Source organism: Sciurus carolinensis, chromosome 3, assembly GCF_902686445.1.
Source record: "Sciurus carolinensis chromosome 3, mSciCar1.2, whole genome shotgun sequence".
Classification (NCBI taxonomy): domain Eukaryota; kingdom Metazoa; phylum Chordata; class Mammalia; order Rodentia; family Sciuridae; genus Sciurus; species Sciurus carolinensis.
In genome coordinates this window covers 175,359,644-175,430,341 of record NC_062215.1, presented here as the reverse complement: position 1 = coordinate 175,430,341, position 70,698 = coordinate 175,359,644, and the positions used below count along the sequence as shown (strand labels likewise).

Below are 70,698 nucleotides of genomic sequence, written 5' to 3'. Positions count from 1 at the left end.
TGGGCTCTGTCAGGCATGGAGCTCGGGGCGGGGAAGATGGCTTCCTGTAGAGGCGCCAGTTGATGTGTAGACATAAATTCCAACCCAAGATTTTTCTTGGGCCTCAGAATGCTTTGGGACATGGAACTTTGTGACGAGTCAGGGTGACGCACAGTTAGCTCTTGTCTGGCTCATCCCAGGGGGTAGCAGCATCCTGTTGTTACTGAAAGCTCAGTCTTGTCCCCATGCCAGTCCCATAACAAGGACACAGTTTTGAGAAAAAGGAAAAAGAAGGTTTATTGCTTTGCTAACAAAGGAGAAACACAGGGGATCCTGTCCCAGAGGCTGGGATTCTGCCCATTAGGGGGAGCAGGGGACTTGTAAAGAGGTGACTCAAAGGCTACACTGCATTCCATGTGTTCTCTGTTGTTAATTCGGGAGACAGTCGTTTCTGAGGTCTTCTGGTGCCATCCCCGTCTGGAGTACTTGGTTCCTGTGGTGGGCGTGTCCTCAAGGACAGATGCTCTGCCGAGGACGGGGAAGAAAGGTAATCCTGTTTCCCTGAGGTTAGGGAGGAGGAGAGAGAGGAAGAGAAACATGTCCTTTTACTAATAGGTCACAGTGGCAGGACAGCAAGGGCTAAATGCAAAGCACAAAGTGGACATTGTTATGCTGTCAGTGATGGGCATGGATGCCCCGCAGTGGGTTGCTGCCAGCCAGCACCGAGCTCCAGACTTGAGGCTGCCGATGGCCCCCAAAGACTGCCCACTTGCCCATGAGCAGCTTCCTGAGGCACACCCAGCCCTCTGCCCCTCACTGGGCCTGTCCCTCACTGTGTCTGCCCTGGGGCTCTGCATTTAGTGCTTCTTCAAGAACAGCCGCCTGGTTTCTTGACTGTTCTCTGTAGCCCTGGTGCGAATGCTGCTTTTCATGGGGGCTGGGGGGTGCTGATGCAGGTGTCAAAGGACCCCCTCCCTGTCAAGTCAGCATAGGACAATTTAGACTTGAAGTGCACTTAGGTAGGGTGGTCAGATGTCTGTATTACCAGGTTTTTGGGGGAATGGTGTTGAGGATTGAACCACTGAACTATACCCCTAGCCACCTCAAAAAGCTTTCAATAGCTGGGCGTGGTGACCCATACCTGTAATCGCCTGTAATCCCAGGGCTCGGGAGGCTGAGGCAGAAGGATCCAGAGTTCAAAGCCACCCTCAGCAAGAGTGAGGCACTAAGCAATTCAGTGAGACCCTGTCTCTAAATAAAATACAAAATAAGACCGGGGATGTGGCTCAGTGGTCGAGTGCCCCTGAGTTCAATCCCCAGTGTAAGCTCCACGGACTCGGCAGGCTCAAAGGCGGGACCAAATGTGAGCTCAGTGGGTCTCGGCGGGCACAGTTAGCAGTCAAATAAAATGGGACAGAAAGTGGCTGGAGCAAGCTTTACTGGAATTTGGCTCTCGGGGGAAATTCCCAGACCCCGGGGGGTTTAGGGACCCAGAGAAAATCGCAAGTGGCCCTGGCTGCCCAGGTTTTTATAGACTAGGATGGGAGGGGGTCCTGTTGAGTGACAGGTGGGTGTGAAGGGTCAGTGGAACTTTCCATCCACCTTGCTGCGAACTTTCTGGTCACCTTTGGTGGGCTGGTCTTTGTTCCAGCCGCTCAGCTTTGCCCCCTACAGTTGCCTAATTTCTGACCTAACACCCAGCACCTCCCTGAAAAAGTTTTAAATAGTTTTTAAAATTTATTTTTTGTTTTTATTTGTTTATTTTTGCAGTATTGGGGATTGAACCTAGGAATACTTCATATCTGAGCTACATCTCCAGACTCGCCCCCAGCCTTTATTTAAATTGTTCAGGCTGGCCTCAAACTTGTGATCTTCCTGCCCACTCAGCCTCCTGATTAGCTGGGATCTTAACAGTGGAATATAGCCCTTGCTGCTCTGCCGCTGAGACTTATTTTTTAAATGAACAGGTTTCTTTCTCATCCTCTCTCCCTCCTCCCTAATCTCTCTCCCTCTCTAATCTCTTCCCCTCCCTAATCCTGGGAAACAGGATTACTTTTCTTCTCCACCCGAGGCAGAGTTGTCTGTCCTTGAGCATGCACCCACCATGGGGACCAAGTAATTCAGGTTTGTGGATGGCACCAGAAGAAATCAAATGATTATTTTCCAAATTAACAAGTGAATTACAGAGAACATGTGGCATGTAGCCTCTGAATCACCTCTTTAAAAAACCCCTATTCCCCTTGATATGCAGAATCTCAGCCTCAGGGGCCGAGTCCCCTGTGTTCCTTTCTAACAAAGCACAATTCCCTCTTCCTTGTTTTTGAAACCCTGTTCTTGTTATTGGATCGGCATCAGGGTGGATCTGAGAGTACCCCTCCTGTGGCTTTCTTGGGCAGGTCTGGCTATCGGGCATCCCCACTGCTGTGCTGAGGATGTAAGGTGAACTTGTTGAGAGCCAGCTGCAGGAGAGTTAGGAGCCCGGGGAGTTTGCCGCGCGTAGAACCAGAGAAGCTGTTCCGGGAGTACCGAGAGGGACCAGCAGCTGCCCAGACTGCTCTGCCTTCAGGGATTCCCGCCTTCTCTCCCTGAGCAGTATAGGTTGCTCTATCTTGGTCCACTTTGAGAAAAAGGAAACCAAAAGTAAAGTTGTGACACCCTCGGCCATCTGGTAAGTTCCCCGACATGCACTCAGAGACCCTTGATTCCCCACATCTGGTTCATCTTTATGGGAACATCTGGTCCCTCTTTGTGGGGACATCTGTGGCACTGTGTAGGAGTCACAGTTAAGCCAGATTCAAGAACTTCTCACTTCAGGTCTGTTCTAGGTTCTCATCTGTTTGACCTTGGGCATGGGAATTTCCTCTGCTTGTCTGTTGTTTTGTTTTTGTCTGTTACTGTCCCTTTTAATACATGAGCAATGCGGAATTCATCTTATAGGTAGTCTTTTGGAAAAGAACTTGGCTGGTCTGTTTTAAAGGTTCCCATCTGTAGGCCATGGTTTTGGGGATCCTCTCTGGTTATCTGTCTCTTTCTTTTTTGTACAATCTTGCAGTTGGAGTTGTCTGTCAGAGATAAAGTAGAAGAAAGGGCCACCTATAGGTATTAACCTAAGATCTGTTACTGGCCCTTTAAGACATGGACCATGGCGTGTTGATCTACAGGTAGTCTCTTGGGAAAGATTTTGGCTGAAAGGACCACCTATAGGTATAAACCTATCTAAGAAAAGGATGCTTGCTATTTTACTGTAATGATATGACCTTTAAATGGCTTTCTAAATTATTACACCATCTTGCAGTTGGAGTTGGTTTCTCAGAGGTAAAGTTAGTGGAAGAAGTTCTGTATATGCAGGTCTGTTTTAAAGGTTCCTGTCTGTCAGCCACGGTTCTAGGGATTGTCTCTGGTTGTCTGGTATTTTTTTTTTTTTTTTTTTTATCTGTAACGGGCCCTTTTAAGACACGGACCAGGCTATGTTGATCTTGCTGGTAGTCTTTTGGGAAGAAAGATCTGAATGAGCCACCTATAGATATAAGCCTGTGTGAGAGAAACAGATTTTATTGCAACACACCCTGGCCTTTGAATGGTTTTCTGGATTATTATACCATCTTGCCACTGGAGTTGGTCTGTCAGAGGTAAAGTTAGTGGAAGGAAGTCTGTATGCGCAGGCTTTTATGCAGTTGCATGTAAGGAGTCTGAACAGTCAGAAATGAAGGTGTGGGTGCAAGAAGGCACTGCCTCTGGTGGCAAGGACATCAGGACAGCAGGAAAAAGCGTTCAACAAAGATTTCAATCTTTTCAACCCAGGGCTGGCAGTCCCAGCATATTCCTCAGTCTGGCCCCAGGCAGCTGCAGATAACTCTCTGTAGGGCAAGGACATCAGCCCTGGGCCGAAAAACAAACAAAAAAACAAAAAAAGCAAAACTAAGGAATGCTGCTTGTGCTTTATTTATGGGCAGAGAGAACCTGACCTCTGCCCGCTTTCCAGTCCCTTTGCCTAAGGGGGTATCCATCACTGGGGCAAAGCAGTTCTCACCATGACAGTATCCCATTAAATTAAACGCATGGGGAGACTGGCAGGATAAACAACCGCGTCAAGCAAAGAAAAAACAAGAACTAAAGCCAACCTGTGTTTTGTTGGCAGCCTCTGCAAAGGGATCTTTAAGGAAGCCTCAAGAAAAGGATGGAAAGGGCCTCTTTCATTGAGTATCAATATGCTTAGTTTAATAAAAAGTCTTCAAAGAGCCTCTGGGTACAATTGACTTTAGGGAACTCACTTAAAGTTGATGGCATCATGATAAGAATAAGGCGGACAGGTCAGGCTCAAATATTCTATGCTCCAACCTCTTAATGCAACCGGGGCGAAAAAAGATTAAGACACAGTTTTTGCATATGCCAGATTGTCTGACCATCTTCTGGGATGAAATATGTAGTGTAAACTAAAATGCATAGACAACATTCATAAGGATTATTTCAGACTGTGAATTTAAGAAAGGGTCTGAAACTAGAAAAGAGATATAAGAAAGTTGTAGATATGGAAACATTTTAGCATGGAAAATTAGAAGGTAGAAGAAATGTTTCTGGATGAGAAAGTATTTTGCATGGTAAAGTAATATGCTAAAGTCCAACATGAAAGAGGACAAAACTAAGGATGTAAATAAGGTGTAGAATGTCTCAGTAAGTTGCAGAAGGTTTGTGGAAGGTAAATCTCAAAAAGTTTGTATATGTGATTAAGTTGGCTATAATTAGCACCATCAAAGTAATCTGAATTTCAATGTGCTGATTTAAAGCAGAGCATGAACATTAATCTGTTCTTATCTATCAAGATAACTTTCTTCTATTTAAAAAAATTTTTTTAGTTATCAATGAATCTTTTAAAAATTTTATTTATATGTGGTATTGAATTTTGAACCCAGGGCCTCATGCATGCTAGGCAAGCCCTCTACCACTGAGCACAACTCCAGCCCCTCAAGATAATTTTCTTGTGTCAGATGTTAATACTTAGGGAAACTAAGTTTTTTTGTGGTTGTTTGTGTTTGTGTATGTGTGTGTGTGTGTGTGTTTCTTTTGTACTGGAATTTGAACCTAAGGGTGCTTAACTATTGAGCCACATCCCCAGCTCTTTTTATTTTTTATTTTGCGACAGGGTCTCACTAGGTTGCTTGCTGCCTCACTAAGTTGCTGAGGCTGGCTTTGAACTCATGATCCTCCCATCTCAGCCTCCCGAGTTGCTGGGATTATAGGAGTGCACCATCACTCCCAGCAGGAAACTGAGTCTCAAAGGAACCTGTTTTAAAGTCTTTTAAATGATTACTTCATAACTAGTTAAATAACCAGTTGTCACTTTGGATTATTGCAGTACAGTTGACACCTAAATATATGTGATTGGAGATATGTATACACCTGAGAACTATGTTTGAGCCTTGTCTAAGTACTGTATAAAAGTTTGTAAAATTAAAGTTTATGTAGGTTTACCAGCATGCTAACCAATAAGTGCTCCCTTTTATACTTTGTGTCTGACATAGAAGGGTCACATGTCCATTTGAAGTCCCTTGCTTATATCTGTTTCCTTTAATTAAGTCTATTTCTGATAATTAACACTGTTTCCCAAATACATAAGAGATTTAGGGCTATCCTTTGATTTTGTTTTTCTAGTACTACTAACCCATGCAGACCTGTGATTATTGTTACAGTATAATATGGATTCTAAACTTTACTTTAAAAGTTAAAGTTAGTTAAGGTAAGGGCATCTGTGTAATTGTGATACTAACCATTACTTACTCATTTGTATATCAGATGCACTCATGTTCTTCAAGTATATTAACCTTTTAAAATGTAAAGCTTGGGAGAGCACTTTTATCAAGTTGGTGTTCTCCAAACTAGAATTGTAGCACAAGTTTCCTTTAGATTTATATAGAAATAACAAATTTGTTTGGTATTTGTTTATGTCATTTAATGTTTTGTAACTGGATAAAGGTACCTGTTATCAATAAGTTACATATAAAATTTTATATAACTCTTTACACTGGGATGGGAATTTAAATGTATTTTCAGAAGGTAATAAGGAGAGCCTGACTTCCTCAAAGGTTGACACTGTGGAACATGAAAACATTTTACCACTCTTCCACAAAAAGGAAGTTGAGAGCTCGGCCTTTCTGTTTGAGTCATGTGTCAGATGTAATGTATTACGTTAATTGATATTCGGACCAACTCAGAAGACAATACATGAGAACTTAGTAGAATGATACTTTTTAAAAAGTGCCAAAGATCAGCTTCAGAAATAGAACACGTTAAGATTTGTCAGGGTGTCAGCCTTACCTGAATTAAAGCTCTGCCCCTAACCCTAATCTATGTTAGAATGGCCCCCAAATAGCCTGGAACTATTCTTAAAGTCAGAAGATGGATTTTTTTGTTGTTGTTCTAAAAATTACTGTGATCTCAAAATAAACAGGGAATATAATACAAAACTTAAATAAAGGTTGGGTAAATTGTAAAAAGTATGTAAGTTTGTAAAACAGTTTTAAAAAAGTAAAATGTATGTAATAAAGTTGATAAATTTATGGGACTTTGCAGAAACTAATAGGCATCAAAGATACATTAGTGTTCATTTTGTATTTTACTTGTTAAACCTTATAACTTCCCTGTTAGTATTTTGCAGAAATACTACTTCTAACAGAACAGCCTGAGCTAGTTTAAGACAATAAGTCATCACCTACAAGACAGACAGGATACAATGCCGACTTCCAATACTAATACTGACCCCCATTAAATGAAAGGGGTAAATAAAATTATAGACATTGAAGTTATAACCCATTACTCCCACTTTAAAACTAGTGAAACTATCCTCCTGGATGTTTAAAAACATTTTAGAGACCAAAACAAGGAAGCAAAAGCTCAAATTAAAAAGGGAGCCAACATTTAGGCCCTTGTCCTACATGGTCATCTAGGACTCAGGGAATGTCGGAACCCCTCTAAGGGCCCTGCAACTCTGGAGAGTCATTCCATCTGCCAGTTTGGGGTTGAGAGGACCCTAGAGAACAGGAAGCCAACCAGTTCACATTCTGCTAGGAGGAGGGTCATTGGAGACTGAAATGTTCTGATGCTTTCAGAGGAAGCCCTGTATGGTCAGCAAGATCCTGACTCATCCTGGCAGGTGGCACAACCGGTGGAGGAAGGATAAAGGAGCCAGAGGCTTCTCACAGGTTCCCGTAGGTGATCTCTGAGGAACCTCAGCTGACCCAAAGAGCACATAAGAACAAGGTCAATTTGGACCAGCTTGGTCTTAAACACCTGGCAGGAGAGTATAGCCTAAGCACAGTCCTACATAGACTTTTAAAAGGGAAGACAATGTTTTTTTTTTTTTTTTTAATATAATTTATGATGTACACTTGTGTCAGAACTACGAAAAATAGGTAAAGCTGGAGACTATAAGGAAGGGTCCTTGTGTGAGAGTGTCTAATAATAAGCATTATAAAGGACTCTAGACTCACAAGTTTGTCCTGAGTCAATTTGAACCTGATCTCAGACCTACAAATCTTCCCAACTTCCTACAAAGATAAACTTGATCTCTTTTTTTACTGGTATGATTGTGAGTTACTATCTTCATGGTTTTCAGAGACTGGCTAAAATACTAATTGCTTTTGTGCTAATTGTTTACCAAAAAAAAAAAAAAAAGCTTTGCTGTCTTGTTTATTATTATCCTAGTGTGATCCCTGCCCTATGTATGCCTTCTCAGTCACCTACCAACCGCCACCATGCACCTCTGGACTACCCTGATGCTGAACATCCTGAGTTATCCATTGCCCAACTGATAGAGAACAAGGAGTTTGGGTCACTTCTCACAAATTTGCCCTCTCTCAGCAGGAAGCACCTTGGAGATGTCACTACCCATTTTTCCATAGAAATGGAATGTAGAAATTAACAGTGGGGAAGTGTAACAGAGGTCCACTTTATGCTTTGAATATAGCCCTTACTGCCACTGAGACTTATTTTTAAAATGGACATGTTTCTTTCTCTTCCTCTCTCTCTCCTCCCTATTCTTTGCGCCTCCTTAATCTTGGGGAAGACAGGATTACCTTTCTCCCCAATCCTAGGCAGAGTGATCTGTCCTTGAGCACAGACCCAGCACAGGAACCGAGCAATTTAGACTTTGGGGATGGCACCAGAAGATCTCAGAAATGACTGTCTCCCAAATTAACAAGTGAATTACAACTTTGGACAGAGAATATGTGGAATGTAGCCTTTGAGTCACCTCCTTAAAAGTTCCCTCTTCCCCTGATGTGCAGAATCACAGCCGTTGGGACAGGAGTTCCCTGTGTTTCTCCTTTGCTAGCAGAGCAATAAACCTTCCTTTTTTCTCAGAAATGTGTCCCTGTGATTGAATTGGCACTGGGGACAAGGACTGACTTTCAATAGCAGGATTACAGGTGCGAGCCGTCGTGAAACCAAAGTTTTCTGATGAAGCTTGATTCTTTGGTTCTGCTAGCAGGTGATACTGAAGTTCATGGGCTTCCGCTGGCAACCAGGGCAGCATACGGTGCAGGCCTCTGCGAGGGAGGAGCGGTGCAGCTCTCCATGGTGGGCCCTGCCTCCGTCGCCACCGACCCCAGCAGCTCACCATCAACTTCTTCTTTCTTGGTTCTTGTGAACTCAAAGAACGAACTCCACAGACCAGGATGGATGTGAGAGCAGGATTTATTGAAGACTAGAAACAGGAACAGAGCTCTTGCAGTGTGACAGCGGCCTGATGGCAGGTTTTCTCCATCCAGGCGTGCTAGTCTAGGGGTTGATAGAGCACCTGGTTCCCTGCTGTTGGTCCAAACTTATGCTAATGAGGGTTCGGAGAAGTAAGACCACCGTGGACAGCCTGAATGCCATTGGCTTCTCTCACTTGAATCTTTCTCCCACTTTGGGAAGCTGGAGGTTGAAGGCATGGAACTGCACAGGCTCCAGCGTGGGTGCCTGGAGCTGTGCTGCGTGGGTGCCCCTGCAGCGGGCAGCCCCACTGTGTGCAGGTTGGGCTGCTGCAGCTGATGGCTGGCTTGCCCCGGCCCATCTCGCATGGCCCGGGACCCCAGGCCTGCACTGTCACAGCTTCAGCCCACTGGGCTGCCACCCCACGGCTTCACCGCTCTCCTGCTCTCCTGCGGCTTCTTGGCAGAGACTAAGGATGCTTAGGGAGGAGCTGTGCCCGTGTTATTGATTTGCTAATGTGGGTTGTTTTTTTCTTTAAAGATGTTGATGAACCTTTATTTTATTCATTGATATGAGGTGCTGAGAATTGAGCCCAGTGCCTCACACATGCCAGGCAAGTGCTCCACCACTGAGCCACAACCCCTGCCGCACATGTGGGGGTTTTGGGTAAGATTTTCCAAACCTAAAGAAAATAAAAATTTCCAAACTTACAGAAGATTGCAAGAATAAATAGACAAGGACGCCCCTTAGCCGTTGCTCAGATTCACTTATATTAACATTTTTTCTACTTAATCTCTTTTCATACACACACACACACACACACACACACACACACACACACGATACATATGCAGACACACATATGTATGTGTAGACACACCTTTTTTGGTGGTGCTGGTGTTACTGAGAGCTCATTCCTCATCCCCATGTCAGTCCTATAATAAAAGCAAGATTTTGAGAAAAAGGAAGAAGAAGTTTTATTGCTTTTGAGCACAGGAGAAGCAGTGGGGGCGCCTGTCCCAGAGTGATTCTGCCCATCGGGCGGGAGGAGGGTTTTTAGACAGGTACGCAAAGGCTGCACTCCACATGCTCCCCGTCAGAGTGAACTCACGTGTTATTTTGGGAGACGGTCATTTTTTAGACCTTCTGAATTCATTCTGTGGTGGGAGAGTGCTCAAGGACAGATAACTGCTTAGGATGGGGAGGAAGGTAATCCTGTTTGCCTGGGATTAGGGCGGGGAGATTAGAGCGGGAAGAGATTAGGGAGGAGGGAGAGGCAGAGAAGGAAAGCTGTCCCTTTCAAAAATAAGTCTCAGTGGCAGATCAGCAAGGGCCGGATTCAAGGCATGAGGTGGGCCCTAGGTGCACCTGCGCTACAGCTCCAGCCCCAACAATTTTTCATCAGTTTCAGTAAATTTAACTTTTGACATGAGATTTGTATCTGTCCTATTTATATTCTGATTTTATCAGTTGATCCAAGAATATCCTTATAGTTTTTGTTGTTGTTTTTGCTATTAAATACAGGATTCAGTGTCCGGTCAGGTATGCAGTAAATTGTTCAGATGGGGACTTCTGAAGGGGAAGAGGCCACTAGTGGTAATTATGCTGGTCAAAGAAGGCAGACAGCCATTGTGGGGAAAGGCTAAAAATCGTACTATCTGGGTGAGAGGGTGGGTGGACTTTTTTCATATATATTTTTTCATATATTTTTTTCATATATATAAAATTTATTTTTTTTCCAGTACTAGGGATTGAACCCGGGCATTTCACCACCTGAGTACATACCCAGCCCTTTTTATTTTTTAGTTTGAGACTGGGTCTCGCTGAGGTGTCCCCAGGCTGGCCTTGAACTGCTGCAATACTTTTGCCTCAGCTTTTCAAGAGTACCTGGGACTACAGGCATCGTCACCACACCCAAATTATTTTGCTATTTATCTATGTGTCTGAAATATTTTGCCTGTAATCTCAGATTTGGGAGGCTGAGTGGGGAAAAAATGAAAGTGTAAAAGCAAATCAAATAAACTGGATGAACCAAGCCAGGCTCAGGGAGGTAGAGCGGGGTAGGTCAGAGCACTGAACCTGGCACCCCAGAGCTCGCTGGAAAGTGGACTCGGAAGCCAGAGTCCTCCCCCAGAAGCAGAAATGCTTCACCCAGTCCCTGTGTTGGCCATTAGCAAGGGCGAGGGACCCTGGGGTACTTTTTGCCTTCAAGAGACACCAGCCTGGTCTCTCCCAAAGTGAAATGAACTGGCACCTGAGAGGAGGCCTGCAGACGGAGGAACAAGGAACCCGGGGCCCCACCGGCCTTCCTGGTCTTCCTGGCCAGGTCGGCCCACCTGATTTTCTTTGTGCACCAGAGGCCTGGATGCAGTATCCATGCACACTCTAGACCAGCTTCCAGCCAGGGCAAAGAGACTGGCGGCTGGTGGGCCAGTCCCAGGCCCCCCTCCTGCCCTGCGTCCTCCAGCTCCTGGGGTGGTGGAGGGGTCTGCTCACTGACAGGGAGCAGAAGCAAATCTGGTTGGATGGAGTCTAGAACTACATCCTTGCTTTCTTCCACACCAGGTGCCCCTGGAAACCTTCAAGCCCTAGATTCGCAGCCTACCATTAGGGAGCCTGACAGTCCCAGTGAATTAGATCCCAGAAAATTAACAATGTTCCGTAATCTTCCATCAAATCTAGCATTTCCTTCCATTGTGCACGTTGACCTTGCACCACAGGAACGCAGGGATTCTTGGGACTTTCACGGGTCAAAATTACAGACGTCTTCTTATCACAGTACAGTTGTGAAAGATGTGTGGAATATCATGTTTATCAGAACTTCAAAATCTCAGTGGTCCCTGGGTTTATCATCCAGGGGCTCTACCACTGAGCTACATTCCCAGTTCCTTTTATGTTTTGAGACTAAGTCTCACTAAATTGCTTGGGCCTCCCTAAATCACTGAGGCTCATCTGGAACTTGCAATCCTCTGGTCTCAGCCTCCTAAATCACTGGGATTATAGGCATGGGCTACTGCCTCTTGTCTATTTAATACTTTTTTTTTTTTTTTTTTTGGTGACAAGGATTGAACCCAGGGACACTTAACCACTGAGTCACATCTCCACTGTTTTTGTTTTTTGTTTTGAGACAGGGTCTCACTAAATTGCTTAGGACCTCAGTTATGTTGCTCAGGCTGGCTTTGAACTTGGAATCCTCATGCCTCTGCCTCCGAGTTGCTGGGATTACAGGCATGTGCCACCATGCCTGGCTGTTGAATACATTTTTAAAGAATTACTAGGGCCGTAGCTGTAGCTCGGTAGTAGAACACTCGCCTAGCACGTGAAAGGCCCCAGGTTTGGTACCCAGCACCAAAAGAAAAAATTATCTAGCATTCACAGCAATAATATTTTAGTATAATTTGTTTTCTTTGTTATCCTGGGTGTTTTACTTCGTGTGTTTAAAGACATCACTCTGAAAAGGGTCAGTAGCTCTCACCGGACTCCGGTGGGGCAGAAGCCCCCCCACTCTAGCCCACCCAGAGGTATCCTGCCTTCAGATTCAGCCTGTCAGCCTTCCCTTCTAAGGTCCCTTGTCACCACTCAGTGGCACATGTTGCCTGGCACTGAAACCAGAGTTGGAGACAAAAGTAGATGCTCTGCTTCTGCTGGTGGAGAGGGTCTGCATAAGCTGGAGGCCTCTGCAGCTGAGAAAGCCAGACTTCAGTGAGCAGCTAATCCCAGCAGGAAGGCCCGCCAGCCTGGGCTCTGAGGGTTGCAGCCTGCAAAGCCGGATTTTCTCCACTATTTCTGAGTGACCTGTTGTGGTGCTCCATGGCAGGCACGCTCCTCAGTGTCCAGCAGGCCCCAGCAGCTCCCCTCCAGTTTCTTTCTGGGTTCTTGTCTCACAAATTCAAAGAATGATATCATGGACAATAATGGAAGGCAGGAGTGAAAGGAGTAGGATTTATTTATTAAAGTGAGAAGAGATCTCGCACAAGGCGAGGGGATCTGATAACAGGTTTTCCACTTGAATGTAACTAGTCTCGGGCTTATATGGCTTCTGGTAGAGGCGTTGATCAAAATCCATGTTAAACTGAGTTGGGAAAGTGTAAAGGCTGTTAGTTATAATCTATGCCAAACAGGTATTGAAAAGTACCTGGGCTATTGGCTCAGCCAGTGACCTTCTAATTGGCTGTGCCCTTTAGCCCTTGAATTTGAACCTTCACGTAACCTCCATTTGGGTCCATTCCCACTTCCATTTTCACAGCTGCTCTGGGACAAAGGAGATGGCTGGAATGTTTCTACAGATTATTTTCATGGAGTGATCTTTACATTCGAAAAATCTTTAATTGGGACCCATCGACTCTCCTATCTTGCTCAGCACCCTACCTCAGAGTTTCGGCCATAAGAGTGGCCGCAGGCTGCCCTCTGCTGGGGTTGGCTCACACAGCACCTGGTGGCTTGAGCTAGATGCTTCTGGTTCTGGTTCTTTGGTCCCTCCGTCCTCAGTGGTGACCATTGCTGCCTGACCCATGCATGTGAGCATCACAGCACGACCCTGGGGTCTGAGCTAGAGGAAGGAAGGGGCAGCTGTGGTTTCAACATCAGGACCAATGAACTTTTAAAACCCAGCTACTCCGGCTGGGGCTGGAGCTCAGTGGTGTAGTGTGCACTTAGCATGTTGGAGGAACTGGGTTCAATCACTAGTACCCCAAACCAAAACTCAACTGCACCAAGCAGCCTGTAATCGCAGTGACTCATGAGGCTGAGGAAGGAGGATCCCAAGCTTGAGACCAGCTTGAGCAACTCAGTGAGACCCTGTCTCATGGTAAAATTTAAAAAAGGACTGGCGATGTAGCTCAGAGGTAGAGCACTCTAGAATTGGATTCCTAGCATGTGAGTGGGACCCAAACTACCCCTTTTTCCAGTTTGGGTAGTACTTGGGATTGATCCCAGGGTCTCCCACATGCTAGGCAAGTGCTCTACCAGGTACAGGAGCACAAGGGTTGAAAAGAGGAGCATTCAGAGGTTGAAAAGAAAACTTGATGAGAAGCTCCTTCCACTCAGTTCCCTCAGCTTCCTCCTCCTTCCAGAACTGTCCACCTTCTTACAGCCAAAACAAATGCGTTCTAGCCCTGGCTGCGTTTCTTAAAGGCTGATTTATGAGGCACCTGGTCCACAGCCTGCTTTTCTCTTTGTCAATATTATCTTGGAGCTTGCCCCTTGTCTACAAGAAGTAGCTTCTTCGGCTGGGGATATAGGTCAGTTTGTAGAGTGCTTGCCTGTCAAGCACAAGGCCCTGGGTTCAATCTCCAGCAAAAAAAGAAGTAGCTTCTTCCTTGTTATTTTCCTTTTTATTTTTCTCAGGTCATTTCCAAGCAGTCCCCTGAAGTAGAATGTTTTTCCATAGAAACAGGCATTTCTGGATGTAGACGGACATTTCTGGTCAGCTCTAGAATTCATTTACTTACCTCTAAAATTCCAGGGATACTAAGTTAAATAGTTCTGTATTCCTCTTCAGGTAGATCTGCTTTTTAAATTTTTTAAAATTTAATTATTTTTATTTTGAATATTCATTTATATTTTCACATATATCTTCCTACATATGTTTATATACATTCATATATATATGAATATACCCTTAATGGCAACCAAATTGCTGCTCATACATTTTCATATATATTCAGTTACATAATCATAAAGTATAGCTAAAACAAATTGTAAACATTCATCTCAAAAGAAAAATAACTATATACAAATTTGTCCATTTAAATATTTTCAGGTATATTTTTACATATATATTCATATTTGTTTGTATTCCTATGTATGGATAAAAATGTTCAATCCCCACACTAACCCTATTTTTCTACAATAGTCTTAATACCTACCTATACACCTCAGAGAAACCTTTATACATATAAACCATAGCATTTTACATGAATACACCTATGCATTTAGGGTATAAGTTCATACATTCACACAAAAACCCATAGATATTTTATATATATATATACTCATTTCCATTGGCATAACCCAGATCTCACATGTAATAACAATATTGCTTACCTTAAAATATCCATAAGTAAAAGTGTATACACACACACACATACACACATTTTGATGGTTTTGCTTTTCAAAAGGGGCTACCCAGACCCAACAAATGAACATCTAGGACCTGCAGGTGTAACTCAGTAGTAGAGTGTTGGCCTGGCCCATAGGAGGCCCTGGGTTTGATCCCCAGCACTCAAAAGATAAGAGAAAAAGGAAAAGGAACACAGGGGAGAATTTTGGGCAGGAGGCAGAGGCTGGTTCCTCTGTGGGTAGAGGACTCCATCTGTGAGGACCCAGGTCCAGGCGGGAGATACCACGATCTCTGTCTAGTCACAGCCTCGCCTTCCCAAGCAGACCTGGGTTGGTGATAAATGCCACTCTCTTTATATTTGCAACTGGTTGGATCTGATCCCCAGATTTACTCACTGTTCAAGTCGGACAGGTCAGCTGAATGGGCCAGAAGTCACTGGCCCAAGGACACTTCAGAAAGATGCTAAGGGGTTCTAGGAAGTCATTTTGGAGAGCTCCCTGGTGAATAAGGACAGTTGAATTCTTTTTGGAGGCTCTGCTTTTAGACAAGTGAAATTTGAGGATAAAAAGCCAAAACAACTCTTCACAGAGGTGCGCTGTGGATCCCTTGGGTATAAGTGCGCCTCTTCTTCCCACCCCATCCCCAAAGACCAGCCTGGCTGGGATGTGCAGGCAGGTGCCGGGTTTGGCTTGGCATCCCTGAGCCTGGCTGAGGAGCTCAGCAAGTGAGGGCCATGGGGAGGGGTGGTTTCTCCAGCAGAGGATGTTCAGGGCTGGGAAAGGCACATTCTCACAGTCAAGTGGCGACAGTAGTTAAGGGAATGTGCATGAGCACAGATGTCAGGGTAAACTCCAATTCTCTGGGCTTCATCTTCTACTTGGGTAAAGTCCCTCATTCGGTTGTTATGGAAATAAAATCAGATGGCCTTTGTGAAACACTTAAGACGACACCTGGCACACAGTAATTGTTCATTTAATATAATCAACTTTTCTGGGCACCAGGGGCACAGCAGTAAGCAAAACCAAGGCCTGCTCTCCTGGATCTTGCATTCTGGAGAGGAACCTGTCCAATAGAAGAACACACGCTATTGTCAGTTGATAATGTGTGCGAGGCGCAGAGAGCGAGAGAGCTGACTGGGATGGTCAGGGGAGGACCGTTGGGGCACAGAGCCCAGTGGGTGTTAGTGGTTATGGCATTGTGGGTATGTGTTATTCTGATGCCTCTGCCGCGTGTTCCCATGCGCATTCCAACGGTGCACTTAGTGCTTTTCTCGTCAGGACTTCCACCAGACAGGAAATGGGGACTGAGCTGGTTTCCATCCAGGTTGCTCCTGTGGCCGATGACTCTTCCGACAGCTGTGGGACAAACACGTTCCCATCAGCGAAGTAAGTTCGTGGGGCGTGTGGACGCGGGCTCCTCGCTGCTGCAGTAAGCAGAGCGCATTTCTCCGGCGCGGACCTTTCCGGGTTCCTCTCCCCAGTCCCAGTTCCACACCGACCGAGACGGGGTTGCCTCCCCACCGGGGGTGCCGTTGTGCTGGGCTCGCGGGTGGGGCGGGCGCGGCCGGGCCCAGAATAGAAGGTCTAAATTTAACCTGTGGCGCACAGGGAGCGGGCAGTGGGCCTGGGCCAGCTCCGCGCCTCCCCGAGTGGAAACTGTGCCGTCCTGGCCGCGCAGAGCTGGTTTCCTCCCAAGGAAATAGTGTCTCACCACAGCAGCAGGATCTGCCCCCTGGAATTTCCCTGCCGCGGGGAGGCGAGCGCCGGGGAGGTGAGACACGCTTAGAGCCTGCTGGTGCGCAGCCCCGGGTGACACGCCCAGAGACGCAGATATAAACAACAGCACCCGGAGGCACAGCCGCCCAGGACCCCCGGGAGCTGCAGCCCCGCTCTGGGTCCAGCTGCCTGGGAGTGAGGCATGAGCTGATCGCCTCCTGGCCTGAAGCCGTTTCCACCTCTGCAGTGTTAAGACAGGTCTTTCAAGAATCAGTACAGGACCGAACTGCAAAGGAATCGTCCTAGAAAGTTCTCTTATTATTCTGATTATTTCAAAGAGGTTGGTTTCAAAATTGTTCAAAATGTTTCAAAGTTTTGTTTTTGTTCTTGTTTTGTTGTTGTTTCTGTACAGGGAATTGAACAGGGGCACTCCATCGCTGAGCTATATTCCCACCCCTTTTAAAAAAAATTGAGACAAGGTCTCTCTAGGTTGCCAAAGCTGTCCTCAAATTTGTGATCCTCCTGCCTTGGCCTCCCAGGTAGCTGGGATTACAGGCATGTGCCACCACTCCAACCAGTAGTTGTTCATTAAAAAATCCCTTTTGGCACATTTAAAGCACATATGAGTCCACCTCATTATGTTTCTAGACATTTCATTTTTGCCTAGAGTGATCATAACCCTTAGTACCAAGGGACTTTGGACTGATTCCCAATATTGAATTCAAAAGATTCCTGGAGAGCTGGGCGAGTTGGTGCGTGACTGAAATCCTGGCTACTCAGGAAATTGAGGCAGGGGGACCACGAGTTCTAGACCAGCCTGAGCAACTTAGAGAGACCCTGTCTCAAAATTAAGTTAAAAAAAAAAAAAAAACAAAAAACAAGGACTAGGGATGTGGGTCAGTGGTAAAGTGCCCCAGGGTTTAAAACCCACTACTTAAAAATAAGAAAAAAAGATTCCTGCAAGGAGGCCTTGGGTAGGTGCCAAGGCCACCTGATACCCATGGCTAGCCCCCACACGGGGGCCTCTGGAAGGACAACTTCTGCCCTCTAAACTCTCAGCCACAAGTAGGGTCTTTCTAGAGTCTTCAGCTGTCCAATACTCAGTCTCCCAGAGGGCCTTGCACATGGCCAAATGGAAACTTCCAGTGCTAGCCACAACCTCAAGAGGCAGCAATGCGGGAGAATCCCAGCCACGGAATACTAATACTAGAGACCAGTGGTCATCAGAATGGTCACATGAGAATGTGCCAGCCCTGGACACCAGCCACACAGGCTTCACCATGGACTCTAGAAACAGACACGCCTGAACACACGGGGTTGCCTGGCAACACAGATGCACACCCACGTCAGGATGACACACGCTCATGCAGCCTGGCACAGGCAGAGCTGCGGGAGTCAGGCTGCCCAGTGCAAACCCGGCCGCTGCAATCATGTCCACCAGGAAGGCCTCCAGGTCACAAGCACTCGGCAGCTAAAGAACCCCCTGTGCACACCCAGATTAGTGCGGCGTCCTGCCAAGGCCCCCCCTGCTATCGCTGCCTGCGTCACACGCGCTCTTCTGAGTGGTCAGTCTAGACTCCTTTTGTTTCCTCTTGGAAAATTTTCAGCTTTTCCACTTTAATCAGCCCGTGACCCAACAGTCTATTTCTGTAACTTGGAAGTGCTCGCCAGAGATTGTTCTTGTGAAATGTCTACAGTAAGTTACAAACGATGCTTCTGACCTTTGCTTTCAAATTCATCCGCGCAAACGCTAAATACTCAATGTGAACGCCTCGAGCACACTTCCAAATTGTTTTAGAGAACAATTTTTTAAGTTGAGGTCTGTTTCAACCTTTTCCAGATAGGAGACAGGTAATCTTCCCAACTTTCCAGTGGTTCTTAAAATTCTAACTTGGTAAGCAGAAAAACCACCACCATTTGGAGTCAGAGAAGTATAGGAAAAAGCCTCCGGGCTTCACCCCTCAACTCTGAGGGCTCCGCCTGGGCTGGTTTTCACTCTGACCTTGTTTGTGACTAAGCAGAACTGGTGTGCTGCTTGGCCAGTGGCCGCCTAGGGCAGAGCTGCACCCTTGCCTGGGCTCAAGGATGTTGCCCTGTGTGGATTCTGTAGGGGAGGAAAGGCGAGGGGAGGTTCATGGCGGAGGTCCCTATAAAAAAAGATTAACAAGAGAAAAGCATACAAATTTATTTAAGTAGCCAAGGGATGTTGGTAAACGAAGACCCCCAAGAACAGGCAGAAATCTGAGTGCGTGTTTTGCTTTGTTTTGGCAGCGCTGAGACTGGAACCAAGGGCCTCGGGCATGCTGGGCAAGCAGCTCTACCCCTGAGCTACACCAGACCTTTCCCATTTTATTTTATTTTATTTATTTATTTTGCGGTGCTGGGGATCGAACCCAGGGCCCTGTGCTTGCAAGGCAAGCACTCTACTGACTGAGCTATCTCCCTAGCCTGGCTCCATTTTATTTTGAAACAGGGTCTCACTAAATTTCTCAGGTGGCATCAAACATGCCATCCTCCTGCTTCAGCTTCCTGAGAGGCTGGAATTACAGGTGTGCAGCACACATCTGGTCCAAGCTGTGTATTTTTTTTTCTTTTTCTTTTTTTTTTTTTTTTTTTTTTTTGTGGTGCTGGGAGTGCACCCAGGGCCTTACTGGTGCCAGGCCAACACTGGCACTGAGCCACAGCCCAGCCCCATCAAGCTGTGTATCTCATGCCAGGTTGGAGGGAGAGGTTGGAGGGAGAGGTGGGCGGTCGTGGAGCAGTCTGACTAGGTAAGAGTGATCCGATGGCAATTAGCAGGGAACATGGCAAGGCCTGTTTGTTCAGATTCCTCTGTGTCCCCACGTCCTCTTCAGAGATAAGAATTTTCTTTCCTCTGGGCACAGCGAGGAGCCTCGCATGAGGGTCTTGTGGCCTGCCTCAGGGTGAAGGGTGAGGGAAAGGCCAGAGACCTTCTCTGATTCTGGGGTTTTCTCAAATGCGTGTGGCTCAGGGGTGGAGCACTTGCCCAAATGTGTGAGGCCCTGGCTCCCATCCCAGTACTTCAAAATCAAAACAAAATAAAACAAAAAACTAAGGTTCCATGCTTTGGGCAGTGTTCCCTGAAATCCATCGGTTCCGTCCCCTTTTCTGGACGTTTCTCACATTTTGTTGGCTTTGGACTGGGTTAAGTTGGCCTCTGAGCTCTGGCAGGCTCTATCCCACCACCAGAGGGATGGCTTCCAGGCACGCACCACTCTGGCCTCTCTTGTCCTCCCTCTTCCTTCCTCAACCTGGAAGCTATTCTCTGTGAACAGGGACCTCTGCTGACCCTGCTTCTTTTTTTGTTGTTGTTTGTTTTGGGTGCCGGGTATTCAACTCAGGGGTACTCGACCACTGAGCCACACCTCCAGTCCTATTTTGTATTTTATGTAGAGACAGGGTCTCACTGAGTTGCTTAGAGCCTTGCTTTTGCTGAGGCTGGCTTTGAACTCGTGATCCTCCTGCCTTAGCCTCCTAAGCCACTGGCATTACGGGTGTGCTCTATTGCAAAGGGCCCCAATTTTTTTTTAAATGAAAAATTTCCATATGCCAAAACCTCAGGTCTAAGGATCTAGTTCAGTGGTAGAGCACATTTAGCATGCTCAAGACCCTGGTTTTGATCCCTAGCACACATACACAAAGATCAGACAACCCAAAGCAAAACAAATTTAAAAGGCAAAAGATAAACTTGGATAATATATTTTCTAGACAAATGAGGCAGACGGAAGCAAATATCCATAATGTTGAAGAAACTTTTTAGTCAAGTGCAGTGGTACACATCTGTAATTGGTGACCCGGTGAGGCAATCAAAAAATATAAAGGGCTGATGCAGTTCTGTGGCAGTGTTGCTGAAAGCCAGTCCTTGTCCCCAATGCCAATCAATAACAAGGACACAGTTTTTGAGAAAAAGGAAAAAGGTTTATTGCTTTGTTAGCAAAGGAGAAACACAGGGAACTCCTGTCCCAGAGGCTGTGATTCTGCCCATCAACGGGAACAGCGATTCAAAGAGGTGACTCAAAGGCTCCATTCCATGTGCTCTCTGTTGGAGTTGTAATTCACTTGTTAATTTGGGAGACAGTCATTTCTGAGGTCTTCTGGTGCCATCCCCAAAGTCTGGATTATTTTGTTACTATAGGGGTGTGTACTGATGGACAGATAACTCTGCCTAGGTTGGGGAAAGAAAGGTAATCCCGTTTTCCCTGAGACCAGGGATGGGGAGAGATTAGGGAGGAGCAGGGAGAGAGGAAGAGAAAGAAACACGTCCATTTAAAAAATACGTTGCAGTGGCCGAGCAGCAAGGGTTGTGTTCAAAGTATAAAGTGGACACTGTTACACTTCCCCACTGTCAATTTCTACATTCCATTTCTGTGGAAAAATGGGTGATGACATCTCCAAACTGCTTCCTGCTGAAAGCGGGTGAAGTTGGGGGAAGTAACCCAAAGTCCTTGTTCTCTATCAGGTGGGGCATGGACAGTAAGGGCATTCAGCATCCAGAGTGGTCCAGAGGTCCTCAGTGGCAGATGGCAGGTGACTGGACAAGGCACACATAGGGCAAGGATCATGCTAAGACAACAATGAAAAGAGTAAAGCTTTACTGTTTTGTAAATAATTAGCACATAGACAAATAGTATTTCAGCCAGTCTCTGAAAACCATGAGGACAGTAACTCATAATCTTATCAATGAGAAACAGATGAAGTTCATCAATGTGGGAGGTTAGGAAGATTTTTGTAGGTCTATGAAATCAGACTCAAATTAATTCAGGACAAATTTGCAACTCTCTTGATCATTATTATTAGGCACTCCAACACAAGGACCCTTCCTTTATAGCCTCCAACTTTACTTACTGTTGGTAGGGCTGATGCAAGTGTACATCTTCAGTTATATTTTAAAAAAGCATTGTTTTTCCTTTTAAATGTCCATGTAGGACTGTGCTTAGGGTATCCTCTCCTGCCAGGTATTTAAGATCAAGTTGGTAAAAGCTGACCTTGTTTCTATTTACTTTTAAGAGTCAGCTGAGATTCCTCAGAGATCACTCTTGGGGACATTTGCAAAGGCTTCTGGCTCCTTTAGCTTTCCTCTACTACTGGTGCCATATGCCAGGATGGGTGGGGCTCTGACTGACCATAAGTGGTTTTTCTTGGAAGCATCAGGGACATTTCCATCTCCAATGACCCTCTTCTTTGCAGAATGTACACTGGTTGGCTTCCTTTTCTCTAGAGTCCTCTCAATCTCCCTGATCAGCAGATCAGGTGACTTACCAGAGTTGCAGGGTCCAGTGTGGGGTCCTGTTATTCATTGAGTCCTGGCTGACCTTAGAGGGCATGGGCCAAAATGTTGGCTGCTTTTTCCCTGACCCTTCTACTTCTTTGACTTTGTCTCCATGTTTTTGGTTTTAAACACCCAGCAAGCCAGTTTCACCAATCTTAAAGTGGGAGTAACAGGTTATATCTTCAATATTTATAAGTTTACAGTTATCCCTTTCATTTAATTGGAGTCACTATTATATTAAGTACTGGAAGTCAGCATTATATACTATCTGTCCTGTGGGTGATGGCTTATTATCTCAAATTAACCCAGGTGTTCTTTTTTTTTTTTTTTTTTTTTTTAAGAAGCAATACCTCTGCAAAACACTAACAGCAACATTTAAAAAGTTTACAAGGAAAATACAAAATGAAATTAGCAAAGCAAACACATGCTCAGTTTGTGTAACAGCTATGAACCAAGAAAAATGACTTTTATAATCTTGAAACTTTACTTAGTTATATATTATAGTCCCAGTTTGAGATCACAGCAAATTTTACAACAAAAATAAATCTTTTGAACACAACTTTAAATGAACTGAAGTCTAAGCCTATTTTGGAACCATTCTAACATGGAGTAAGATGGGAGGTAGAGCCTTATTTCAGGTAAGGTGGGGCTCTTCACAAATAACACAGTATAGCATTATATCTAAAACATTAATCAAAAAAAGGCTAAGATGGGGCTGGGTTGTGGCTCAGTGGTAGAGTGCTTGCCTAGCATGTGTGAGGCATTGGGTTCGATTCTCAGGACCATATGAAAATAAATGAATAAAATAAATGGCCCATCAACATCTAAAAAATTAAGAAAAAAAGGCTAAGAGTTTTAACTTTCTTTTTGTGGAAAAAATGGCAGAATGTTTTCATGTTTTTCAGTGTCACCTTTAAACAGATCAGGCTCTCCTTAATGCCCTCCAAAAATACAATTAATTCCAATTCCAGTGTGAAGAGTAACACAAAATTGAATATATAACTTATTGACGACAGGTTATTTGTTCAGATATAAAACCTCAATTACACAAATACATACCAACCGAATTTGTTATTTCTATGCAAACCCAAGACTTTTGCTACAGATCATTTTAGTTTGGAGAACACCAACTTGGCAAAGTGCTCTAAGCTTTACATTTAACTAAGTTTAACTTTATTTTTTTTTTAATTTTTAAATTTAACTTTTAAAGTACAATTTAGAATCCAGAATGTACACTAACAATAACCACAGGTCTGCACAGGTTAACAAAACATCAAGGACAGCTTTAAATCTCCCATACATTTAGCAAAAAATGTTAATGATCAGAAACTAACTTAGTCAAAGTAAACAGATATAAGACAGATCTTCAAATGACAGTGTGGCCCTTCCATGTCAGATACAATGTATAAAAGAAAGCACTCATTGTTTATCTTGCCAGTAAACTTGCATAAACTTTCATTTTATAAACTTTTACATAACACTTAGATAAGGCCTAGACAGATCTTTCTCAGATGCATGCATATACCTAGTTGCATATATTTAGGGTGTCAACTACATTGTTATAACCTAAATAACAGTTGTTTGTTTAACCAGTTATGAAGTAATCATTTAAGACTTTAAAACAGGTACAAACCCTAATTCTTTTAAGACTTGGTTTACCCAAGTAGTAAAACCTAACAAATATAATAAAATTATCTCAATAGATAGAGCAGATCAATGTTTCAGACTTTGCTTCATATCAGTACATTAAAGTTCAAATAACTTTGACTCTGCTAATTATAGCCAATTCAATCAAACTTTTTGAGATTTACCATCTGCAAACCTTCTGCAACTTACTTAAATGTTCACAACTTCTTTACATCTTAGATTTAGCACAAGAATATTACTTTACCGGACAAAATATTTATTATCCAGAAACATTTTTTTTAACCATCTAATTTTCCATACTAAAATATATTTCCATACCTATAATTTTCTTTTATCTTTTCTAGTTTTAGACCCTTAAATTAATATTTTGAAGCAGAACTTATGAATGTTATCTGTGCATTTAATTAACACAACAGTTTATCTCAGGAGAGGGTTGGACAATCCAGCAAATACAAAAAACAAACAAACAAAAAAAAAACCCTGCGCCTTAGTCTTTTTTTCTCCCAGGTTATAGTCAAGGAATTGGAGTACAGGATATTTTTGAGCCTGATGCGTCTCCCATTATCATGATCAAAATGCCGTCAACTTTAAGTGAGTCCCCACTGTCACTTGTACCCAGGGCCTCCATTGGGGCCTTTTTCTTTTTTCTTTTAATTAAAATATTTTTTATTTTTACAGACACATTTTGATTCATTGTACACAAATGGGGTATAACTTTTCATTTCTATGGTTGTACACAATGTATGTTCACGCCATTCATGTAATCATACATAGATATAGGGTAATGCTGTCTGTTTCATTCTACTGTTTTTCCATTCCCACCCCCTCCCACCCACTCCCACCCCTTTTTCCTCTACACCATCCAAATTTCCTTCATTCTTCTCTTCCCCCTGCAACCCCCCATAGTTACATATTGTCGTGCACTTATCAGAGAGAACATTTGGCCTTTGGGTTTTTGGGCTTGGCCTATTTCACTTAGCATGATATTTTCCAACTTTATTCATTTACCAGCAAATGCTGTAATTTTTTTTTTCTTTATGGCTGAGTAATAGTCCATCGTGTATATAGACCACAGTTTCTTTATCCATTTGTCAGTTGAAGGACATCTAAGTTGGTTCCACAATCTATCTATTTTGAATTGAGCAGCTATGAACATTGATGTGGCTGCATCACTGTAGTATGCTGATTTTAAGTCCGTTGGGTATGAACCGAGGAGTGGGATAGCTGGGTCAAATGGTGGGTTGATTCTAAGTTTTCTGAGGAATCTCCATACTGCTTTCCAGAGTGGCTGCACCAATTTGCAACTCCACCAGCAATGTATGAGTGTGCCTTTTCCCCCACATCCATGTCAACACTTATTATTGCTTATGTTCTTGATAATAGCCATTCTAATTGGAGTTAGATGAAATCTTAGGTGGTTTTAATTTGCTTTTCTCTAATTACTAGAGATGATAAGCACTTTTTTATATATTTGTTGATCACCTGTATATCTTCTTCTGTGAAGTGTCTGCCCATTTCCTTAGCCCATTTATTGATTGGGTTCTTTGTATTTTGGGTGTAAAGTTTTTTAAGTTTTTTATAAACTTTGGAGATGAGTGCTCTGTCTGAAGTATGTGTGGAAAAGATTTTCTCCCACTCTATAGGCTCTCTTTTCACATTATTGATTGTTTCCTATGCTGAGAAAAAACTTTTTAGTTTGAATCTATCCCACTTATCGATTCTTGCTTTTATTTCTTACACTATGGGGGGTCTTGTTTAAGTCTGGTCTTAAACCAACATGATGGAGATTCGGGCCTACTTTTTCTTCTAATTGGTGTAGGGTCTCAGGTCTAATTCCTAGATCCTTGATCCATTTTGAGTTGAGTTTTGCACAGGGTGAGAGATAGGGGTTTAATTTCATTTTACTGCATATAAATTTCCAGTTTTCCTAGCACCATTTGTTGAACAGGTTATCTTTTCTCTATTGTAAGTTTTTGGCACCTTTGTCTAGTATGAGGTTACTGTACTTATGTGGGTATGTCTCCGTGTCTTCTATCCTCTACCTTTGATCTATCTGTCTATTTTGTTGCCAATACCATGCCGTTTTTATTACTATTGCTCTACAGTAGAGTTTAAGATCTGGTATTGTGATACGTACTGCATCACCCTTCTTGCCCAGGATTGCTTTGTTTATTCTGGGTCTTTTGTTCTTCCAGATGAATTTCATGATTGCTTTTTCTATTTCTATAAGAAATGTCATAGGGATTTTAATTGGAATTGCATTGAAACTGTATAGTGCCTTTGGAAGTATGGCCATTTTGATAATATTAATTCTGCCTATCCAAGAACATGGGAGATCTTTCCATCTTCTAAGGTCTTCCTCAATTTCTTTCTTCAATGTTTTGTAGTTTTCATTGTAGAGATCTCTCACCTCTCTGGTTAGATTGATTCCCAAGTATCTTATTTTTTTTGAGGCTATTGTAAATGGAGTTGTTTTCCTCATTTCCTTTCAGATGTTTCATCACTTATGTATAAAAATACTTTAGATTTATGTGTGTTGATTTTATATCCTGCTATTTTGCTGAATTCATTGATGAGGTCTAGAAGTTTTCTGGAGGAGTTTTTTGGATTCTCTAAATATAGAATCATGTCATCAGCAAATACTGACAGCTTGAGTTCCTTTTTTCCTATTCATATCCCTTTAATTTCTTTAGTCTGTCTAATTTTTCTGGCTAGTATTTCAAGTACAATGTTGAATAGAAGTGGTGAAAGAAGGCATCCCTGTCTTGTTCCCATTTTTAAAGGGAATGCTTTCAGTTTTTCTCCATTAAGAATGATGTTGGTCATGGGCTTAGCATAAATAGCCTTTACAATGTTCAGGTATGTTCCTACGATCCCTATTTTTTCTAGTGTTTTGAGTATGAAAGGGCGTTGTATTTTGTTGAACGCTTTTTCTGCATCAGTTGAAAGAACCATGATTCTTATCCTTAAGTCTACTGACATGATGGATTACATTTATTGATTTATGGATGTAGAAGCAACCTTGCACTCCCGAGATGAATCCACTTGATTGTGGTGCACTATCTTCTTAATATGTTTTTGGATACGGTTACCAGTATTTTTGTTAAGGATCTTTACATCTATATTCATCAAGGATAGTTGTCTAAAATTTTCTTTCTTTGCCTGATTTGGGTATGAGGGTGATATTAGCTTCATACAATGAGTTTGGTTGGGTACCCTCCTTTTCTATTTCCTGGAATACATTGAGAAGTATTGGAATGAGTTCTTCTTTGAAGGTCTTGTAGAACTCGGCTGGGAATCTGTCTGGTCCTGGGCTTTTCTTGGTAGGCTTTTGATGGCTTCTTCTATTTCATTTCTTGATATTGATCTGTTTAAATTGTGTATGTCCTCCTGGTTCAGATTGGGAGGAGCATATGTCTCTAGAAATTTGTTGATATCTTTGATATTTTCTATTTGGTTGGAATATAGATTTTCAGAGTAGCTTCTCATTATGTTATGCATTCGGTGGTGTCTGTCGTTGATATTTCCTTTTTCATCACGAATTTTAGTAATTTGAGTTCTCTCACTCCTTCTTTTTGTTAGTGTGGCTAAGGGTCTGTCTATTTTGTTTACTTTTTCAAAGAACCAACTTTTTGTTTTGTTAATTTTTTGAATTGTTTCTTCTGTTTCAATTTCATTGATTTAGCTCTGATTTTAATTATTTCCTGTCTTCTACTACTTTTGGTGTTGTTTTGTTCTTCTTTTTCTAGGGCTTTGAGCTGTAATATTAGGTCCTTTAATTGTTGACTTTTTATTCTTTTCTTTGATTTTTTTTTTTTTTTTTTTTTTTTTTTTTTTTTTTTTTGCGGTGCTGGGGATCGAACCCAGGGCTTTGTGTTTGCAAGGCAAGCACTCTACCAACTGAGCTATCTTCCCAGCCCTATTCTTTTCTTGAATGCACTCCATGCAATGAATTTTCCTCTTAGTACTGCTTTCATAGTGTCCCAGAGATTTTGATATGTTGTATCATTGTTCTCATTGACCTCTAAGAATTTTTTTATCTCCTCCCTGATGTTTTCTGTTATCCACGCTTCATTCAATAGCATATTATTTAGTCTCCACGTGTTGGAGTAATTTCTGTTTTTTATTTTGCCATTGATTTCTGGTTTCATTCCATTATGATCTGATAGAACGCAAGGCAGTATCTCTATTTTTTTGCATTTCCTAAAGGCTGCTTTGTGTCATAACATATGGTCTATTTTCAAGAAGGTTCCATGTGCTACTGAGAAGAAAGTGAATTCGTTCATCGATGGATGGAATATTCTTATATATGTTTGTTAAGTCTACGTTAATGATTGTGTTATTGAGTTCTGTGGTTTCTTTGTTTAGTTTTTGTTTGGAAGATCTATCCAGTGGTGACAACAGTGTGTTAAAGTCACCCAGAATTATTGTGTTGTGGTGTATTTGATTCCTGGAATTGAGAAGGATTTGTTTGATGCACATGGATGCATCGTTGTTTGGGGCATAAATATTTATGATTGTTATGTCTTCCTGATTTATGGTTCTCTTAAGCAGTATGAAATGTCCTTCTTTATCCCTTCTGACTAACTTTGGCTTGAAGTCCACTTTAATTGATATAAGGATGGAAACCTCCACTTTTTTTACTGAGTCCATGTGTGTGGTAAGTTTTTTCCCATCCTTTCACCTTTAGTCTGTGGATGTCCTTATCTGTGAGATGATTCTCTTGCAGGCAGCATATTGTTGGGTCTTTCTTTTTAATCCATTCTGCCAGTCTATGTCTTTTGAGTGATGAGTTTAGACCATTAACATTCAGGGTTATTATTGTAGTCCCAGTCATTTGGGCTTATTTTTGGTTTTTAACTTGACTTGGTTTCTCTTTGAGTAGATTTTTCTCTAAGGTAGTTCCTTCCTTTGCTGACCTACATTATTGTTTTTCATTTCCTCCTCATGGAATATTTTGCTGAGAATGTTCTGTAGTGCAGGCTTTCTATTTGTAAATTCTTTTAACTTTTGTTGATCATGGAAGGATTTTATTTCATCTTAAAATCTTAAGGTTACTTTTGCTGGGAATAGGATTGTTGGTTGGCAACCATGTTCTTTCAGAGCTTGAAATATGTTGTTCCAGGCCCTTCTAGCTTTTAGGGTTTGGGCTGAGAAATCTGCTGATATTCATATTGGTTTTCCCCTTTATGTAACTTGATGCTTTTCTCTTGCAGCCTTCAAAATTCTATCTTTATTTCGTATGTGAGGTATTTTCATTCTAATGTGTCTTGGTGTGGATATGTTGTAATTTTGTGCATTTGGTGTTTTGTAAGCCTCTTGTATTTGATTTTCCATTTCATTCTTCAGATTTGGGAAATTTTCTGATATTATTTCATTGAATAGGTTGTTCATTCCTTTGGTTTGTATCTCTGCCTTCCTCAATCCTGATAATTCTTAAATTTGGTCTTTTCATGATGTCTCATAGTTCTTGGAGATTGTGTTCATGATTTCTTACCATCTTCTCTGTTTGGGCAACTTTATTTCCAAGATTAAATATTTTGTCTTCATTGTCTGAGGTTCTGTCTTCCAAGTGATCTAGTCTGTTGGTGATGCTTTCCATTGAGTTTTAATTTGTTTTATTGTTTCCTTCATTTCAAGGATTTGTGGGGTTTTTTTTTTTTTTTTTTGAATCTCTATCTCTTTGTTGAAATGATCTTTTGCTTCCTGCAGTTGCTCTTTCAACTGCTTATTGGTGTGGTTGTTCATTGCCTGCATTTGCTTTCATCTCATCCTTTGCTTCACAAATCATTTTAATCATGTATAACCTGAAGTCCTTTTCTGACATTTCTTCTATCATACTGTCACTGGATTCTATCAATACAGAATCTAGATTTGTTTGAATTATTTTCTTCCCTTGTTTTTTCATTGTTCCTGTATCTTCCCCTCTAGCAGTGCAGATCTGGGGTATTGCAGTTTCCCCCTTATAGGCTTATAGTGACCCTATTGGTTTCCAAAACCTTTTCTTTAAGGGGGAGATCAATATCGGCAGTGCCCGGTTCAGACAATATGCAACCTGAAGCCAAATAACTCCTGTGAGGACGTTAACAATATTGTCATAATAAACAGAATGAGTTCAATTATTATTTTCAGTATAACAAATAGATTTGCAATAAGGTCTACAGTTTCTAATGGAGGACAAAGAGGATGTGGGGGGTGTAGGATGTAGTTGTTAATGGGATAAGAAAAGAATATATAGAAGTTCTAGATCATAGAAAGAGTGAGAGTGTAATCAAAAGAAGTCAGTTGTTAGCATGGGAAAAGGGAGAAAGAGACTCTGAGGGAACAGGTAAACAAAAGGAAAAGAGAGCGAGAAAAGTAAAGAAATAAAAACTTAAAATTTTTAGATAAGGAGAAAAAAGAAAATCTACACTATAACAGTCATATAGTATTCAAACCTCCCAGTCTTCAGTAGCCTGATGTATAAGAGGTACATGAAAATGAGCTTCAAGTCTCCAGCAGGTGTCTCAGGATGGGATTTGCCCTACCTGGAGTTCACAGCTAGGTTTCCAGGATTATCCAAGATGGCCACTCTGGCTTCCAAATGTGTTGGCAAATGGGGAGCTGCAGCTCGGGGTGTGGACATGGTCGGCTGGAGGTCCTGGAGGTGGGGCTTAGTCAGTCCGGCCAGGGGTCCTACAAGTCCTCCCTTTTTCTTATACTAGCATATTGCTGTTCAGTGGAGGAGCCCCTGGTCCATCCTTTTCTTTAGGCTTCCTTGAGATTCCTTGGCAGAGGCTGCCTACAAGACACAGGCTGGTCTTAGTTTCTGACCTTTTCTTTTCTGGGTGCAGTTGCTTATTCTGCCAGTCTCCCAGGCATTCTGTTTGATGGGATTCTAGTATAGCAAGATCTGCTTTGCCCCAGTGATGCATATCCCCTGGCCAAATGGGGTGTCCTGTCAGATCTTAAAAGGGGAGAATATTCCTGTTCCCTGGTCATAAACTGACAGTGCTGGAACCTTCTACCACATTCTTTGTGGCCAGCAGCCACCCCTACCCCTCAGGGGCAAAAGGGACTGGAAGGCAAGGCAGAGGCCAGGTTCTCTTGGTCATTTTTCTACAGCCCAGGAAGCTTTTCTGGGATTCCCTCTGCCCCCTGCCAGTTTAGGGTTGTGTCCTTGACCATAGGGAGATGATCTGGGGCCGCCTGGGGCCAGGCTGAGGAGCAGTGCTGGGAGTGCCAGCACTGGGTTTAAAAGATTAAAATCCTCTTTTAACGCTTTCTTCTGATGTCCTGCTGTCCTGCTGTCCTGTCTTGCACACCAGAGACAGTGCCTTTTGTTACCTTCGACTTAGTTCCTGATGGTTCAGACCCCTTGTCATGCAACTGCATAGATGCCTGTACGTACAGAATCTCTTTCAAACACTTTACCACTGACAGACCAACTTCAATGTCAAGACTGTACAGTTATCCAGAAAAACCACTTAAAGGCCAGATTGTGTTATCATAAACCCTCTGTCTCTTAGCCAGGTTTATCCCCATAGGAGGCCCATGCAGCCAAGATCTCTGCTCAAGAGACTACCAGAAGATCAATGCAGCATGGCGCATGTCTAGGGCCAGTGACAGACAAAAAGCAGACAAGAGAGGATCACCAAAACCAGGGCTGAGAGACGAGGTAGGAGAAAATCCCGAGTTCCCAACTCCTGCTTAACCACAACTTCTACACCAGGGTGCCACAGATGTCCCCATGAAGAGGGACCAGATGTTCCCACAAAGGGGAACCAGATGTGTAGAATCAAGGGTCTCGGGTACACACTGGGGAGCTTACTGAATGGCCAAAGTTGCCGCGACTTTCCTGAGTTCGGGTTCCTTTTTCTCAAAGTGGGCCATGATGGAGCAACCTGTACCATTCAGGGAGAAAAGACGGGAGTTCCCTGAAGCAAAGCAGCCTGGGCAACTGCTGGGAAGGTCCCTCCCTTTACCCACGGGAACAGCCCCTCTGGTTCTACCAGAGGCAAACTCGCTCGGCTCCTAACTCTCCTAACTCTCAACAAGTTTGCCAGCACCATGAGTCCGCAGCAGGGAAGAGGGGTTCCTTGGAGAGCCAGGCCAGCCCAAGAAAGCTGGAGTGGAGGCTGTCACAGGTCCCTTTGTGGTCACCAAATTTGTTGCCAAAAGCTCGGTCCTTGACCCCAGTGCCAATCCAATAATGAGGACACGATTTTGAGAAAAAGGAAAAAGAAGGCTTATTGCTTTGCTAGTAAAGGAGAAACACAGGGGACTCTTGTCCCAAAGGCTGGGATTCTACCCATCAGCAGGAACAGGGGTTGTTTAAGAGGTGAGTCAGAGAAAATGAGATTATGGAGGCAAGATCAGGTAGGAGAAGATAAGGAAAAGATCAGGGAGAAGAAGTTTGAGAAAAAAAAAAAAAAAGTAAGTTCCAAAGCCACAGGGGATATAGTCAGACATCAAGTCAACTGTTCCAGTTGCAGTGACAAAGCAGCGAGGGCTATATTCAAAGCACAAAGTGGACACTGTTACAGGATTATAGATGTCCACCCCTGGGTCTGACTTGAGACTAAGTCTAATGGGAATGGACAGAATGGACAGGCTGGGACAGAGGCTCATACTGTCCCTAACCTGACTGTGGCTGAGAAGCTGGGCTGTCCTGGGTCTTCTCAGGGTGAGTCCTGGGGACCTGTGAGAGGTGCCAGTGCCCCATAGCAGGTGACCCTTCTACGGAAGCCTGCCACACCCCCTAGCTTCCCATCGCCAGTTCACTGAATCTGCTCCTCTCATTGTCCTCCCTGACTCCCCAGCAGGACAGCCTCACCCCCTGGGCTGTCAGGAAAGCGGATGGAGCCTGGTGGGTCTAGGATTCCAGCTGCCCTTTTCTCAGGCTCCCTGAACTCACCCTTCCTGCAGCCCGGCAGCCTCTGGCTCCTGCTCTTTGTGCCTCTGCCCACTTCCTCTGGCTCTGCCTCAGATGTCTTTGTCCCACCATGGCTCCCCACGCCCACCCTCCTCGTCCTGGTCCTTCTTCCCCAGGCCCTACTCTTCTCTGATTGCCTGGCTGGTCAGCAAGACAGTAGCACAGAGCACAGTCCAACTTGCTTCAGAAAGACAGCCATGCTGGACTGGGCGCTGTGGCCCACGCCTGTAATCCCAGCGGTTTCGGAGGCTGAGGCAGGAGGACTGCAGGTTTAAAGCTAGCCTCAGCAACTTAGAGAGACGTTGTCTCAAAATAAAGCATAAAACAGAGACTGGGGATGTGGCTCAGTGGTTAAGCGCCTCTGGGTTCAAGCACCCTCTCTCCCTCCCTCAAAAAGAGAAAGAAAGAAAAATGCAACCACTTGGTTCCCTCAAACTAGTCCAGAGGTGCTCAAACTTTATTTTTAGTCACAGGCACAGGTTTCTGGCTGCCCCCAAATGCAAAACATTGTCAGAGGACAAAATCACAATTTAGTTTAGAGATCTTAATTGGCTTTGTTTTTGATTCTAGAATTGAAAGTCTTATCATTTCACTTAGATAAACACTTAGAATAAATGTTCCAGTGGACTGAGCAGAAGGGGTTGGTTTTATAGACAGAAAAAGGCTGAAGACAGCAGAAACAAAACAGAAAATAGAAAAGTTGATTGGTCAATTCAAAGTTATTTCCCTCACAGGGCAGCAACAGGGAAGCAGAGTAATAAAAAAGTAACTGATTAGCCAGCATCAGGTTACTTCAGGTTACTTTTTTGTGTAAGCATGAAGAAAACAGGAATCTATTATCTTGCTGGTTAAAATCGATCTGTTTGGAAAATTTGGCTCTTATTTATCTAATCCTGACTTCTTTTTTCAGTGCTGGGGATGAAACCCAGGGCCTCATGCATACTAGGCAAATGCTCTATCTTTGAGCTACACCCCTAGTTGTTAATTCACTAATCCTGATTTCTGGAAAAAGCAGTATATTATCTTGAATGACTCCATTTCCATTTTTAAACTAGTCTGCTGAGACCTAGGGCAGGTTCTTAGTCCAAAACCATGTCCTCCAGCTGGGTCTGGCGGCACACACCTGTAATCCCAGTGACTCCGGAGGTTGAGGCAGAAGGTTCTCAAGTTCGAGGCCAGCCTCAGCAGCTTAGTGAGAAACTCAGCAATTTGGTGAAGACTTGTCTCAAAATAAAAAGGACTGAGAATGTTGCTCAGTGGTAAGTGCCCCTGAGTTCAATCCCCATACCACAAACAACAAGCAAAACGAACAAATACAAAAATAACCATGGGCTCCTTTGATTTTTATTAATGTAAGTGCTGAGACATCCCGGCTGGGTGTGGGGGGTTCAGGCCTGGGCCCCTGATCACATGGCAGCCCCTATCCCCACAGCTCCTGCCAGGCCTCATCAGGTTGCCAGGGGGTGTCTGAGCCTCCCCACCTGACCTGCCACACTCTCCTTGACTCTCACTGTCCCCAGAGAGGCCACTTTCCCGTGAAGCCCCACTGCCTGATCCTGCTAAGTGACTTGAGAGCTTTCCGTGCTTACTGTCCCAGGGACTCAGAAGATGCAAAGGCTGGCTCTGTGACATGCTGAGAGACCTGAGGCCCTCCTCTCATCCAGGTGGCTCCAACCCCGCACCCCCGCCCCCGTCTCTCCCTCCCCTGCAGCCAGGCTTTCCCTGCAAAGTTCCTGTGTCAGCCTGGCCGCTGGGCCCTTCCCTGAGTTTCCACTGACTAACTCCCGTGACAGGAAGCACGTCTGAAGTCTGCTGGCACACACCATTGTCCTCTATTTTGGTCCTGTCAAGAATCATTTAAAAGCCATTGTCCATTCTTTGGACCCAACAAACTTTGTCTCAAGCACTATATGTTTTTCAGCCCCACTGAGTTCCCCTAAGAACCATTTACTATTCTAAAAAATGTCTATATTTACCGGGTGCAGTGACGCACACCTACAATCCCAGCAACGCAGGAAGCTGAGGCAGGAGGATCTCAAGCTTCGGGCCAGCCTGAGCAACTTAGTGAGACCCTGTTTCAAAATTAAAAATAAAGCCAGTCACAGTGGCTCACGCCTGTAATCCCAGCAGATTGGGAGACTGAGATAGGAGGATCGTTAGTTCAAAGCCAGCCTCAGCAAAAGCGAGGCCCTAAGCAACTCAGTGAGACCCTGTCTCTAAATAAAGTACAATGATAGGGCTGGGGATGTGCTTTAGTGGTTGAGTGCCCTGAGTTCAATCTCTGGTACTCCCTCTAAAAACACTTAAAAATTAAAAGGACTAGGGGTTGGCTCAGCAATCCCCAGTTCAAAACAACAACAACAACAAAAGGGCCTACATTGCCATTGCCCTCCCCTGTGGAAATGGGGTGAGTCTGAAGGCTGTTGAGCTGCTGGGTGACCATGGCCCTGCCATCCCCGCTCTGCGACTCCCCCTGTGCGTTAAGAAACGCATGCCTTTCCCTCTATTTCATCTGTCTTTGTCAGTTTATTCCAGTGGACCTTGAGAGGGTGGAGGGAAGTCTTCCTTTTGTCTCTGCAATATCTTTGCCGATTTCATTTATTCATTTATATTATTTTAAGAGACAGGGTCTCACCACATTTCCCAGGCTGGCTTCAAACTCTGGGGTTCAAGAGCGCTTCCTGCTTCAGCCTCCCAAAGTGCTGAAGCGGCAGCACAACCAGTCACACGCCCCAGCCAGGGCGCCTCAGCCTTTATGTTAATAAAGATCACAGGAGCCCATTGTTATTCTGGTGTTTGTTTGGGTTTTTCAAGAGGCTTTGGAATACTTTTTTTTTGGGGGGGGGAGGTACTGGGGATTGGACTCAGGGACACTCAACCACTGAGCCACATCCCCAGTCCTATTTTGTATTTTACTTAGAGACAGGGTCTCACTGAGTTGCTTAGTGCCTTGTTTTCGCTGAGGCTGGCTTTGAACTCTCCATCCTCCTGCCTCAGCCTCTGGAGCCTGGGATTACAGGTGTGCGCCACTGCGCCCAGCCTCGAATACATATTTATTGTATAACAGTTCATCACATGGAGTGATGCTTCCTCCGTCCTCCCCCGCCCCCCAGTCCCATACCAGGGTGACCCTGGGCAGCTGGAGCTACCTGCTCGGCCCTTGAGGGTACATGTCCTGCCTAGTTTCCAGATTTCGGGAGGGAAGATCATCTTGCTCTTCACTCGAGAGGACCCTCTGCGGCCTCCACTGTCCGTGGCCTCTGCCTCCCCTTCCTCCCCGGCTCCTCCGAGTGGCCCTGGCCCAGGCCTCTGTGTGCGCATACGTGTGAGTGTAACGTGCCTGTGCACGCACACACGGACCACTGCTTTCTCATCTGTGGCCCCTAGCTCACTCGGGCACACGGGCGAACGCACACCGGTCTTCTCTGGAACACGGCTCTTCCTGGGCCCCCACGTTCCCTTTTCCCCTCTTCTCCGTCTCCCGTCTTCAAGCCCAGCCGCGGCGGGCGCTTCACCAGAGCAGCTGGCAGGGTCCCTCGGGTCGCCTCCCGCCTGAGGAGGGCTGCTCCGCTTTGGAGGAGGACCTGGCCGACCGACATCTGGAGTCCCGGTTCCCAGGCAAAGCCCCGGGACCCCTGGACACGGAGGAGAAGGGCGACAGGAGCGTCCGTGGAGCTTCTCTGCTGGCCTCAAGTTTGTCTCTGCACACTTGAGCCTCTGGCAGCTTCGGGGAGCCAGGGATCGGCTCCCTGCGGTCGCCCCACGTCCTGAGCATCCGCTGAGCCAGGCTCCACAGCCCGGCCGCAGACGCGGCCAGCTCTGTCTGCGCGGTGGCCGCGGTGGCCGCGGTGGCCGGTGGGCGGTTCCGACAGGGCTCTCCTCCCGGAGCGGGAGGAATGGGAAGAGGAACAGGCGACGGAAGCCTTGCTAACACTCCCCAACTCAATACCACAAAACGAAATCGGGCGACAGGTTCAGGCCATGAGCATTCCTACCGGCTTAGTTTTCTACCGCAGCGATAAATAACAAATTACTATGCATTCGTGACTTGAAACACCACAAATTTATTGTGGTCTCTTCCTGAATTTTCCAAACACATCTCTTCAATCTACTTCTGTTGTTACACTTGCTCGCTTTGACTCCGATCCTCCTGCCTCCCTCTTAAAAGGGCCTCGCGATGACATTGGACCAGCCAAAGAATTCAGAATAATCTCCCCATCTCCTCCTCCTCCTCTTCTTCTTCTTCTTCTTTTTTTTTTTTTTTTTTGTACGGGTGTTTGAATCCAATAACACTTTACCACTGAGCTAAACTAATCCCCAGATATTTTATATATATATATATATATATATATATATATATATATTTTTTTTTTTTTTTTTTTTTTTTTTTTTTTTTTTTTTTTTCAGTGAGACAGGGTCTCACTAAATTGCCCAGGCTGACCTCAAAACTGCAATTGTCCTACCTTATCTTCTGAGTCACTGGGATGGCAGGCATGTGCCACTGCACCTGGTTAATCTTCCCATTTCAAGATAACTAAGCACATCGGCAAAGTTTCTTTTACCACATAAGGTGACATTCATAGCTTCTGGGAATTAGGATGGTGATGGACATCTTTGGGGGGCCATTATCTATCAACGATATTAAATGTAATATAACACACGTATTTATTACTATAAATAGACGGTAATATTTTGTGTTATTTTCATCTTTTTGTTTTCTGAAGCTGAATCCAGGGTTTCAAACATGCTAGGCAAGCACTCAGCCACTGAGCTGCATCCACAGCCCTCCACATTTTTTTTTAAAAAAGAAATAAAGTGAGGGGCACCAGGGACTGAACCAGGGTAAATTAAACTCTATGCATGTATGAATATGTCAAAATGAACCCACCTATTATGTGTAGCTATAATGCACCAATAAAAGCAAAATTAATAAGTAAATGAAAAGAAATACATCTTTGCGACAATAGCTAGAGTCCTCTAGGCTTTTCTCTCCCTCTCCCCGCAGATGTAACCGCCATCTGAGGTTGGTATAAATCATCCCCACCTACATTTCTGTCCTTTTCCTACACACGATCAATGCACATCTGAACAGAACTTACTATTTTTGTGTTTTGAAACTATGTAAATGGGATTGCTGCAGGTCGTTTTGCAACCTGCTTTAGAGATTCCTCATGTTTCTGAGATGCACCCACCTTGGTGTGTGCAGATCCCGTTCTTTCATTGACTGCAGTGTGGACTATTTACAGGAGCAAGTCAGGCTCATTTTGTCCTTTTATTTTTTGCTGAGAGAGCTTGTTTTTCCTTTTTTTTTTTTGCTACAGCAAACATTGGTGCTTCAATAAACATCTTTGTGCTTGTTTTCTTGAACACCTGTTCCAAAACCTTGGTGTTGAACAGCTAGGGGCAGCACACACACACTCCTTCAGCGTTACTAGGCATTGCTAAGAGGGCCCAGGGTACTTCCCAAGGACTGTGTTTAAGAGGCTCATTTACCAGCATCCTTACCAGCAGCAGGTATTTTCAGATTCACTTTTTTCTTTTCAATTAACATTTTTTTATTAAAATCTTTTTTATTTTATTTTTACAGACTGCATTTTGATTCATTGTACACAAATGGGGTATAACTTTTCATTTCTATGGTTGTACACAATGTAGATTCACACCATTCATGTAATCATACACGTACATAGGGTAATACCCTCCGTTTCATTCTAATATCTTTCTGTCCCCCACCCCCTCCCACCCCTTTTTCCTCTACACCAATTAAATTCCTTCATTCCCCCCCCCCAACTCCCCATGCACTTATCAGAGAAAACATTCTGCCTTTGGGTTTTTGGGCTTGGCCTATTTCACTGAGCATGATATTTTCCAACTTCATCCATTTACCAGCAAATGCTGTAATTTTTTTCTTCTTTATGGCTGAGTGTATACACATGATTCCATCGTGTATATAGACCACAGTTTCTTTATCCATTTGTCAGTTGAAGGGCATCTAAGTTGGTTCCACAATCTAGCTATTGTGAATTGAGCAGCTATGAACATTGATGTGGCTGCATCACTGTAGGATGCTGATTTTAAGTCCGTTGGGTATGAACCAAGGAGTGGGATAGCTGGGTCAAATGGTGGCTCCATTCCAAGTTTTCTGAGGAATCTCCATACTGCTTTCCAGAGTGGCTGCACCAATTTGCATCCAGTTAACATTTTTTATTTAATTTTAATTTTTAATTTTTTTGTGATCCTGGGGATTAAATCCAGGGCTAAGCAAACATTTTGCCATTGAGATACATTCCTCAGCCCTAAATTTAATCACATAACAACTGTACATATTTACGGAATCCAGTCTTTCTCTCTCCTCCTTCCCTTCTTCCTTCCTACCAGGGACTGAACTAAGGGATGTTTTACCACTGAGTTACATCCTGAGCCCGTTTTTATTTTTTATTTTCAGACAGTCTCCCTAATTTGCCCAGGCTGACCTTGAACTGGCGATCCTCCTGCCTCAGCCTCCCGCGTCGCTGAGACTACAGGCGTGTGTCACCATGCCCGGTTCCGGGGTACATTTCAATACGTGCAAACTGAGTGTAACGATCCGCCCGGGATAACCGGCACACCCATCGCCTCCGGTAGTGTCATTTCTTTGTGTGACGAGCATTCCAAGTCCCCCCTACTTGCAATTTGGAGATGCACAGGTAAGCTGCTGTCAACCGCAGCTGCCGGCTCTGCCGGATGGGCGGAGGTTCTTCCTCGGTGCAGCTCCGCGCGACCTAGGAACCGACTGCTCTCCACGCACCCCCCCCCCCAAATTTATTACTTTTAAAACCTACTTTCTTATCTTTTTTGATTATTTGTGCAACAGGGCCCTCCCTTTATCTTGACCCTTAAAGACAGACCCACCCGGGCCTTCTCTGGCGTAGGGTGCTCCCCAGGCTGGCCTCTCACGCTCAGTGTCCTTGTCGCCCCGAGGAGCTGTCGGTTGGTCCTGAAGCTCTCTGCCTTCCTTCCCACAGAAAGCGGGAGATGCCCTGCGGTCGTCCCGGGGGAGGAACCGAGTTTTCTGAGTTCCTTCCTTTGGCCTCGGTCAAGTAGGCCAGTCTAGCCCAACAATATGAGTAAGTCACCTAGAGCCAGGCAGGCCTGAACGCCAAAAAAGGAATGGCAACATTTTTCTTGTCCCCGAGGGTGTTCACATATCTACCTGCCAGTGAGCGGAAGACTATCCTGGAATGGCCAGGATGGAGGAAAAAGTCCAAGACCCCTGACCTCTCTTTCCAGGCCAAGCCCGTTTTCTTCCCAACCTGTGGTCCTGACATTAAAACCCCTCCCTTTCTAAATGCTTCTTTTTTCTTTTCTTTTCTTATTTGGTATTAGGCATTGAACCCAGAGGCACTTTTTCACTAAGCCACATCCCCAACCCTTTTTATTTTTTATTTTGAGACAGGGTCTCTCTAAACTGCTTAGTACCTTGCTAAATTGCTGAGATTGGCCTCAAACTTGTGAGCCTCCTGCCTCAGCCTCCAGAGTCACTGGGATGACAGGTGTGTACCACAGCACCAGGCCTGTTCTAAATTTTTCTGTCCAGGGCCTCACACATGGTGGCAAGCTGTCTACCACTGAGCTACACCCCCAGCAGTGCACTAATTACCCAGAACTCCTTCAACACAGGGGGCCATCTCAGAGTTACTGAGACATTCCCCCTGCCCCCTGTACCAGGGATTGAACCCAGGGAAGCTTAACCACTGAGCCACATCCCTAGCCCTTTCTTATATTTTATTTAGAGACAGGGTCTCGCTGAGTTACTTAGGACCTCCCTGAGTTGCTAAGGCTGGCTCTGAACTTGTGGTCCTCCTGCCTCAGCCTCCAGAGTCACTGGGATTGTAGGCATGGACCACTGCACCTGGTCATTACTGGCCTTTTTAATGACCTGTTTGTACTCTTTTTTGGGGGAGGCGAGGACTGGGGATTGAACCCTCAGGTGCTTTACCACTAAACTACATTCCCAGCCTCTTCTCATTTTTTATTTTGAGACAGGGTCTCACTGAGCCACTGAGGCTGGCCTCGAATTTGCAATCCTCCCACCTCAGCCTCTGGAGTTGCTGGGATTACAGGCATGTGCCCCTTCACCCAACCCATTTGTTCTCCTACTGCTGCCTAAACAAAAGGAATGCGGTTGTCCTCGTGAAGACATCATAAGCCTAAAGATTTCTTAGCTGTCTGGTTCCAACGTGAAGCTGCCTTGAACTTGGTACATATCCTTAGCTGAGCATTGTGTAGACTCTCATGTTCTCATTATTAATGGCTTTGCTCAAGTGGCATCCCTGGAAAGGACCGTGCCTGGGGATGCTTCCCGTGAGGCAGCAGCTGCCTGCTTCAGGGGGAGCTCTGTCGCTTCACCAGCACCAGCAGGGTGCAAAGGGGTCCTCGGCCTGCACATCTGAGCATGTGGAGGGAATCTTTTGCTCGGTTCCAGGCTGGCACGGGCACCTCAGAGGTTATTCCCCTCCTATGAGCCAAGGACTTGGGACGCTACTGCTCCACACTGCGCTGTTCCTTGGATCATTCCCAGGACTGACACAGGGAGACGAGGGGATCACAGAGGCCGACGAGGTGTGAGGCCCAGAGGTCACCTTCGCCATCTAAGGTCTCCCAAACACCGTGCTGGTGTCTGCCAGAAGCAGCTTTCCAGGGCGTGGCCCAGGCCAGGTGGACACCAGCCCTGATTGTCCTTCTGGCCAAAATGGCAGAGTGCCTGAAAGAGATGCCAGAGGCAGAGTGGCAGGGAAACACAGAGGCAGTCACCCAGCAACCCACGCTGCAGCCCTCCGCGTGGGTGCTGCTTCAAAGAGCAAAGGCTTCCTCGCGGAGCCCAGGCGGGTTCTCGGCAGCCATCAAGGCCAATACCCCGGTGGCTGTCCAGGCTGGGACGACCAGGCCTTCCAACGGAGACCGAGAAGGCTCACAGTCACACTCCTGTGTGACATTACCCACGAGGCTCTCTCCCCAGGTGTGGTCAGTTCCAGAATTCTCTCTGGCTGGGAGATCAGGTCTGAACTTTGAAACGCAGCTGGTTGAAGTTTTGTTTTGTTTTTTCCCTTGAAGAACAGTTTAAACCCTGTCCTGAACTAAGGGCTCACTTCGCTTCTAAATACTGGATTAGAAATTAGAACATTGTCCATCTTTTCTCATGCTCTCTCTCTCCTACTCACTTTCTTTCTCTCTCCTCCTTGCTTTTCCACTCTCTCTAGCGCGGGCTTTCTCTTTTCCTCTCATTTTCTCTCTTACCCTGAAGGGAGACACTCTGTTTGCTTCATAAACCCTCTTATGTGATTTCCCGTGTCCGGTGTGGTTTTCGTGGGATTTCTTACTTTGGTGCCGTGACTCGGGTGGGCTCTTCCACTGTCTCTTAAGCAAGTGGAACCCCATCCGACGCCCCAGTTCCCCCTGGACACAGCCTCACCTTCCATTCTGCCTAGATGCTCTGCTCTGCTGGGCATTCATCACCGAACTTCAGATTAAAGCACCACCCCCAGATGCCTTTACAACCTGCTTTTCCCAACCAGACTTCTACCATGGACCCCTGGATTAACCCGATTTCTAAAAAGGGAACTCCAAACTACTTGCCCCACGCTGCCCCCTTCCAGCTCAAAGAAGCCAGAACGGTCATCGCCCCCTTTCCCTACAGCAGTAAAGGAGTTAAGCCAGAATTGGGTACAGGCAGTTAGTGTAGAAATCAGGGATCAGTTAAATTGAGGAAATGAAGTCCATGAAAACCATCTGCCTCTGGAAGTCTGGAAGTTGAAGACTGCCCCTGGGAGAATGGACTTTTTACATCTCACCTGCAAAACCAGCCCTAGTCACTTAGGCAGGAAGGAGAGATAAGGCAGGAAAGAACTGGAGAACAAAAGATTTTCTTATAAAAACAGAAACGGGCTAATGTAATGTAATGTAATGTGTAAAGCTGCTCCCCTGCCCTTTCCATTGCAGACATTTCCCCGCCTCCCAACTACTTGTCAGTCTGTGAACATCCTAGCTAGCTATTGGTTCATCAGTCAGCTTGCAAGTATCCTTCTCCATAATTGGTTCCCTGTTAGCCCTGCGGAATTCAACTGCTTAGGGATAGCACCCCTGCCATCTTTCCTCATGCTCTCTCTCCTACTCACTTTCTTTCTCTCTCCTCCTTGCTTTTCCACTCTCTCTAGCACGGCCTTTCTGTTTTCCTCTCATTTTCTCTCTTTTTCACTCTCTCTAGCGTGGTCTTTCTCTTTTCCTCTCATTTTCTCTCTTACCCTGCAGGGAGACACTCTGTTTGCTTAATAAACCCTCTCATGTGAAAAAAAAAAAAAAAAAAAAAAAAAAAAAGAAATTAGAACATTGTCTTTTCAAGATTTACTCAAACCGTGGTTTTTATTTTTTAAAAAGTGACACCCCACTATTAGCTTCTTAGGTCACTTGTCCATGGTTTACCCGATGGCCCTGTGTGGTTTTCTTTTTTCAGTGCTGGGGATTGAACCCAGGGGCGCTTTACCACTGAGTCACATCCCCAGTCTCCTTTTTTGTTTTCTTAATTTTTAATTTTGAGACAAATTCTCACTGAGGTGCTTAGGGCCTCTCTAAATTGCTGAGGCTGGCCTCAAACTTGTGATCCTCCTGCCTCAGCCTCCCAAGTTGCTGGGATTGCAGGAGTGCACCCCCTGGCCTGGCTCCCTCCATGGTTTTCTACCACTGGATGCCTAGAGTCTTCTGGGAGACGAGGTGCGGTTGACACATACATTCCACCGCCCTGGTTGCTGTGCCTGGCTGGTCTGATTGAGGGTTGGGTAGATAGAGCCTAAGCAGCAGCGTGCCAGCGTCTACAAGTTCACCTTCCTGTGTTTCTGCCTGTGTATCAGCGCTGCCGCCCAAGTGGTGCTACCGTGGTGAGTGGGGGCTTGCCCGTCCCCAGCCACCTGCGTGCGTTCCTCTCAATTCTGCAGTCACTGATGTCACCTTGGCAGCTTGAAATCAGCCATGCTGGGAGTATTCATGCCATGTAAATTGCCAAACGAACACCAAAAATAGTTACCTGGGCAGATGGCAACGGAGGAGCAAGGGTGCCTTTGGGGGGCTTCGTGGGTTGTTTTGGCTTTAACGTTTTTTCCCCAGGCACCCCTTAATCACTGGGCCACATCCCCAGCCCTCTTTTTTTTTTTTAATTTTGAGACAGGGTTTCCCCAATTTGCTGAGAACCTTGCTATTTTGCTGAAGCTGGCTTTGAACTTGTGATTCTCCTGCCTCAGCCTCCCAAGACGCTGGGATAACTGGTATAAACCACAGCACCCAGCTCTCCCACCCCTTTTTATACTTTTTATTTTGAAACAGGGTCTTACTAAGCAGTTGAGGCCTCTAAATTGTGATCCTCGTGACTCAGCCTCCAGAGCAGCTGGGATTATAGGTGGGCGCCATCATGCCTGGCAGCTTTTTAATTTTTTTATCATGTTAGATGGATGTTTTCAAGAGAGCTTTCTCTCTCTCTCTTCCCTCCCTTCTTCCTTTCTCCTCCTTCCTTTCTTGGAGTTCGTAGTACTCCCATCAACTAGGAACTGCCTGGGGCCAACCTGGCTGAACGGGGAAGAGCCCAGGCCAGGAGACTGCCATGGGCTGGGGTGGAGCAGTGTCCTGGGCTTGGGGCTGGGGTTGGGCGGTGGCAGCCCAAGGACACAGAGGGCAGCAAGCAGTCCCCTAGAACCTCTGCCAATTCTGAGTGGGAAGCCAGACTCAGCCAGGTCCTTGGCTGAGAGGTCAGGCCAAAACCGCACGCAGTCGCGCATCTCAAGCACCAGGCAGAAAAGTGAGTATGAAGAGAAGACACCCGGGGTGGTGGGGGTCCAGGGAGAGCTGGGGGGCGTGGACACTCTACATGGCGGCGGGGAGGCTTGTCCGCAGTTCCTGGGACCACTTCCTCAGAGCCCGAGTGAAGAGCGGGCATCCGCTGTGCCCGGGAGGCCAGAAGGGCACACCAGGGCCACCAGGAAGCAAATACAAACAGGCTCCCCACTGGGGAGAAGACTCCCGCGTCCGGGGAGGCTGCGAACTGCAGTAAACAAGTTCCAGGCAATGAAGCCAACTCGGCGGCTTCCAGGAACCTTGTCATACCAGGTCCCACGAAGGTCCTGGTCGGCGCCTGCGGGTGGGCGGAGGGGTCCCTATGGAGGCCTTGGAAATTCTGAGCAGTGATAATGGAGGGCCCAGGTGCAGGGATGGGCTCCAGCCAGGAAAGATGAGTGAGTGAGTGAGACCCCAAGGACGGGGTGCGGGCAGTGGGGAGCCTCCCACCCCTCCCTTGCAGGAGGAAACCGTTCAGAGGGGCCATGTGTTTGCCTGGGATGTGCAGGAGGGTGGGGTGGGAGGACACGTGGGCCATTCCCCATGGCTACAGCCAGGTGCCAGTCGCCCTTTCGGCCGGAGGCTGCCAGGAACCCCCTGACATTGGGCAGCACTCCCCTGAGGTCTTGTTGAATGGGGCTGCCACTAGCGTGAGGGGACCTAGCGGCAGGGGTGCGGCTCTGAGCAGCAAGCCCAACAGACCAAGTCTTGCTGGACCTGTTTTTTGAACTAGCTGCTAAAGTCCTTCCCTTTTCAGATAAATCACACCCACACATCTCTAGCACGGGCACGGATGCTCACCGTCTTCTTCCTACCGCAGAGGCCTGACCATGATAAACCGCCAACCTTAGGATACTGCTAACCCTACTGGTTGATCCCAGTTAGCCCCGGAGTGTCCGATCACTTACAGGTAAACTGAGTCAGTAGCTAAACTAAGTCAGTCGGCTGACACTTGCTCTCGACGTGTTAAATGTCGAGTTCACAGGGACATCACTAATTCAGAATATCCAGATGCAGTTACCTGGGGGCATATTTTGGTTTGGTTTTGTCTTAGGGTGCTGGGGATTGCAGGGGCATGTTTGAAGCTTACACATTCCCACGACCCGTCAGGAAGCCAGCAACTGCTCATGAGGTACTAAAGGAAGGCCCCAGGTTCCATCAATCATCTCACAAACACGGAGACTCAGAGCTGTTGTCAACCCCCAGTACTGGAAAAAAAATCTTCACCCAGTAGGTGACAAGGCTCTGTGGGTCACTGAATATAGGAATCAACAGGTAGAACAGGGGGAAGAGCCCAGGAGGAGGGACATTCTGCAGCAGGAAGCCAGGCTGGAAAAAGGCAGGTTGAGCAGCAATCTTGAAGAGCAGAGGGTTCTAGACCTGTAGACCAGGCTCTGCTCACAGATTCTCAGTCGATACTGTCCACAATTCCTCTTAGAATCACGAGCAGTGCCCTCTTAATTTTTACTCATTTTTAGTAGGGATTGAACCACTAAGCTATGTCACTAACCCTCACTCCTTTTTAAGAATTTTGCGACAGGGAGCCAGGTGTGGTGGCACATGCCTGAAATCCCAGTGAAGGAGGCTGAGACAGGAGGATTTCAAGTTCACGGCCAGCTTCAACAATTTAGCAAGGCCCTAAGCAATTCAGTGAGACCCTGTCTCAAAAATAAAAAATAAAAAGGGCTGGGGATGTAGGTCAGTGATAAAGTGCCTCTGGGTTCAATTCTCAATCCCTGCCCCGCCTTCTTTTGAGAAAGAGTCTAAGTTGCCCAGGCTGGCCTTGAACTTGCCATCTTTTTGCCCCAGTCCCCTGAGCGTCTGGGACTACAGGTGTGCACCAAGGGCTGTAGTGTAGCGGACTGGGATTTTCTACCAGCAAGATGGTTATTAGCGTCATAAATTTCTGGGTTGACAGTTATAATTAAAAAGAAAAAAAAACCATAAAGCAATTTTAACAGCCCCAAAGTGGGAGCCGGTCAGACAGCACCGTTACAGATGAGGCTTTGCTCTTCCCAGCCCTCCTAACCCCGCGCTTACCCCTCCTTCCTGTTTCACAGGTGAGCTGTGGGGGTCAGCAGCGCTCGCTCGCCAGTGCTGAGGTGCAGAAGCAGAGCACAGCTTCTGGCGCAGGTACCCAGCAGCATCAAGCTTCGCCTCTCACTCTGTGGCCCTGGACAAGTTCCTTCACCTCTCACACCTTGGTTTTCTCATTCATAAAGTGGAGAGAAAAACACGGCTCCCCCCAGTGTGGTTACGTGGGTTAAATGAGTTAGTATTCACAGAGCTTGGCTGTAGCAAATGCTATCATTGTGGGAAGGCTCATTCCATGCTTAGAGCCCACGGAGATCAAAGCAACTGCCGGGTGCTGTTCTCCCCTCCCCAGCTCTCTCCTTTCAAGGGAGGAAAAACACTCTGACCCCCAGGGAACTTCTGGAACTTGTGTGAGAGGGAGTGAAACTTGGGGAAGAGCAGTGGTTAAGGCCAGGGCTTATGATTCTAAGTCTGAGCAAGAGCAGGGATTGAAGGGTGAGCGGTGGGCCAGAGCAGTTGAGGACAGGACAGCAGATAAGAAGCTAATGGGTACAAATCACCTGGACTCTTTGTGACAGACATTTGATGTGTGCCTCCCCCTGGGAACTGGGTCTGTGACCCATAGCACAGGCGGCTGCCCATGGGCTCTCTTTCTAGGCGGAGTCCTCCAGGCTGGCCCTGGCCAGGGAGGACAGGTGGAAACCACGTGAAACCACCAGAGCAGGGCACAGGAAGAAAGAAGCCAGATGCCATCATTGTGGGACTGGGCTGCATCCTGCTTCTAAGAGGGTCGCAGGAGGCCCTGCTGGCTAATTCAACATGGGGCGGAGCTAGGATGAGGAGCTCCACACACCAAGGCTGGTGGGGGCTACAGTGAAGCGGCTACAGGCACCTTGGTTCAAATTCTCCTGGGGGGGGGGTGGGGGAGGGGGGTGGAGACTGGGCCCTAGCTAAGGCTGTCTTGGCTGCTGGGACTTTGGCCAATTCCACAAGGGCAAAGGACGTCGGAGCTCTCCCGTGAGCAGGAGGGAACCCAGCTGTGTGGGATTTCCCAGACCAGGCGTCTGGGAGTCGGGGTGAGGGCTCCCCAGTTTTGGAGCAAACAAGACTTGAGGAGAGAGGGGCCTGGGGACACCTGGGAGAGCCGCAAAGCTGACAATGACGGCCACCGGAGGAAGCACCGCAGGCCCCGGGTTCCTGCTCGAGAAACAGGATGATCCCCAGGGACAGGGTGGTGGAGGGAGTAGTCGGCTGAACTGCCGGAAGCCGGCACTCAGGACGGAAGGGGCCACCCCTGCCGCCATCCCCAGTAGGGCGGCTCCGGGCCTCCGTGGGTCTGGGTGTTCCGCACCTCCCACCTGCTCTCGCCTCCTGATCTCGGAGGTCTGAGAGGCCTCTCCTAAGGCCGTGGGAAGGAATTCGCCCCGGATCCCGCCCCTTTCCGGGGCGGTCACCCTCCTAACTCGGGGCCCCTTCCTCTGCGAAGCCTGCCCTCCAGCCCGCTCACGTAGCCGCGCTCGGGAGCAAACAGTGCGTTTCTGACACTTTTCCCCCGAACGCACAGTCGCTGCGCGGGGACAAACCGAATTCAGTTCAGTGCGGGCAGATGGGGCCACGGACACACAATCTCCAGTTGGCATATGGAACCCAAGGGCCCAGTGCCTGCCCCAGGAAGTGCCCCGGGTCTCTGGGTCTGCCCTCACTGTGGAATATCTCTCCCCCATTCCTCCAGTCCCTTCTTGGTATAGCTCCCCTTCCTTCCCGAGAGCGAGGAGAGGTTGGGGGGATCACAGAGGAGACCCCCGAGCCCTGCTACTTTCTGCCTGAGTGCCCACTTCCCCGTGGGGGTGGGCGCTGTAATAAGGCGCTGCCCTCGCGCCACGAACACGCGGTGATCTCCCGGGCCGGCGCTGTGCGCGCGAGCTCTCTCCGCGGGCGGCCCAGCCTCCCAACGCCAGGCCGCCCGGTCAGCCCCTAAGGCAGAGCAAGAACCCCGTCGGCACCCCGGAGGCAGAGACGACCCCCGCCCCCAGGAACGTGCAGTCTTCAGGAGGGACCTGGGACGCCGACAGCACCTTCGCCAAATACCGGGGCGCGCGGGTTGGGGGTGGCGATCAACTTTGCGCACAACTGTGGGGCGGAGGCCACAGTCCTGGAGACGCGGACGAGGGTGCGGGGGACAGAACGACGGGTCTGGGGAGGGCTTGGCTCTCCAAAGGGGGACTCGGGCCTGCCCCGAGCGCGGGAGGCCGGGGGCGGGGAGGCGGCTCCTCCATGCTCCAGTTGAGCCCTGGAAAAACCCCGGCGCGCTGGGAAGAGGCGGGCAGGCGCGCAGGCAGGCCACGGACGGCGGGAACAAAGGCGGGCCGCGGCCGGATGCAGTCATGGAAAAACCCATCTGGGCGCTGGCGCGGGGGCGGCGCGCGCCCGGCAGCAATACCACCCTAGCCGGATGGCCCGGGCGGGGCTGCTGTCGGCCTCCGCCCCGGAGCGCGCCCGCGCGGGGCAAAGCGGAGGCCCCGGGAGCAGAAAAAAGTCCGGGCGGGAAAGGAATACTGGTCCCCACGCCCCAGATGCCGGGCGTCGCGTGCCCCGCATCACGGGTGGCGGGCGGCCTGGGCTAGTAAGCGCGGGGCACACGCAGCGTTGCACACGGCCACTTGGCTGGCGAACGCAGCTGCGGCAGCCTGTCGCTGCCCGCACGCAGGAGGCGCGCACAGGCGACAGCTCCAGCGAGACGCGTGCGCGGCGGCGAGTTCAGCCGCACACCCTCCTGCACACACACGATCGCTTACACGCACGTGCGCCCAGACACGCGAGCTACACACAGCTCCCTGGGCGCAGAGGAGGAAGAGGCTGGTTGGCTGGGGAGACGAAACCGAGGCTCGATAGGGCGGGGCCCCGGGGCTAGATGGAGCACTTCAGAAGCTGGGGGCAGGGACCTTCGGGGAAGCGCGCGAGGCCTGCTCGGGTTTACAGGTGCGGGGACTGGCCGCGGGGGGTGGGGGTGAGGCAGACATGCCCAGGTCCCGCCCGCCCCAGGGCTGGAGTTTCGCTCCTGCTCGGGACGCTGCCCAGCCGAGCCTGGTCTTGTAAATTGTAAATCTGGCGGAGGACTGGTAGGTGGCACAACGGGTTTTTCTGTGGAAAAGGAAAGTGTTGGCGCAAGAAGTACCTAGTGACTCTTGAAGACTTTTCCAGTTCTGACTTTTTATGAAGGAGGAGGAACCGGGCCCAGAGGCCATAAAAGGAGTTGGTGGGAGCTGGCACAGCTTCTTCCTGGTTCAAATGTCCCTTTGTTTCCTTGAGCTTCCGCCTGCCGTGGTGTGCAAGGAATAAAACCTGACCCCTCGGGGTCCCTGGGTTGTGAAAGGGTTGTAGGTTAGAACACGGTTATGGTGGCCCAGAGCCAGTCTTTGGGAACAGAGGAGGTCATCGACTCTGCCCAGGTTTGTGCTGGGATGGGTAATACATGGGGTGGGGCTGGGGCCCCTGGAAGTCAGAGAGCAATGAAGCCCAAGACTTTAAAAGGTTTCAGGTTCAAGAAGGGGCCTGCTGGGCTGGGGGATTAAAAAAAAGGTGGAGGAATGGGGTGGGGACAGCCTGGCAGAGAAGTCAGTTGTGGCCATGATTCAAAGCAAGGTCAACAGAGGTAGGGTCGCCAGTGACCCCACAGAGTCAAATGAACTGGTATCTACTTGTGATCCCTGGGCGACTGTCCGTGTAATCAGATGAAATTTGTTGCTTGTCCCTCTCCTGATCTTATACATTCTTGGGCCTCGAGTTCCTCATCTGTGAAATGGGAGCAAGAGCTCCTCCACAGGGCTGTTTGGGAATTTTAAGTGGGTACAAGTTCCCCTTCTATCCTGTCCTTCCTCCTGGTGGGACAGAGATCAACTCCCACCTTTTCTTGGCATCCCTCCCTTCTTTTCTGTATCTCAAAGTCTTAAGTGGTTGTTGCTCCTAGGGTTCCTAAATCCTGATTTCTCGTGAGCAGATGGGAAGGTCCAGTTCAAGGAAGGCTGAGGGAGCAGCACCCCCTGGTGGCCAGTTGCAGGAGGGCCTGGTCAGTTCCTAACCTGCTGGTTGGCTTCTAGGTGTTGGTATGTCAAGGTTCTGGTCAGGGAGGACTTTCCTTTTGAGGTAGTTTCTCCCTACATTTAGGGAGTAGAGAGACTGCTGGGTCCCCCACGGCAGCACATCCTGGGCTGCCTCATGGACCAGCTTCCTCCACTTCAACAGGCTTCTCTTGCTTTTGCCATGGAGGAATCAACAAACTTGCTATTTATATTGTGCTTTGTAATTTACAGAGCCCGCCGACACACCCCGCTTGCCCTGAGGTGTGCCGTTTCTGGGTGGTGGCTGCTCTAGATGGAGAGAGGATCGTGGTTCCCAGCGTGGCTCGGGGCTGTTTTGAATTCCATCTCTTCCAACCAACTGTGTAACCAGGGCAACGTCCAAAACATTGAATAACCAGTAGACAGGCATTAGCCAACCAGAATGGAGCCTGCCATAAATACCAGGTACAGCCAAAATCTATTGTACCTGCTGAAGGTTCTGGAATAACCTCAGCCTCCTTGGGCCTCTGTTTCTCCATCTGCAGTATGGGGCGGGGATGGTCATAGTACCACCTTCTAGGGCTTTCGAAGTCCATTTAATGCATTTAAGGGCTTACCAAGTATGTCAGATAGTTAGGTAGCACCCGATCAGTGTTGGTTTCATTACTGCTCCTGCCTCCTCTCTGAGAGGTGAGTCACTTCTCAGACTCAATGACTCAGGGTGATTGCCACTTTCAAGGGAGAGTCCCCAACTGAGACAACTGTGTGTATACAGGGCTCACCTCCTGCTTCCCACGCCTCCTTCTCAGCTCCTCCCTGTTCCCTCTCGAGAGGCCTGTCTTTCCCATGGCACCCACAAACCACTCTGTGGCTGCCTGGGTTTTCTTCTTTGGTTCTGGTCCGGACTCTTCTGTCCTGGACCTCCCCTCTGTGCTATCCCGGAGCTTCCCCTCCCCACCTAGCAGACTTCCCACAGCACATATCCCCAGGTCTAGAGTCATCCTGATCCCTACCTCCACTAAGCTCAAAGGTGGTGACTTCTGTCCTGAGACCTGGGGCACTTCTCAGTGCCTCTTGCCCCTGTATGGTGACTTCCTATCATCTGTAGTCCTACCAACCACCCATTCTTGGTGCTGCCGCACACTGATCTAAAACCCAAGCTCTGTAATGCTCCCATCTTGGAAGGCTTCAGTGCCTGCTCCTGGCCTACCCAATCTAGATTGTGTGTGTGTGTGTGTGTGTGTGTGTGTGTGTGTGTTACTGGAGATTGAACCTAGGGGCACTCTACCACTGAGCTACATCCCCAGCCCTTTTTATTTATCTTTTTGGGTCAGAGTTTCTCTAAGTTACCCAGGCTGGCCTCGAACTTGTGATCCTCCTGCCTCAGCCTCCTGAGTCACCAATTACCAGCATGTGCCACCACACCTCCCCTGGCAACATCACAGTTACTATTTACTGATTGCGCCCCACACTGATGCTGTGCCTGGCCCTCTACTAAGTAAGTGCTTTAGGTGTGCTATCTTATTTAATATTCCAAAGGACCCTGGGTTGTACCCCTAGACACAGTGGGGAAGTTCACAGTCAAGTAACTTGCCCAGGGTCACTAGCTAGAGGAAGGCAAAGTCAGAATCCAGACTCCTGCAGCCTGACTCATCTGGGGGACTTTCTGGTAAAACCTTCTCAGACCTCTACCTTCCCATTTCGCAAATCCCTGGGGCTCTGTGCTTCAACCCAGGCCCTCCACTCACACCTGCTTCCTTTCCCGCCTCGTCTTGGCCTGTAATGCACCTTTCCTACTGCCAATCAAAATCCTTTTCCATCTTAGCTGGGCTTAAGGGCTGCCTCTCTTTTGTCCTGCCAGCGCCCTGCAGTCCCCACTGCATGCTGGGCAAACACTCTGCTGAGCTTCACCCTGAGCTCTAGAGGTACTTATTTTTTTTTTTTTTTTTTTGGTACCAGAGGTTGAACTCAGGGGCGCTTAACCACTCACTGACCCACATCCCCAGCCCCTTTTTATATTTAATTTAGAGACCGGGTCTTGCTGAGTTGCTTAGGGCCTCACTAAGTTGTTGAGACTGGCTTTGAACTCGTGATCTTCCTGCCTCAGCCTCTCAAGCCACTGGGATTACAGGCATGCACCACTGTGCCCAGCCTAGAAGTACTTCTTAAACTTTATCATGCATCAGAGTTTCTTGGGAATCTTGTTAAATGACAAATTCTGATCCAGTAGATTTGAGTGTGGCGCAGGATTCTGCATTCCTTCTAAGTTCCCAAGCGGTGCTGACGGGGAGTACGCCGAGAAGGCTCTGGATTTGCAGAAGCACGGGTGTCAACTGTGCATCTACGATCGTTCATTGAGTGCCTACTTAGCTCAGGGCAGTCCATGGATTGTACTCCACCCCTGAGCCCCAGCCAGGCTGTCGCAGAGCTTGAAACCACAGGTCACACAACCCTTCCAGAAGAGTTTCTGGAACTGCCTGTGTGCTGCACGGTAGGGACAGATCCACACTTGGCCTGGCAGCCAGTGTGCTTGAACCAGTAGTCGTCCCCCGCTGCCCTGCTGAGGGCTGTCTCACTCAGAAAGCAAGCTGGATTCTTCTTTCAGGCCCCCTCAGCACCTCAGTCTTATTCTAGATGTAACTTTTTGTACCCTTGAATCAACACCTCAACTCCTTCCCGTTGGGGAGTACTGGTTGGTATTTGTCTGTCAGGTCATCCGGGGCCTGGCCTCTTTCTCAGACATCGCCTCCACAGAGAGGCCGCCCTTGACCTAGATGAAGTTTGATCTAGAGCAATTGCCCCCAGTCACAATGGAACATTCTGTACTGTATCGTTGTTTTATTTATTTTTTTGGCACTGGGGATTGAACCCAAATGTGCTTTACCACCGAGCCACATCCCCAGACCTTTTTAAATTAAAAAAAAATTTTTTTAAAGTATTTTTAGTTGTAGATGGACACAATACCTTTATTTTTATGTGGTGCCGAGGATCCAACCCAGTGTCTCACGCGTGCTAGGCAAGTGCTCTACCACTGAGTCACAACCCCAGCCCTTTTTAAAAGTTTTGAGATAGTGTCCCACTAAGTTGCCGAGGGTCTTGCTAAACTGATGAGGCTGCCCTCAGACTTGTGATCCTCCTGCCTCAGCCTCCTGAGTTGATGGGATTCTAGACATTTGCCACCATGCCTGGCTGTTACATTAATTTTTGTTTCTTGGTATGGGGATTGAACCGAGGGGCACTTAACCACTGAGCCACATCCCCAGCCCCAGCCCTTTTTTATTTTTTATTTTTGGAGACAGGGTCTCACTAAGTTGCTCAGGGTCTTGCTTAGTTGCTGAGGCTGGCTTTGAACTTGCGATCCTCCGGCCTTGTTGACTTTTATAGGACTTCTAGGTTCCATGTTATTGCTTGATACTTTTTGTTCTTTCTTGCCTGCTCCCCTGCTGGACTGGGGGCAGGGATGTTTATTCACCTTGCTGTGCTTTACCATTCGCTCCGGGAACAGTGCCTGGTGCCCAGTAGGCCTCCACCAGGGGACTGTGTCCCAGAAGGAAAGGAGGCTGGCATGGTGTCCAGGATTTACCATTCAGGCCAGCTTCATGAGCATGTGACCCACAGTCACATGGAAGGTCTCATTCCTTTTTTCTTTAGTAGTGAGGATTGAACCCAGGGGAGCTTAACCACTGAGCCACATCCCCAGCCCTTTTTATTTTTTATATTGAGACAGGGCCTCGCTAAGTTGCTGACTCTAGCTTTGAATTTATGATCTTCCTGTATCAGCCTCCCAAATCGTAGGGGTTACAGGCTTGTGCCACCATGCCTGAGTCATAGGGTCCCATTCTTAGTTTTCCTTATTTAATGCTTTCCTATCACCATCTTGAATTTTTGAAAAAAAAATTTTTTTTTGAGATGATGGTCTTATTCTGTTGTCTAGGCTAACCTTGAACCCCTGGGCATAAGTGATCCTACGGCCTCAGCCTCCAGTGTAACTGAGACTACAGGCACATGCCACTACACCTGGCTTAAAATTCTTTTTTTTTTTTTAGCACTTGGGATTGAACTCAGGGGTGCTTTACCACTGAGCTACATCCCCCAGCCCTTTTTATTTTTATTTACTTTTTAAATTTTGAAACAGGGTTTTACTAAGTTGCAGGATCTAGCCTTGAACTTGTGATCATCCTGCATCAGCCTCCTAAGTAGCTTGGATTACAGGCAAGTGCCGCTGTACCCTGCTGACTTGAAATTCTTAATCATTTTTGAGCAAGGGACCTTAAGTTTTCATTTTGTATTGGACCATGCAAATTATATATCAGGTCCTGCTCATCAGGTCTTGATCCTGGGCCCAGGGCCAGTTTCTGAGGGAGACGGGGGGAACCTGGGTGGGAGGTGGGCCCAGGTACATCCTCAGACAGGACGGGCAATGCCTGAGCATCAGTGTCCTTGTGCATGAAACAGGGATCCTGATGCCACCCCGCACCCAGAGGGAAGGAGGAGATGTAAGTTGGAGACTTGTCCCGGTTGTAGATTGGACTGTGGAGAGTCGCTGCCCTGGAAAGGCAGTGTAGGGACTCAGAGATACCAGCTGCCTGCTGCACTTGGAGCCCCTGGTCGGTCTGTCAGATGGCAGCCATCAGCTGTTGATGAGATGCTGGAGTTTATGGGGATGGGAAGATGCCTCCCTGGGCCAGACAGAGTGTGCCCTGGCTCCTGGGCAGATGGCTCTTCGGGATGTTGTGCTAGGACTAACGGGCTGGGGGAGGTGGTGGCAGCTCTCTGGAGACAGATGGTGAGGGACCTGAATTTTACCCTGTGGTGTCATGATACCAGCAGGAAGGGTGTGGGAGAGGCCTGGGTAGACTGCATTTCCTAAAGCTGCGGTCCGTCCCAGCCTTGAGTCTTGAGCCACTGGCAGGTGTAGGCCAGTGCAGGCCCAAATTTAGGTCACTGCTTTACCTTTGGGCACCTGAGAGTACTCCCGCTCCCGTCATGTCTCCTTCCTCAGGGTCTTTTCCACTCTGGCTCAGACCTCCTTTCTCTTCTGCTATGGATGCGGCCTGCCTCAATTCCCCCATGTTTGTCCTCTCACGCTCTTTGCAGTTCATGCTCAGTGGGCCTGACTGAGGCTATTTCCTGCACTGTCCCTCAGTCTTTTTGTGCAAGGGGCCTCTCGTGTGGCCACAAGTCCTGTAGCCCATCTGCCCGCTAGGGCACCCAGGGCAGGCGACCAGGTGCTGAATATCAGGACCTAACAGGGGGTTCTGATGCCGGAGGCATCTGGCAGCTCGAAAGGGCAGAGACGGTCCTCAGTCCCATGGGAATGCCGTACTGAGTGCCTACTGTGTGCCAGAGAGGGGGCGGCGGGGGCCGGGCTGCCACAAACAGAAGTCCCTTTCTTCCAGGGTTTACGCAGGAAAGCTTTATAAATGGGACAAAGCCGGGCGGTCCAGGGGCCTCCAGGACACGAGGGGAGAAAAGCAGGGCGCAGGGAGCGAAGGCGGGGAGCCCGATGTAGGGCGCAGCCCCCGCCCCGCCCGGGTCGGCGGCCTCGGCGGCCTGAAAGGGCCACTGTGTCGCGGACCCCGCCTGCCCCCGTCCGGGAGCGCACTTCCTCGGCAGCGCCAGACCCCGGAGGCTCCGCGGCCCCTCCGGGGACAGACACAAATAGTTCCCGGCCCAGCTGCCCGGCCAGTTGCCTTGGGAACCAAACTCAATTGACTGACGTCACCGGCCCCGTTGCGCAGCAACCGTCTCAGACTCTCCCTCCTCGCGGGGGCGCTGAGGTCACGGTCGCCATGGAGACGGCGGGGCGGGGCCGGGGCGGGGCCGCGGGCGGTGGGACCCGCCCGCCCCTGCGCCCTGGGCCGGATCCCAGCGGCGCTTCCCTCGGAGGAAGCGGCGCCGCCTGGCTGCGGCCGACACCCTGTCTTGCCCTGGGGCCGGCCGGGCCGCCGCTGGCCGGAGAAAGGCCCTTTGTGGCCCGAGTGCGCCCGGCAGCCGGCCGGGATTTCTGGTGGACGCGGCCTTTGTTCGGGCTCACCCCAGCTGACCGCCCCGCTTCGCTTCCAGCCGGATTTGCTCGCCAGGCCCCAACCTGCTCTGCTACAGAGCAGGTGGCAGCACGGCGCGCCTGCATCCCCTCCCTCTGGTTACCCAGGAAATCTCCGCTTGGCCACCTGCCTCGGGGGAGGACACACGCCTGCCCGCTGCCTTCTGCTGTCATCCCGGCTTACCTCCTGCACTCCTGTGCCTGCCCCTGCGTTTGTGCCGGGTGGCCCTCACCTCCATCACCGCTAGGGGACAGGGGTTGAGGCTGCAGTCAGGCCAGGCCAGGTGCCCCTGGGTGAGGGGAATGGGGACATTGGACTTTGTTCTTAGAATGTCTCTCTGCAGTTTCACATTAGCAGAGACCCAGGCTGGGGGACACAGAACCTCAGGCAGGGGCCTGTGGCAGTCTGCCACCATGAACCTGCCTGCTCTACCTCCCTCCCTTACTGTTTATTGCTAGAGGAACTTCGTCTTGTTCACGTTCTTTGTGGTGGAGGCCATCTGGGGAAGACGTTTTTCCTCTATTTTGAACAGTACTACTACAGAAGGTTAGTAGAGAAACAGACTTTTTTTTTTTTTTTTTTTTTTTGGTACCATGGATTGAACCCAGGGGTGCTTAACCACTGAGCCACATCCCCAGCCCTTTTTATTTATTTTTTTATTTAGAGAGGTCTCACTGAGTTGCTTAGGGCCTTGCTAAATTGTTGAGGCTGGCTTTGAACTTGTGATCCTCCTCCCTCAGCCTCCCAAATTGCTGGGATTTTAGGTATGCACTACACCAGCACAAAACCAAACTTTTAGGTGAATTCTATTTATTTTTTTGGTTGACATTTAAAATTCAGAGATGCGGAGGAATCTTTCTTGAATCCATGGAGTTGAGGGGAGTTCTCAAAAATCTGAATGTCTTCCTCTTTCCAAATCACAGGTTAAGCAAAATTTGTGCTGCGGGTGTTGGCACGCACATACCTGTAATCCCAGGGACTCAGGAGGCTGAAGCAGGAGGAAGGCAAATTCAAGGCCAGCCTCTGCAACTTAGACTGTCTAAAAATAAAAAGGACCAGAGATATAACTCAGTGGAAAAAGCACACCTGGGTTCAATTCCCAATACCACAAAGAAGAAAATAGAAATAAATACAGGAAAGTTGTGTATAGAAGATTCACAGATAAGTTCTCGAATAGTGGGTGACCACACCCCTGGGCCCAGAGCCTAGAAGTGGGCTGTGTGTGGCCTTGGACAAACATCCAGCCCCACCTGCTGTTCTGACCTGTATTTGTGGGAAAGGTGACTTTTGTCTGCTGGGGAAACATAAGATGCAGGAGGTGTGGAGATTAGGGTGCTACCTGCAGTCCCAGACCTAGAGGAGCCAGAGAGACAGGCTGTGCGGGTCCTTCCTTCCCCTTTGGGAGGAGCATGGCCCAGGGTGGGGCAGAGCAGCCTGCTGAGAGAGGCACCAGCACTAGTGAAGGATGATCCTTTCCAACATGTGATCCAGGCTGGGCCAGAGTCCCTTCTCCAAGACGGATCAGACTCAGAGTGGGGAGACAGACTTCTCCTTTCTGGTCCTATGGACTTGGAGCTTCCGGAGTCTGAAGAGAGTAGAAACCTGGAGGAAAGACAGGAGTCATGGGAGGTGGAGGAGACAAGTGACTCAGGAGGATGGAGACAGTCCTGACAGCTTTGAGTCCCCGATGCCAGGCATCCCAAAGCCAGTTCTTTCCTAGCTCTTCATGACACAACCCTTTAATACCACTTGTGTCTAAACTACTTCGCTTTGGGTACTGTCATTTCCAATTAAGAGATTCCTGAACAATACCAAGGCAAAACAGAAAGTGCAAGAAGGAAGAAAATTGATTTTGCCATGTGTCCACTGTTAAATGCTGTTTCAATGTATTTTCTGTTGCTGTAACAAAATACTTAAGTCTGGGTAATTTATAAAGAACAGAAGTTTAGTTTGAGACCAGACTCAGAAACTTATTGAGACCCTAAGCAGCTTAGTGAAACCCTGTCTCAAAATTAAAAAAAAAAAAAAAAAAAAAAAAAAAAAAAATTTATCTCATGGTTCTGGAGGCAGGAAGCCCAAGAGCCTGGTGCTGGCATCTGCAAGGTCTTCTCACTGCATCGTGATGTGGGGGAGTGTATCCCTGAGTGAGACAGAGCAAGCATGCTAGTTTGGGTCTCTTTCCCTCTTCTTATAAAGCCACTAGGGCCATCATGGGGCCTGCACTAATGATCTCATTACTCCTAATTACCACCCAAAGGTCCCACCTGCAAATACCCTTACAATATAAATTTGGGGATTAAGTTTCTAACACGTGAAATTTGCGGGGACACGTTTAATCTTTTGCATTCTGCATTCTGTTTTAAAAGATACATGTTATTTATTTTTGTGCTGAGGATTGAACCCAGGGGTGCTTGACCACAGAGCTCCATCCCCAGTCCTTTTTTTATTTTGAAGCATGGTCTTGCTAAGTTGCTTAGGGCCTTGCTAAGTTGCTGAGGCTGTCTTCCAACTTGCCATCCCTGGAGTGGCTGGGATTACAGGTGGGCGCCACAGAGCCTGGCTTGGACTGAACTTTCAATCCTCCTACCTTCCAAATCTCTGGGTTTGCAGGTGTGCGCCTCCATGCCAGCATCTCTGTGAGGCAGATGGAGGCTCTATCTTGCAAGTGTGGAAATGGAGGCCCTCTCCTGGGACCACAGTGTCCACCTGTGCAGGACTCCACAGGGCGGGCCCGCTTGCTTCAGGCTCAGGTTCTGAGACCCGTCCTCCAGGCTCTGCCCCTGAAGACCTCGGCGGCGGGGTCGGGGGCCGGGTCGGGGCTGAGGCCTCTGGGCCTTGGTGCTCTGGGTCTCCGCACTGCCGCGCTGCCGTATCATTGCTCAACTCTGTCAGCGACTCCGCTTGGAAGGTCTGTGCCGCTGTCTTCCTGCCCTTGTTCCCAGGAGCTTCCTAGGATGCGTTTGCTGCCGAGCCAGCCAAGGCTGGTAGCGCAGGTAATATTCCGAATGTCACAAGGGTCGCTCAGATTCCCAAGCGCGACCCTGCGCTCCTGGTGGGGGCAGTGTTGCCTTCCCTCCAGCAGGGGGCGCGCCCCACATCTCAGGGACTCGGACCTCAGAAATGGGGTTCCGTCGTGGCCCCGGAGGCCGGGGGCTTTCATTTAAATATTTAAATCTGTACTTCAGACCTCAGGTGCCTCTACGACGTCCTCGTAGTGGGACGCCCGCACCCTGATCACTGCTCGGGAGAGGCGCTTTCCCTTCCTAAAACCTGTGCCTCACCAGGCCAGGCCCGGCCAGGCCAGACCGCAGTCACATGGATTCTGGCCAATTAGCCTGTGGCCACAGACTGAACCAAAATATTGTCCTCCCAAAGCAAGTAAAAACTGACAAAGATTTGGCTTTACTTTTCCCCGCCCCCCGCTTTAAACTAGTGTTAAAGTGGCCTCAAATTTCAAACTTTTTTTTTTTTTTTGGTACTGGGGATTGAACCCAGGGACACCTAACCGCTGAGCCATATCCACAGCCCTTTTTATTTTTTATTTGAGACAGGGTCTTACCAAATCGCTCAGGGCCTCACTTATTTGCTGAAGCTGACCTTGAATTTGCAGTCCTCCTGCCTCAGCCTCCTGAGTTGCTGGGATTACAAGTGAGCACCACCTTACCCATCTAATTTTTTTTTTTTTTTTTTTTGGGTGCTGGGGATCGAACCCAGGGCCTTGTGCTTGCAAGGCAAGCACTCTACCAACTGAGCTATCTCCTCAGCCCCTAATTTTTTTTTTTAAACAAAAGAAGGTATTCTTTTTTAAACAAGCTTTATAGTTTTCCCATCGTTTGTGAGTCTCCCTCCCTCTGTCTCTTTCTCACACCAGCACACACACAACTGAGATGGAAAGGTTAGCAGCAGCCCTGGCCAGGGTTTGGTGCCCAGGATGTTTCTTTGGGATCATGCCCGTGAGGAAAGATGAAGTCAGGCAGGCAGAAGAAGTCGAGGCTGCGATGCCTGCCCCAGCGGGCCTCAGGGAGGACGTGGGCAAGGTGGCTGTCTGCAGAGGCTGCTGCCGGTTGTCTGCTGCCAGTACTCTGGCAACTGGGGGATGCCACCAGGTCTTTCACCAAAGGGGGATGAGGGGACCCAACAGTGTCCACCACTCCCTGGACTGGTGTCCCTTCTGACCTCTGCCAGGACTTGATGACCTCCCTCACCAAGCTCCTGCTGGGTCAGATGGTGGGACCCTGGGCCAGTCCTGCTCACTCCTGGCCCAGCCTAGATGTCCATTTCAGCAGACCTTCTGTTTACTGGCCAGCCTTTTCTGGCAGGACACAATCCAAAAGCCCATCCCAGAGAAATGCTGGCTGTTGTCAGGTGTCACCCCTAACATGTCAGCGAGAAGGCTCCCTGGCTTGCTGAGAAGCTGGCCAACTTCGCAGGGCTGGGTTTTAACTTTGTCCTGCCTCCCACTCTCCACACCTGAGAGTACCTTCCACATGATCCTCACCACTGTGACCTCTGTCCCCTCCTTTTGTCCCTGACAACTGCCTCTCCCCAGCAGCGTGCCCCCTTACTCAGTGTTCTTCCATCTAATATCACGGACCACAGGGAGGCTTTGTGGGAGTCAGAAAAATTCCTCTGTCCTCTTCGGATCAGTTACTGGGGCCGTAAAATAAACCCACAAAAGACAGATGGACAACAGAAGTGCCGTATGAATTTTATTTTGTATGTTAAAATGCACGCCAGAATGTTTGCATGTTGTTTTATTTGATGTTAGACGTTTTCCTTGGTATGGCGGGCTTCGAAGAAAGAAGAAATGTCCCAAAGAAGTGGCAAGGTGTGATGGCTCAGATCGTTCTAACAGAGGACGATGAATTTGTGGAGAGTTGATGAGGCCAAGGAAAGGGGTTTCTGGGCTTTTGGGGTGTGGCAAATTGTGGGAAGGTAAGTATGTGGGGGCACTCCTGGTAGAGAGGGGCCCCCGGGTTAGGCTTGCTGGTGTAGATTCTGTCTGTGGTGAGGAGAGTGCCCTCCCCTTCCTGGTTTGGAAAAGGGGGACTGTCACAAGGGGAATTTATACCTGCTCTCGAGGTAAGGGGAAGGCAGAAAGCTCCTTTTGAGTTTGCTTTTCCTCGTTTGCCTTCAGTTCCAAATACTCCCCAAGCCAGGGCGGCATGCTTTGAGGTGCGGATTCTGGCTTTCTGCACCTGTAGCCCGCATCCCTGTCGCAGTGATGGGTGGGATCTTTCCCACTTGCCGACTGCTCCTGTGTTTTATGAAATGCCTCCTCTCCTCAAGCTCCTGTCTTGGGGTGTCCTGTTCATTCTCATTTCTCCCTGGGTCAACTTATCCTGAGCTGGGGGCACTGGTTTCTCTCCATGTTGGACCCCAGCGGCCCTGAGTGTGCAGCCCGATGTCTCCCCAGGCGTCTGGCACCTGGATGCCTGGGCCCCACCCCTGGGGAGCATGTGCCGCCAGGGGTTTGCCAGCTTGACTGTTTACCTCACAGCAAAGAGCAGGAGGAGCAGACGGGAGAGTCCTGTGCTGACAATGGGTGGTGGCCTGCAGGGCAGCACTAAGGCAGTCAATGGTGGGGACCTGGTGGGGTCAAAGTTGCTGCCCTAGCTTGTTCCTCTTTGGATCAGTGCTGGTCATGAACTGTGTCCTTACTGAGTCACCACGACCTCCAAGCGTCAATACCATGAAGACGAAGAGTGAGCTGGCGTCCTGCTTCTCCTGTTGTGAACCAGCAGGTGCCCGTCTGTCATCGTTGGCACTCGGGAGGCTGAGGCAGGAGGATGGCAAGCTCCAGGTCAGCCTGGGCAACTTGGAAAGACCCCACCTCAAAATAAAAAAAATAGGGCTGGGGATGTGACTCTGTGGTAATTCGCTCCTGGGCTCAATCCTCAGGACTTCCACAAATAAGAATGAACAGCAACAGATGATCCAAGAGGCCAAATTCACCTCCAGCTCGAGGTTCTGCAGGAAACGCACCATCTGGCCCTTTCCCACAGCTTCCGCAGCCCCTCGTCCTGGTGCTCCACACCTGGCAGTGACCCACATGTCTCCTGTCAGGCTCGGGCCACCAGGGAATTGTGACCGCCGCTTTCCTGGCCCTCAACCCAACTGGTCACCTGCGATATCTCCTTTCCCTTTGTCACCTTCTGTCACCCCTCACTGCCAGCCCTGCCTTTCCTGGGCCTGGACCATCTCTCCATGGAGGACCTATGACCCTGTCACCCCTGCTGCATGCCACCGTCACCCAGTTGCTGTGCTCCAGTCCGTTGCCCTTCTCTGACAGTGAAGGCCCAACTCAGTGACTGCCAGTGCATAGCTGCCCATCCCCCACCTCCACTCCTTATGACAGCGCCTCCACTCCTTATGACAGCGCCATGTGTCCTGGGCACCTAGCTCCAGGACGGGCTCCGCCGGAGTGCTAGCCATGCTGGCTGACCCTGCCTCGACTCAGCGCGTGCCGGCACTGTCCTGGGCACTTGACCCCAGAACCCAGTCAATCCTCACGGCCGCCCACCCCCCCCAATACTGTCATCAGCCGTTTATAGGTGAGGAAACTGAGGCAGGAGAGGCGAAGGACGCACAGCTGGTAGGCAGGATGGCCAGCATTTAGGGCAGCGTGGATCCAAAGGGCACGCTCCTCTCCACTCGCCGGTTGGCTCCAGCTGCCCCTCCTGCGATGAACCCCCATTTCTAGGCCTTGACCTGGATCCTGGAACCGCTACTTCAGTCCTGTGGCCTCTGTAACCCATCCAGGGCAGGACATGGGCACGGAACCAGTGTCCTCCCCTGGACCCACCTGCCAGAGCCCGTGGGAACAGGTTTCCACTTCTCAGAAGGTGGAGCTGGCTGAGGACGGAGGCAGCCAGTGAGGGAGCCTCCGGGAAGATGGCCCAGAGGACGGGCTGACCCGGAGCCGGCCTCGCCCACACCCACATTGGTGCCAGCTGCTAATCCTTTCCTCCTGCTGGTTGGAGTTTTGTTTTTGTCCCTTGCAAAGCTCAGCGTGTAGCTTTGCTGTATAGCAGGGCCCAGGCCATAGTGGGTGCTCATCACTATTTGTCGAGAGCTTGGACGAGCGCATTTTTGGGGTTGCCTCGTTCTTCCGCTGTCTGTCTAGGGAGCACCCTTTCTCCTCCAACAGCAAGGGCCCTTCAGGTCTGACTCAGTTGCTTCTCTGGGTGACTCCCCATTACTGGGATCTAAACTGACAACCTCCGAATTGTTTGCTTTCATGACATGGGGACAGTTCATGCTGTACCCCAAGAAGGTGGCAGGGCCTGGGGGCAGAGGGTGCACCTGTCTAGTTTATCTTTGCATCTCTTTTGGGCTTAAGAGTCAGACTTCCTCTCATGAGCCATCTGCAAAGCAGGTGTGGCCTATGCATGCTCCTGGGGGTCAGGCTGGGACATCTGTCACTCAAAGGTCAGGCAGGCTGAGTTGACGGTGAGCACCACTCTCCCCAAAGTGGAAGTTTACCAGCCTGTGATCCTGAAGAAATGGGGGTGTCTTAGTCAGCTTTTGTTGTTGCTGTGACTGGAAGACCTGGCCAGAACAATTGTAGAGAAGGAGAAGTTGATTCGGGGGCTCGTGGTTTCAGAGGTCTCAGTCTGCAGACCGTTGACTCACTCCTTGGGGTGAAGCAGACCATCATGGCAGAAGGGCGTGGTGGAGGGCAGCAGGAAGCAGATCCGGAGCCACGCCCCCGATGCCCACCTCCTCCAGCCACCCCTCCTGCCTTCAGTTGCCCCTCGGTTAGTCCCATTAGGGGATCAATTAGTTGATTGGTTAAGGCTCTCACAACCCAATCATTTCTCCTCTAAACCTTGCATTGTCTCACATACGAGCTTTTGGGGGACACATGGCATCAAACCATAACAGGGGTCCCTAGATTTTTACAAAGAGGTAGAAAAAAATCTAAATTTTTATGTAAAGTCCCATTTTTAGAATGCTAGCAATTAATTCATTAATTTGCACTTGGAGAAACACTATGTAGGTCAAGCAGATGTATCTGTTGGCTGGTTTCCCCTACCATTGCCCCCATCTGGAGCCCACTGGGAAGAAGGTCCCTGTCCAGGCTGGGCAGGAGGGTGCGATGAGTCAGGCCAACATCCTGCTGAGTTTACTCACACCTGTCACCTCTGGCTGCAGCACAGGGTCCAGCCAGAGCGAGGCTGGGACTTCCTGAGCATCAGCGGTCCTGAGGCCTGCCCTCTGCCGGCTCCTTGCTAATGCTTTCTAGGGTGCCGATGGAGAGGCCTGTGCCTAAGGGGGCAGCTCTCCTGGGTGTCCCACATCCCAGGAACCCCCTTGGTCTGAAGCCAAGCAGGACAGTCTGTCACCCTGCCTGGACCCTGTCCCACCCTGTCACCTGCCCCCTGGGTGAATACCAATGACAGCTGAAATGTGGGACTTAGGAAGGGCCAGAGGTGTGTTGTGGCCTGCGCGGCCTCCTGGATGGCTTCTAGCAGCCTTGGTGGGGTTACTGTCTCCACCCTCGTCAGGAGAGGGGCGCCCAGAAAGCCAGTGGCAGCCCAGGGTAGGTGGAGGCCCTGGGGTCTGAACCCACCCTGGGACTCAGCACCCTCCACCCCCACCAGGGACCTCTTGGAGCCACTGCCATTTGTCCCTGGGCCCAGAATGGGGGACCCAGAGACCCTCTTATTCTCCCCGACCCTGGTGGTGGGTGGAGCCCAGGACCTCTGCATCTGAGCCAGCGCCCTGACTTCTGCCCGCCGCTCCAACAAGGGGTGAGGCTGGTGCTTAGAAAAATAAACGCTGCTGGTGGTTTATTGATCTGCCGGGAGCCCCCAGGGAGGGTGGGCAGGAGCAGGTGTGAGAATCCAGGGCCTCAGGTGTGGCTGCTGAGCCAGTCCTTGGGGTTTCCTTGGGGAATCTGGTCTCAGCTGGGGCCAGCATGGAACCGGCGTGGGGCGAGGTGGCTGGTCAGGTAGCGCATGGCGGAGCGGATGCTCTCCATGGTCCTCCGCTCCACTGACTCTAGCACCTGGGTGACGGAGCGCAGGGTGGAGCCGGTCCCGGTGGCCAGCCCGGAGGTGAAGGTCGAGCTGGCACTCCCCAGGATGCTGGAGACGGAGCGCAGGCTGGGCCCTGTGCTGCGCAGCAGCTCCGTTGGGGAGCTGTGGCCAGTGGCCAGGAAGCCCATGGCCATGGTCATGCCCATGGGCTCTGACCACACCAGGATGTCGGCCAGGGAGCTGATGGAGCCCTCGCCCCCGCCCAGCAGGCTGGTCATGGAGCGCATGTAGCCGCTGTCCTCGTCGGCCATGTAGAGATCGGAGTCCAGCAGCCTCCTCCCCGGGGCCTCCGCGTGGGGGCTGGGCAATGGTGAAGGGGGTGCACTGCAGGCCGGGGAGGGAGGGAAGGACTGGACCCGCAGCTCTTTGGAACTGTCCACCAGATCCTCCCCGGTCACCATCTGGGACCCCTCAACTTTCTCAGCAGCCTTGGTGACCTCAGTGGGTGGAGGGTGACGCAGGCCACCAGTGGCTGCAGTGGTTGGGTCGGCCGCACCCGTGGGGGGCAGAGCAAAGACCAGCTGACTCTTGGGGCCACTCGCCTTTGGCGGCGTCCTTTCCTGGGCCTTGGAGTCACTGAGCAAGGCCACGCCACCCTGAGCGCTTTCATCGTCAGCTACCCCGACTGGGAGCAGGTTCTGACGGCCCACGAACACCTGCAGGGCCCCTGGGTCCTGGGGCACCAGAGATGTGATCTCCTCAGGTTCCTGGCCGCTGCCGGGAGCAGCTTCACTCTCGTCTTTGTCCCCAGAGGTTGGCGGGGCCTCGGAGGCGGCCTGATCTACATCTCGGTGCTCAGGGGCCGCTGCAGCGCTGCCCTCTGCTGAGGCGTCGGCAGGGAGGGGCACCTGACTTTGGGACCCTCCTGCCGGATCCTCTGCAGGCCTGTGGTCAGCCTCGGTGCCCAGGGAGGCCTCAGTAGGGCCATGTGGGGGGTTGCTGGTGGCTTCGGCCTCTTCCGAGGGCACGATGGTCATCTATGCCCTCTGCCACTTGCGGTGGTTGGGGGCAGTGGCCGTGACTCCATTGGGCTAAGATGTCTAGGTGGTGAGGTCACAGGGGGCTGTGGGTGGCTGGTGATGTCACAGGCACATGGACAGCAAGCCTGCCCAGTGACTGCCTTACTGAACTGAGTCTATGGCCGACTTGTGGTCAAGTTTGTAGGTAGGAAGGGAAAGAAAGACACATGTCTCCTTAAGGATGGAGGTGTGTATGCAGGTGCAGGTGCTGCCACAGGGTCACAAGGAGTCACCGTGCCTGTGACTCTGGCAGATTAGAAGGAATGCAGCTGCTGAGCTAGAGTCGGTGTGTATCAGGGACCCCTCCAGCATCTCCGTCCACTCTGGTGCCACAGGACCTGATTTCGCCAGTCTTTCTGCGGGGATTTGTTGCCTATTGGCAGTGGGCAGGAATATGTCAAGGCCAGGGCCTGGTGGGCTTGGTTCTGACTGTCCCTTTGGACACAGGGTCGATGAGCTTCATCTTCTTCTGGCTCGCCTGACTCGAGGTGCAGAGAACCACAGAGGAGCTGCACCCCAGCGTGCTCCTGAGACCCTGATGACCTTCTTGTGCTTGTCCTTTTACGAAGAAGGTTGGACTGGAAGACTTCGTTCTTTTGTGTCTGTGTCTCCGGGGTTGTCAGCTAAGACGTAGTGACCGCCCCTCAGGGACAGAGAATGAGCCAAGCCTAGGGTGCCCTGCCTCTGGGCAGGTGCAGCTCTGTTCTTGTACCCGCTTGTTCCTGGGGCAGCTGAGCCTCAGAGGTAAGAGGCAACTTGTTCCAGGTCACATGAGTAAGCACTGCTCTGGGCTCTGAACTCCGCCTGGCTTTAGCACACTCGAGCTCTCCAGCACCCTGAGATGACAGCAGGGTAGGGATGCTGGGGCGCCTCCGGGGGTGACAGCTGGTGCCTGCTCAGGGCTTGGCCGTCAGCAGCCCAACTCTCCTCCTGAAGCTCCCTCCCCACCTTCCTGCAGTGCTGCCTCCTCCCGCTCCACACTCTCCTCATCCTTTACGCTCCTCTGAGCGGCTCTGCTTCCCCCAAGCACCAGGACAACCCTCGCTACCCACTTATTCGCCCCTGGACACCCTGTGGCCACCTCGGGGGTCATGGGCACACCCAAGTTTGTGGGGCGTGTGGTGAGGCAACTGGAACAACCTGGACCTTGTGAAGGAACGGAGCAGGCTGCCAGTTCATCCAGGTGCCCTTTGCCCTTACTGTCAGAACCGCACTTTTAATCAGGGTGGCTATCTGCTCAGCTAAGAGAATGCATTTCCCAACCTTTCTTGCAGATAGGCAAGAACATGAGACCATATTCTGGCAAATGAGAAGCAAACAGAAAGAATTAGGTGGTACCTTGGGAAGAAGATCTTTCAAAGAGTGGAATACCCTTTTGCTCTTCCACCCTTTAATGCCTCTGGTTATTAGGAAGGTGCAGGCTGGAGCAGCAGCAGCTACACTGATCCATGAGGTCATCTTGTGGGTAGAAGCTATGTGCTAAGATGGTGGAACACAAGGATAGAAGGAACCTGGGTCCCTTGCTTGGGGCTGTCATACCAGCCACCAGACAGGACCACTGCCAACATCCAGAACTACTCTATGCGAAGGAAAATAATCACACATGTGCTTAAACTGTTGGCATTTGGGGTTTCTCTTCCACGCATCTCAACCTGATCCTCACCCAATTCTGACAGTTATGGCCACCCTGCGGGGCTGTGATCCACGCTTACTTGAACATCTTCCTGTCAACATCAAGAGCAGCATGTGACCCTGAGCACGGCAGGTGTCCCACCTTCAGGTGTGGAGACTGAGACACAGAGCCAGGTCCACTGCCCACGCCGGGTCCTGCCGGCACTGCCCTCTGCCTCTGGGTGGTATCTCCCCCACCCCCTCTTTACCGAGGAAACGAAACTGCATATGTCTGAGGCGTGTGGCCTTGTGTTTCGGAATACATTACGCTATGGAATGATCACCACCGTCCAGTCCCAGGAAGCCACCAGAGCTTCCAACATTGATGCTGGCTCCGCAGTTCACTGTCCACACGCCTCCCCACACTCCTGCTGAGGACCCCCACGGCCCCCCAGGGGGTGCTGACGAGATCCCCGTTTTACAGATGAGGAAACGGGCTCTGCGTGACCAGTGTGCACACTGATGGGACCCAGAGGCCCTCAGAGCAGCTCAGAGCTCGCTTCCACAGACTGTGACCACAGGGAGGGTCTCTCGGCATCCCTGCTGCCACGGGCACTGTTTACCCTGGTCCCCCCTCTGGCTGCTGCCACTCCTGGCCTCAGGGGCCTGACCATTCCAGGGCCTATCTGGGCTGCTCCTGGGTGAGTGGACCTGGTGTTTTCTGGGGGCTCTCTTTCCTCTGCTGGAGGAGGCGGTGCACAATGTGCCACCTGGCCTGTCATTGAAGTCACTCTGGGGGACCTGGGGAGGCCTGGGAGCCTGAACGTGGCTGTCTGCCCCTCAGGGTGCTCCCAGGCAGCTGCTGGGAATGTCAGCTCTGCCAGGCCCGAGCTCCTCTTCAAGTCCTCCCTGAACTCCCGCTTCTCGAACGTTCAGGAAACAGGAGATGAGAGCCTGTGCAGGCGCAGGTGGCTCGGGAATTCCACTTAAACAGACATGGGATCCGTTTGGAAGAAACTGGCTAATGAGACCCAGGGGTGGGCGATGCCCCACCCTGCAGTGTTCCCACCTCACGGAGGCCTGGCTGTCCCAAGGGCCCAGGCGCCCCGAGGGCCTCTGCTGGAAGGGGCCCACATGCCCTGCAGGACCCTGGGCGAGGACCCTGGGGTGAGCACCCTGGGAGATGCAGGTGAACAGCCAGTGGGAGGCGCTGCACTGAGGGGGGAAGGCCAGGCCTCCCCGGGGGAGCCAGGGGAATCGGGGAGGACAGAAATAGCTCTAGAGTGTTCAAGGTGTTTGCCAAGGGAGCCTGGCCTCCGCTCGGCAGCAAGCGCCAACCTCCCGAGCTAATGCTTTGGAGCGCCTGCGCTGTGCACAGGCCTGCCCTGCGGGACAGAGGGAGGGAGGGCCAAGTCCTGAAAGCAGAGTCTGGAAAAGGCTGGGTCAGCTTCTCACTTTCACTTCCTGATGGACCGAAGAGGGAGATGCCCGGGAAGAGAGAGGCGGACTCACAGGCTAGAGGAAGGCGTTGGTTTGGGGAGAATCAGGCTCTAAACAGAAAAGCCGGTAGAGAAACTCCAAAAGAGAAAAACACATTTAAAAACACCACAATCTCGGGTGGTGGCGTCTGCCTGTAATCCCAGCGGCTCTGAAGGCTGAGGCAGGAGGATCCCAAGCTCAAAGCCAGCTACTTAGACAGCAGTTTAGCAAGACCCTGTTTCAAAATAAAAAATAAAAAGGGCTGGGGACGTGGCCCAGTGGTTCAGTGTCACTGGGCTCAATCCCTGGAACTAAAACAAACAAACAAAAACACCACTCTGAAAGTTTTAAGAACAAATCACAAACTGAAAAAAAAAAAAAAAAAAAAAAAATATATATATATATATATATATATATATATGTAGAACAGACTCGTATGTATGCCTCTAGGATCCCAAACAAAATGATGGTCCCATTAAATGCCCAAAAACTATATGCAAGGATAGAGACAAACTAGTCACCAAGGAAGTTTTTTTTTTGTTTGCTTTTTGTTTTTTTTTTTCCTTTTTCTCCCTTTTGGTACCAGGGATTGAACCCAGGGTCACTTAACCACTGAGCCACATCCCCAGCCCTTTTAATTTTCATTAGAGACAGGGTCTCACTAGATTGCTTAGGGCCTCGCTAAGTTGCTGAGGCTTTTGTTCAAGGACACTTGAACTTGCGATCCTCCTGCCTCAGCCTCCTGAACTGCCAGGATTACAGGCATGAGCCACCAGGTCTGCCTTCACTAAGGAAATCTAAACAGCTAATAAACATGGGGAAATGTTGGAATGTATCAGTCGTCAAAGAAACACAAGATATGAAAACAAGATTATCTTTAGGTCGTAGGGTTACATGAGACTTGGTAAATTTAATTTGTTTTGGTTAACTGTATTTTCTAATTTTCCTACAGTACCAGTTATTGCTTGAGTTGTGATAAACCCTGGATGCTGGGAGCTTGCAGCTATGAGATACCAACGGGCAGCCCGTGTCAGGGACTCCTGGCTGCAGAGAAACCCTGGGCAAGGTTTGTCTTTGGAGTTTTTGTTCATTTTTAAACATATACGATTCATTTGCCCTTTCAACATGGCATAAATATGACTTAAACTACCAGAACAAATTTGCAAGTTAAAATAAATTCTTTCCTCTCAACCCCCAGAAGCCTGGGCTCTTGATGCAAATGGGATTCCTGGGGCCACCAACGCCCTCAGAGTGGA

The 70,698-nt window shown here is 48.8% G+C and overlaps 1 protein-coding gene and 1 long non-coding RNA gene across 5 annotated transcripts; one reads left to right on the top strand and one right to left on the bottom strand.

The window, feature by feature from the left end:
• Window positions 1–15,881: 15,881 nt before the first annotated feature.
• Window positions 15,882–46,391, top strand: LOC124980104 (uncharacterized). 4 transcript variants are annotated; one of them, XR_007107735.1, is made up of 5 exons: window positions 15,882–16,113; window positions 38,740–38,980; window positions 40,316–40,533; window positions 44,908–45,060; window positions 46,211–46,391. It is a non-coding gene; the product is annotated as an uncharacterized LOC124980104 (long non-coding RNA). The 4 variants fall into 4 exon arrangements; XR_007107733.1 differs by having other exon boundaries at window positions 15,889–16,113; window positions 40,320–40,533; XR_007107736.1 differs by lacking the exon at window positions 40,316–40,533 and having other exon boundaries at window positions 15,889–16,113.
• An 18,806-nt stretch (window positions 46,392–65,197) lies between these two features.
• On the bottom strand, window positions 65,198–66,310 carry Tex44 (testis expressed 44). The gene has a single exon (XM_047543908.1). The coding sequence runs from the start codon at window positions 66,308–66,310 to the stop codon at window positions 65,198–65,200; it is 1,113 nt and encodes a 370-aa protein (XP_047399864.1).
• Between the last annotated feature and the right edge of the window lie 4,388 nt (window positions 66,311–70,698).

Excerpts from the sequence above, each read along its gene's own strand:
- Tex44 (XM_047543908.1), bottom strand. The coding sequence starts at position 66,310 with ATGACCATCGTGCCCTCGGAAGAGGCCGAAGCCACCAGCAACCCCCCA.